Source organism: Maylandia zebra, linkage group LG3 (genome assembly GCF_041146795.1).
Source record: "Maylandia zebra isolate NMK-2024a linkage group LG3, Mzebra_GT3a, whole genome shotgun sequence".
Classification (NCBI taxonomy): domain Eukaryota; kingdom Metazoa; phylum Chordata; class Actinopteri; order Cichliformes; family Cichlidae; genus Maylandia; species Maylandia zebra.
Genome location: NC_135169.1, coordinates 14,922,989 through 14,994,774, shown reverse-complemented (window position 1 = coordinate 14,994,774; position 71,786 = coordinate 14,922,989). Strand labels below are relative to the sequence as shown.

The 71,786-nt window shown below is 41.5% G+C and overlaps 3 protein-coding genes across 3 annotated transcripts; all 3 read left to right on the top strand.

The window, feature by feature from the left end:
• Nucleotides 1-21,451: 21,451 nt before the first annotated feature.
• On the top strand, nt 21,452-23,489 carry LOC106674766 (ladderlectin). The gene is made up of 7 exons (XM_024800608.2): nt 21,452-21,540; nt 21,618-21,695; nt 21,835-21,873; nt 22,245-22,360; nt 22,450-22,584; nt 22,674-22,785; nt 23,149-23,489. The coding sequence occupies exons 2-7, from the start codon at nt 21,635-21,637 to the stop codon at nt 23,229-23,231; spliced, it is 546 nt and encodes a 181-aa protein (XP_024656376.2). The 5' UTR covers nt 21,452-21,540; nt 21,618-21,634; the 3' UTR covers nt 23,232-23,489.
• An 11,994-nt stretch (nt 23,490-35,483) lies between these two features.
• On the top strand, nt 35,484-44,815 carry LOC143412393 (ladderlectin-like). Its single transcript, XM_076880075.1, has 7 exons — nt 35,484-35,569; nt 35,647-35,724; nt 43,226-43,264; nt 43,571-43,686; nt 43,776-43,910; nt 44,000-44,111; nt 44,475-44,815. The coding sequence occupies exons 2-7, from the start codon at nt 35,664-35,666 to the stop codon at nt 44,555-44,557; spliced, it is 546 nt and encodes a 181-aa protein (XP_076736190.1). The 5' UTR covers nt 35,484-35,569; nt 35,647-35,663; the 3' UTR covers nt 44,558-44,815.
• Nucleotides 44,816-58,675: 13,860 nt separating this feature from the next.
• On the top strand, nt 58,676-61,191 carry LOC101471067 (C-type lectin BML-2). Its single transcript, XM_014412685.3, has 8 exons — nt 58,676-58,767; nt 58,845-58,922; nt 59,420-59,595; nt 59,675-59,792; nt 59,944-60,059; nt 60,149-60,283; nt 60,375-60,486; nt 60,850-61,191. The coding sequence occupies exons 2-8, from the start codon at nt 58,862-58,864 to the stop codon at nt 60,930-60,932; spliced, it is 801 nt and encodes a 266-aa protein (XP_014268171.3). The 5' UTR covers nt 58,676-58,767; nt 58,845-58,861; the 3' UTR covers nt 60,933-61,191.
• The last annotated feature ends 10,595 nt before the right edge of the window (nt 61,192-71,786 follow it).

Genomic DNA, 71,786 nt, shown 5'->3' with positions numbered 1-71,786 from the left:
ACATACAAACTCCAAAACACGTAAAAAACTCCAAAACACGTAAAAAACTCCAAAACACGTAAAAACTCCAAAACACGTACAAAAGACAACAGAAGTGCTCCAGGATGCTAGGTGCAGTGTTGAGCTTTTGTTACAAGCCAGCAAGTACCAACGACCGGATTTGGTGTGTGGTAGTAACAGGTAAATGAACACTTTTTTAAAATTATTTGAATATATATGAATGCTTGTGTATAAATACACAAACAATACACATGTGCTTTCATGCTTTCAATTGTGTAATTTAAGTGATCTGGTTAGCTCTGTTTTGGAAGTTCAGTTCATGCTAGAAATGTTTTTTGGAGTTTTTACGTGTTTTGTCTCTAGGGGCCACCACATATATTTATATATAAACATATATAAATAAAACCACTTTTTTTTACATTAGTAATTCCTTTTGTGCATAATTTTATATTATTGTTAATAATAAATTAATGAAAGCAACAAAACAACCCGAAGAGCCGGTTCGGAGCCAAAAGAGCCGGTTCGGAGCCAAAAGAGCTGGTTCGGAGCCAAAAGACCCGGCTCTTTTTAGTGAGCCGAACCAAAAGAGCCGGTTCTCTAAAAAAAGCCGGAAATCCCATCACTACTTCAGAAAGTGAAAAAGATATCACGAGCAGTGGAGATATTTCTGACAGCGAAGAAGGCGAAGAAGGGGAGGAATTTTTGCCAGGCACCGAGAAGCTTTGCAGCTCATCTGAGGAGGAGGAGGAAGAGACAAGACTGGAGGATGACCATCAGTGGAGATTTAAAAATGGAGAAATCATGTGGCAACCCACACATGAAGAGGTCCTGCCATTTTTTCCTCCTCCCATTTTAACCCCAGGACCAACCCATTATGCAATTGTTAGAATCAGCAGCCCTGGGAGCACTTTCAATATTTTTTTTGCGGAGGACATTATGCAGCTAATCCTGCATTTTACCAACCTGCAGGGCAAGCGGTCAGTAAAAGACTGGAAGAACATAGATGAGGAGGAGCTGCAGGCTTACATGGGGCTTCTGATCCTGGATGGCCTGTACAGGTCTCAACATGAAGCAACAACGAGCCTGTGGGATGGGGTGACAGGACGTGTTCTTTTTCATGCCACAATGTCAAAAAAAAGATTCGCGCAAATTAATCTGGCAGTAAGATTTGATGATTGTCTTTCCCGTCCAGGTCGCTACAGGGGGGACAAGCTGACTCCTATAAAAGATTTATGGAGCAAATGGAGCGACCGCCTGCCCAAACCTTTCAATCCAGGGAGAGATATATGTGTGGATGAACAGCTGATCCCTTTTAAGGGCCACTGTTCATTCAAACAATATATGCCCTCCAAACCTGCTAAATATGGGCTGAAGATCTGGGCCCTATGTGATGTGCAGACCTCCTATGCCTGGAGGCTTTAAGTGTATACAGGAAAGTTCTCATCAGCAAACAGCGAGGTTAACCAAGGCATGCAGGTAGTGCTTGAGTTGACAGAGGGGCTGCAGGGCCACACAGTCACAACCGACAATTTTTTGTACATCATTTCCTCTTGCAGAGGAATTGAGGAAGAGGAGGATGGCCCTGGTGGGCACTCTGCAGTTGACTGAGTTGCCCCCACAGCTGCTGAACGTTCAACACAGAGAAGTTCTGTCCTCTGTCTTTGCCTTGCCGCAACAGGGCTGTGGTATCCTACATCCCAAAGAAAAGAAAAAATGTTGTCATGTTGAGCACCAGGCACCATGAGCCACAAGTCCAGGACTCTGGCAAGAAAAAGCTCCAGATCATCCTGGATTATAACAAGTGCAAAGGGGCTGTGGATTATCTGGACCAGGTAAACACAATTATACATCAATTATTTGCCAAATTGCTTACGGTTTCTCATTATTATAACTGATAAAGTCAGATCATGTGATTATGATAGTTTTGATAGTTACAGAAAGGGGTGGGGGGGTCTAGTTTGATGCCCATAGGCAGAAAGAATCAATTTTCTATGGCTGTATAAATCTATTTATGTCATCTGATCATTTCTTTTTGTTTTGCAGGTTCGTGGCACCTACTCCTGCCGTCGGCAGACGCGCAGGTGGCCCATGTGTCTGCTCGATCACATGATTGATGTAAGCTGCTACAATGCTTTTGTCCTCTTCACTGCTGTGGACCCAGAGTGGAACAGACGAAAACACTACAAGCGGCGTCTGTTCATAGAGCAGGTTGGCAGAGCCCTTATCACCTCGACCATGATGAAGAGAACCCACCTGCCTAGAACACCGTTTGCAGCCAGCCTGGTCTTACAGGCCCAGGGCAAAGAGCAGCAGCAGGAGCAGGAGCAGGAGGAGGAGCGTTCCACAATGCGAAACCAGTGCACATCGTGTAAACAGCGCAGAAGAATTCCAAACTAGCTGCTGCAAATATGGTGCACCGGTCTGCAAAGTCCATTGCAAAATGCCTTGTGGTTCATGTTATAAGATGTAAATTACATCTTTGTTCAGTTTGTTGTTTTGTTTTGTTTGTTCAGCTCAGTTCAGTTTGTTTTTGCAATAAATTTTCATTGTTCCAAAAATAATAATGCATCCAAATCAATGTTGTTATCAATTATTGACCTATTCAAAGCTCTAATAGCCTTTTGCCAAATATTATATTTTGCAATTAATTTTTGGAAAATATTGCAGATTATGGGTTCCCGCCCCCAAAATAAACACGGGTCTTTATAACAATAAAGCCATAGTAACATAAAAATTATTTAAAAAATAATGAAAAACTTTATATCTATGGTTAGGTCTGAAGTTGTTAAAAAGATCTGATGTGAAAAAAAGAAAAAGTTAATTCATATATGATATTGCTCTATCACCTGTTGACTTGGGACCCGTTTGGGTCCCGAGGGTAAAGAGCAGATGTAAATTTTATGGGTGCCACAAGGATAAATACATCAAATATTTTGTGGTTGTACTCTGTGGACCTTCTTTGTGGACTAGTCAATGTGTCATTATGTTAGTTGAGAAAGAATCAGGTGCAGTGAAAGTATGTCCAGCATGAATCACATGTTACACATGTCACTTTTTCAGTGTTAGTTCCTAATTTTGAAGCTTCAAAGAAACAGTATATAAGCATCGACCATAGAGCTGTTCAGCACCTTTTCACTGGAAGGCTGAAGCTACCAGTCGGTGCTGATAAGAAATTCTACAAGAGGTCTACTATAAAATCTATGTTATCCTTTCTCTAATGCAGTGGTTCCCAAACTTTTTTCGCTGGGCCCCCCTTTGTTTTAGAAAAATGTTCGCGCCGCCCCCCGCACACCCTCGCGTGCACACGCACGCACTAACACATCCTCCAACCACACACACCCATATTTTGATCAATTGCAGTTTATTTCACACCTCAAACATTTAGTAAACAATTAAGCAAATACAAGTAATCTGCAATAAATTGCAGGTAGTACGAAAGTAAACTACTAACTCTTTTACGCTACATCCGCACTTACCCGGGTATTTTTGAAAACGCAGCTGTTTCGTCTACACGTAAACGGCATTTCGAATCACCGAAAACTGAGATTTTTTAAAACTCATTTTTTGCTTTTACGTGTGGACGAGGAATACAGAGTTCGTCATGCAACGTTAAAGGTATGTGCCTTTTTTTAACTCAGCTGTGCGCCACGTTATTGTTTACATGAGAGGAATTGCAGAATGGACGATAGTCAGATTAACAGTATTTTGTCTCTATCTGCAGGTTTTACAGGCTTACGGTGTGTTCACACCGAACGCGATAGAGGCGGCCAGAGTATCAGGTTTACATGTTAAGTCAATGGAAAGGCGCGATGACACGCGATTGCGGCTCCCGCGAAAATTCGGAAGCAGATTTGTGTTGCCAAAACGCCTGAAACGCGCGTCAGTGTAGCGCGTTTAGGCGTTTGACTCGCGAAAAAAAACACGCGTGTGAGTTTTTGTGTTGCATTTTGTGCATATGCGCGTTACGCGTCTACCGCTCGAGTTGGAAAAATCTGAACTCCAGCGTCAAATCGCGCCGTGACAACCAATCAGGAGCCTGGTGACGTGGCTGTTACCTAGGTCAAAGGGGCAGATCCAGCCAAAGCTCTTCATACTTTAATGGAAGGAAGGCTAATCAACGCCGTAGCAAACAACTCGGAGCCGTTCAACACCAGCTGCTTTCTGTACCGAGACAGGAATATAAAGGACCGAGCTTGGAGGAAGATATGTGAAGAGATCGGGTAACCTGGTAAGTTCATTCATTTCTCTTAAGTTTTCTCTAAAGTTTTCGCTGACCCGGGGAAGCCGCACAAAAGCTAGCAAGCCACCGCTATTTTCCCACTGACGTACAAATACCGTTCTGCTTTTATGCATGTTGTCATTTAGGAATATATTTTATTGTTTATTAATAAACAGCACACAGTGGTCCCGCTGTTCATCCGTCACTGCTTTGCTTTTTCGCTGATTTTTTATTGCACAGTACAGCATTGCATTCTGCAGCCTGATTGACAAATCTCCTTCGTGCCGTGTCTCCTGCGCTTGCCAAATTTATCATGTTTGGTTTTGATAACCATCACGTCCAATAGAAAAAACAGCACAAAAATACCCATAACTATGAGCCTCATTCGGAAATAGACACCTGCACCGCGAGGGGAAAAAGGTGCACGAAAGTGGCGGGCAGATGAAGACAAACCGCGGCATAATAATACTTTTACGTTTTGCAATCTACAAAGGTTTGCACTTTGAGAATCAAATGTGAGAACTGTGACCAATGTTCATGTGTGTGGGGAAAACAGTGTATAAAGTGCGTGACCAGGGGCTAGTTATTCTGAGAACCCCTGCTGCAATAAATGAGGGACCACTGTCTACTCTACGATTATTATATTCAACCTGTTAACATTTAATACTGTATTGATAGAACCAACTGATTCTGCAGCAGAGCATCCCCAGTCCCTGAGCTCCTGCTGCTGCACCCACAGATATGTACAGCAAGCATTGATAGCTTTTAACTCGGTGGGATTGCCTTGTGATCACCTTTACTAAATATCTACAACCAATCTGATTATATCCTGTTTTTTTTTTTCAATGTTGAAATTAAAATCTAGTAGCAGCCTTCTCATTTCTTTGTGTTTTGTGCTGTTTTACAGGCCCACAGGGGAGGACGGCTCTGAGGCAGATGAGGGACGGGTCCCAGGACGGTCCATTGGCGCTGGAGCTGGCCATCCTGATGTCCCTGAAGAGGCCACACCAGTCTCCAATGGAGCAGCTGGGTCCTTTTTATTCCTGTCTCTCTGTAAATTCTTATATTTTATATATTTATGTTTAATGTTTTTCTGTTTGAGAATTTTAATATTATTTCAAATAAATTTTTATAATGACTAATGTCTCAGTTCTACTACACAGCAAATGTTGGCACACGACTTGACACATGTAGAATTTATTTCATATTATACTAATGACAAAATATACTAATACAGTGGGATGCAAAGGTTTGGGCAACCTTGTTAATAGACATTATTTTCCTGTATAAATTGTTGGTTGTTACAATAAAAAATGTCAGTTAAATATCATACAGGAGACACACACAGTGATACTTGAGAAGTGAAAAGAAGTTTACTGGATTTACAAAAAGTGTGCAATAATTGTTTAAACAAAATCAAGCAGGTGCATAAATTTGGGCACCACAAAAAAGAAATGAAATAAATATTTAGTGTATATCAATGTGTGTGTCTCCTATATGATATATGGGGTGCCTTTGTCTGGACGTGCTTCCCATCCAGAGCTGCACAGCACAGAGGAAAGTTCCAGCGCTCCTGGAATCCCTCTGTGATGGACCGCCAGTCTCCAGGTGAAGGCACAGCCATGAAGTCGTCCACTAGACAGTCCCAGATGGCCGTCGCTACCTGGGGGATGATCTGACACACCGACTCTGAAACTGAACGCTTGGTCCTGAAGGAGTCCCCGGTGACAAGGAACCTGGACAAAATTGTTCAAAATCAGTATTATGTGTACTGCAGTTACAAAATACATTATTCAAATTCCAAAATACTTTTGTGATGTCAGATTTAAATCAGAAAACTTAAATCTTACATAAAACATTTTGTAATTATAAGGATAATTACAAAATGTATATTAGATCATATCTAAAACTGTTGTGTTTTGTTTTAACTTTAACATATCATAATTTGATTGGTAGCAACTTTTGCCACTACAGTGAGCCAATCACTCATAATTCCTAAACATGTCAATCAGGCAGGAATGAAGTAAGACATTAATAGAAATAAAGAGTTGTATGTTGACATGTAGCCCTTTCCTTGCTTAAATCATTAATATTTTTGAAAAATTAATCTGTGATAAGACAGCTTATCAAGATAGAACCATGTAACTAGAGATGAACCAATTTCAATTTCAATTTTATTTCTATAGCACATTTAAAAGTCACAGGTACAACAAAGTGCTTCACAGACGAGCCATATTTGCAGATTTACAACAAAAGAGAACAGTCAACAACAAAAAAATACAGTTATAGAATGGTAATATTACAACAAGCACAAACCGGAAGGAAATTATACTAAGTGGTTTGAAAGGCGAGCTTAAACAAATGGGTTTTTAACCGTGATTTGAAAGATTGAGTAGTTTCCGACGCACGGACATCAACCGGCAAGCTGTTCCAAAGTTTTGGTGCAGCAAAAGCAAAGGCACGATCCCCTTTGGTTGCATTAGGAGCCCCTGATTAGAGGATCTGAGTGCCCTTGTGGGGATATATAAATTAAGAAGGTCAATCAGATAGCTAGGTGCCAGGTTATTTAAAATTTTAAAAGTGTATAGAAGGATTTTAAAAACAATACGGTATTTGACAGGAAGCCAATGAAGGTTAGCTAGAATAGGAGTGATATGATCCTGTCTTCTAGTGCCGCTTAAAAGGCGTGCAGCGGCATTCTGGACTAATTGTAGGCGTTGGATGAGGGACAGTTGCAGGCCTAGGTAAAGAGAATTACAATAGTCCAGCCTAGAGGTTATAAAAGCATGAATGAGCCTTTCAAGGTCCTTGTGTTGTAGGTAAGGCATTGCCTTCGAAATTTGGCGTAGTTGGAAGAAGCTGGTTTTTACTACTGCAGCCACTTGCTTATCTAATTTGAGGGAACTGTCCAGCACTACTCCAAGATTTCTTACAGTAGACGATAGGTGACTGGCATAAGAACCTAAGGTCCCCGATAGCTGTTTCAACGGCATGTGGCTACCAAAGACGATCATTTCTGTTTTATTTTCGTTGAGGGTGAGCGAATTATGCAGTAGCCAGTCTTTGACGTCACACAGGCAGTTAAGCAACGGCAATAGCGGGGATTGGAGATCCAGGTCTAGAGGGAAGTAGATTTGGATATCATCTGCATAGCAGTGGAAAGAGATATTGTGGTTCCTGAAAATTTTTCCCAGGGGTAGCAGATAGAGAGAGAACAGCGTGGGACTTAACACAGACCCCTGGGGCACACCACAACGGAGAGGTGCAGAACTGTTCACAGTTTTATCTAACTCTGTTTTAATAAAGGCTGGTGACCCCTGTTATAGAGTTTGACAGCTGCAGGGATTATATACAAATATTCAACTGTACCAGAATTAAACCAGGTCTAAATAAAAAAGGAGTGAGTATCACTACAAAGGTTAACTTAGTGGTCCTAATGCTACAGTTTGATATCAGCAAACACCAAGCGCCTACATTGATGTGACACCACAGCCATGCTATCATTGCAAACACTGATAACAGCATAAATCGAATTAAATCGGGACTTGATGAGAGCTTCTGAGTATCACTAGAAATATTATATACAGTCGTCTCCGTACCACAGTTTGCTATCAGTAAATAGCGACCATTCACTGTTAGCATAGCACATCCATGTTAGCAGTGTATAAATGGATGGTTTAGCATATATTAGCACAGGACTACCATATTAAATACTTTTACTAACCTCAGGCAGATGGACAGGCGCTCTGCAGGTGGGATTGAGCGCCTGTAATTGGTGTCTAGGCGGGCGATCCTGAGACCGACCCGGGAAAGCAGGTCCTCAAACTGGCCAACGGTGATATCTCTGGAATCCGCCGTCATCCAGGCGCAGCTCCTGGAGCAAATGGTGAAACTCACCAAACTGCTCACGCCTCTGGAGGACATGATGGACCCAGGTACGGCGAGGACGTCTTTTACGCCGCTGCTCTGCTCTCCACAGTAAATAGAGAAGGGAGACTCTTTTCAAGCGCTAGCTCGACAGCTGCCATCTTGCAAAGATACCGGTCTGGCACAACTTCCTCCCACATCCCTCCCACATTTCCGGTTCACACGCGTCAAAATATGATATTTTGAGGCGCGATGGATTTTTCTTGGACACGCGTAGAGGTGCGAATGTGCACGCGTCAAATTAGGGGCGTTTCGGGCGTTTTGTTCGCGTCCATCGTGTTCGGTGTGAACACACCGTTACATATAAACACGCAGTTACTGTCCCTCTATTTGGAAAGGCAGAGGCTCATGGTGTAATTATTTTACATGTAGTTGTTTTTGTCCTGTGTAATAATATTCAACATTGCTATCAATACATTTAAAAAAAAAGCCTCTCTGTGCAAAATAGGTTTAAAAACGTAAACAACTGTGGGATACTGTTTGTCCGTGATTTGAAGAGCCCAGCACTGCTCCCGACAAAGGAAAGACCAACTATGCAGGGGAGACCTACCTCGGCACTTGCGCAGGTGAAACCAAAGGGCAGATATGCTTCACCATATTTTCTAGTCTTTGGCTTAGAATGAAGTTGGTTTGGAAACATATTCAGCGATGCTTCATCTCCTGCTTTGCGTTTGTGTAGGCGCCCGGGCTAGCAGTGTCCAAGCATTGTTTTTTTTCCCTTTTCATGCCGCACCCCCCCCCCGCAATGGCTCTGCGCCCCCCCCCTGGGGGCGGTCCCCACACTTTGGGAAGGTCTGCTCTAATGAATGATGTCTTGATGTCCTCTGATGTCTTCTGTTTTTCACAGATACTACATCACCATGAAACTGGTGGTTGTGTCTGCACTTCTTTGTGCAATGCTGGCTCTGATCACTGCTGCTGATCCACCAGGTCGGCTGACATTTTCAAGATTTTCACCAAAACAAATTACATTTTAAAAAATATGTATTATTAAATCCAATTCTTTGTATTCTTTAACGGCCAAGAAAGACACGGATCAAAGTGGTCTAACTCAAAAATGATCTTTAATTTTACACATTCTGGAATATGGAGACTGAGCAGAGAGACAACATCAGCTTCAGTCTGAAAAAGGAGCCGCCAGTCTGATTATTTATATACTTCCTCTACACGTCACGCACACTTTAAGTTTCGATCAAACACTCTACTTAGTTTCACTTTCTGCCTGCAGCTCCTGTGCTCTCCAAAAGCATGCAGTTTCCTGTCGGTACTCATGGCTCAGACTCTACTCAGAGACGGCCCTTTTAGACTATATTAAAAACAAGTAACAATAAGCACTAACAATATATTTATTTTATGACAGTATAAAATCCAACATGTGTACATAGAATCAAAAACAAAAACGCGCAATTACAGGAAAAATACAAAATGTGTTTACGGATACAAGAAAGTCATTTACTTGTACTAAAATATTCTTAGCTTCTTTGCTTGTCTTCAGGAGAGCAGCATGTTGAAAAGAGAACCTTATGTACTTGTGGCAGGTATAGCAGCTGGACTAGATATGGCAACCGACACTACCGCTATTTTCACACTTCCATAACTTGGGCTCAGGCTCAAGTAAAAACAGTGATATGGATTTATCATTTACTTTTTCTCTGTTTACTCTCATATTTTCTAAAGCCAGGTTTGGTGACATTTTCTCTCTTTTATTCACTTTGAATTTTCTGCTTTGTGTTGATCTCCCCTACAGAGATACTGTGAGTCCATGAATGCAAACTTGGCATCGGTACACAACCTCTGGGAGTACCGGATGATTCAGCGTGTCATTTATCATGCAACTCATACATACAAGACTAGAGGAGGCTGGTTGGAGGCTCTGAGGCTCAACAGGTATAATACTCACCAATATACGATACATAAAGTCTGACAGTTACAAATCTGAATCTACTCATCAAGCACTGTACTCTGCTAGTATATTACCAAGCTCACCACATTTCAAATTTTGGGGTGTAGTTTGTTTTTAATGCATTTTTGTCTATTTTTTTGTGTTATGTAGGAGGGTTATTGGTTTTGGATCGATGGAACTCGTTTCAGATACACGCTCTGGTGTCATGTTTCGGCTGTGTACAGGCAGGAGAAGGACCCAAACGCAAAACTCACGACAACAAAATAACTCAAAAAGCTGCTTTATTGCAGAATGGCATGGAAAACTAAACTAAACTGTAGTGATGGCCCACTTGAAGCTCAAGCTCCGGTGCCTGTGTCAAAAAAATCAACACACTGCTTCAGAGGCACTGTGTCGAAGCTTGATTCGTTTGGCCAGAGTCACGTGATCGGTGACGTCCGAAGCTTCATTTAGAGCCTAACTGCTTCGGTGTCTGATTCAATGGTTTATAAGCAGGTGAACCATTTGCGGGATTTGTGGAGTGTTTTGATGGTTACAGATACCACTGATTATTTCTATTGAGAGATTTGGAGCCAGCGAGGAATAGAGGAGTTTCTGTTGTGTGGGAGTATTTTTAGTTGATTTTGGTCAATCAGGTGGGTTTTCCAGATTTGTGTTCTTGTTGTTTGCTTTCGTCTTGTGCGTGTTTATTTTATCTGACAATGGGAAAAACTTCAAATGTCAAAAATCTGCTTTTCATAATATAAATATCATTAAATAACTTTAGAAAGACTTCTATTTGACTCTTTACATTTAATGTTATAAAAATATATATTTTATGTTTTAAATAATTTTAAACTGTTAGTCTGCCAAATGTGCAGCAATTTAATTCATTTATTCTCTTTAGGTGATTGGGCCCAGTTAGACTTTATAACTGCATCTCTACCAGTTTCTGTGCACTCCAGCCTCCTCTGTGGCATGTGAAGGGATTTTTCTTAAGGCAGGAGAAATTATCTCCACAAAAAGGAACAGGTTCGGCCATCGCACAGTGGAACAAATTTTCTTCTTAAATACAAATGGAAAAGGGTTACCTTAAATGCATCATGTTTTTAATGTACAAGTTTATAAGCATTTTCCTTTTCCATTTCACAATCAATTCTACCCCCAGGTCAAAAATATGTATAGGAAAATTTCCCTAATGTAATATTATTTATAAATACACCCGTCTAGCGATTAACTGCATAAGTACATGGAGGCGTGACCTCACAGCAGAAATATACTCCATAATGTGTTGTACATTATTATATGTATATTATATGTAACGTGGTATTTTTCAATTATTGTATTTACCAACATCAATAAGTCACAAGCAAAGAAAGACCACACCATGGCGCATGTTTAAACAAGGAGAGTTTACTGGTCAAAATTATTTATTAAACAAATAAACCACATTTTTGTCACCCCAAAAAATACACGTTTAAAGCAACACAACAGTGGCCCAATATCAGACAGAATTCCACTCTGTAGAGTGGGCAATCATTACGAAGCAGTTGGTTTTCTTTTGTGGATTCAAGCTGCTCTTCATATTTTTGGCCACCAGATGTCACCAGAGAGGACTGTGTTGAAAAGCTCAGAGTAATGAACCGTGTTTTAATACAAGCTTCAATGCTTCAGAAAGCTTCATTTGGCCATCACTACTAAACTGGGACATGGCTAACTAACACACAGTGCAACACAGCCATGAGGGAGACTACAACACTGACAGAGAGAAACACAGGGCTTAAATACACAGAGGGATAACGAGGGAATGAGACACAGAAGGAGAGCACAGCTGGGAGTAATCAGGCTGGACGAGACAAGGGAAGCAAAACTAGAATCACTCACATGAGACATGGACCTTCAAAGTAAAACAGGAAACACACTGACTGAACTCTAGACATGCAAACTTAACAGCAACTGAGAAGACAGAACATAGGGACCTGAAACATGGGACAGAAAGGCACAGTAGACGCAACGTGGACATAACAACGCCACAGGGAAAGAGTAAAACAAAACACAGAACCTCTTAGAGAATAAAATAGGAAACATAATGAAACGCAGACATGACTACATGAACTTGACAACATAACAGACATCTAACACATGAAGGGCAAGGGAGTCTTAACAGGGGTTGGAAGACACAAGGGGAAACTAATAACAAATGAACTAGAAAACCTAATGAGCTTAATCATATAAACATCCAAATAAACTAAACTCAAAACACTGGGTCATAAGACCCAGGATCGTGACATCTGGTGTCATGGAGAGCCTAACAACTCTTGCAGCAAAGAGCACTGCATGCACATGAACTTTACAGGTAAAATAGAGTATTTTACAGCAAATAATGTTTATGGTTAAAAGACTGTAATGAAACAAAACTAAATATCATCCACTTGATCATGGTTTCACTCATTGTTGATTTATGGTGCTTGCAGCACGCAGCTGTATGAATGACATACCCTGTCACTACCGATACCCATTTGTCTGAGTCAGGAAGTTTTGATTATTCCTGGTCTGGCTTGAAGGCAAATAATCCTTCAGAAGAATCTGTTGCTGATTTACATTTTTACCTTGTTTCTTTTGCTTTAAAGCTTCATTTCCCAGAATGAAATGCTCTTATCATCGCCATCATTAAATAGAATAGAGAACAGACTGTGACAGAATGTTCCAGAGAAAAATACAAAAAAACACGAGACTAGACAAGGACATAAGGGGCTAAGCAGGGAAGCTACGGGAGAGGAGGAGGAGAGGAGAAAAGTGTGACCGCCTTCGTCAAGAGCAGAAAATTATAATTTATAAAATGTATTTTTGTTACTCTAAGATATGTGACTGTGATGAGAGTAAAGACAATACAGTCATTGTTTAAGTTCAAATAATGAAGGCTTGGGCTCTGTTATATCTGTTTGATAAATAAAGTTCTACATTTACTTGCCCAACATCTGTTAAATTAATTTATCCATCAAAAACCATGGAGATCATGGAGTTGGCACTAGGGCCACCACTAGAGGGAACTGTGAAGTGCCAAAGGTAATAGTTTACCAAAGGCAATAAAGGAGACCATTTTTAACTTCTATGACAAAAACAGGCATGAATCACAAATTGTTAGTAGAATATCTATATGTTTTTTCCTTATTATAAAGTTCTATGTGATGTGCCCTGGGGCTATAGATGTAAATGATCAGTTTTGCTATAATCTGGCATGTTTGCTCTTGATATGTTTGGTATACTGATGTTCATTAACATGTGTTACCCCTGTTAAACAGGGAAAAGAAAAGAAAAGAAAAGGCTTCGATGATAAAAATGATTTCTCACGCATTGTCAATTCAAAATAATGTTTTATCAAATACATATTAAATAAACAGAACTAATTTAAAGTTACATTTGGGTCACATTTTCACTGAATGTCCTCCAGTGTATCAAAACAGAATCCTCTGGGGGCATAAGAGTAGAGCAGAATTTTAGAATTTACAGCCTGAGTCTTTGGGACAAAGTGTAGCCACAAGAAAAAGGTTGGCCAAAGTCAGGTACATGACTTTATACAATGCAAATGTGAAAAACCATTCCAGTTTTGAAGGTTGTCTCATTGTTGCCCCTCTAGTCCAATTAACAATCCCCTCTGCTACTTAACTCGCCAGATCAATGGCCCAGAACTCTAAGTGATTTGATGCTGTACTCTTAAAAAGTGTATAATTCCATATGCATAACGGGGTCTAGTATGTTATCGTATGTGAATGGTGACTTGCAGTTTAATTTTCTGGACTCATGATGGGGCTGTCGATGTTAAATTCATATCGAGATGGTATTTCTTTGATTTAGTTGATAATCAGCAGCAAATTCTTTTTTAAATAACAGGATGAAAATGCATGAAGTACTAATGAAGCAGCATGACCATTGATTCTAAAAATTGCTCAAGAATGGCCAACATAAGTTTTTATTACGCAGTTTCAAAGCCCTTTACCTAAAAACAAATAAAAACATGATATCAAACCAGCTTGTCGTACAGCTATCTGACCACATGATGGCATTGCAGTTCAATTCAAATCATCCACTGCACAACACACAACATCCGACGTCCCACCACTGAGATGACGACAACTGTAATTCCACAAAGAAAACAGTTTAATCCTTACATACTGTTTGGGTAAAATTTGAGTCATTTTACTGTTTGGGGTATTTTTGAGGGCAGCAAATGAACCAGAAATATCATCTATTTAGCCTGAAATGTGACTCTAGTTCCATCTACTTCTGTTCAAGTAGTAGATAGTATGTACATAGTATGTAAATTAATGTTACTTCACATTGTTGCAGAAGGAGTCTAAGGATCTTCAGGGATAGTACTTACACTTTTTTTCTCATTAGACTGTATCTTTGTTCATTTATTCTCTACATTAATACTATATACAGAATAAAACTACTAAATTAAAAAATGTTCTTTCCTGGGGTGACCCATATAACACGCAATACACAAAACTGAAAACCTTTTCAAATGTTCTACTATTGTACCGGTGTTACAAATAATAAATTGGAGGAGTTGTTCAAGTTGAAACCTGACCCATGTCCATTAAGATTTTAGATCCACTAGTGTGGGTCAAATCTAGGGAAATTGTGATTTTTGGGAATCTTAAAACTGTGAAACTGTAAATGTTGTTTTTGTGTGTATTTGTTATGGTCAAGTGATGCCAGTGTTCAAGTGAGACCTTGAAACTGTCACGAGAACTCTCTGTGTCCTCATCACATTTGTCCAGGTTCCCACAGAAACAAGGTCCTGGCTGTATTTGAATGATTATGGAGACTCTCCAAGCAGTCAAATAGTAACACAGCATATGACTGATGATGTGCAGTTCACATAAGGAACAGAGGGCACACAGAAGTCAGAGCTGCCTTGACACAGACACAAGATCTGAAATGGGGTTCTTGTGGTCAGTACTGTTACCTAAGAACAAGGATCTTGGTCTGAATCCCTGCTTGGGCCTTCTGTTGAGAGATTGTCTGTTTCCACCAGGCCACCTGAAGACATGCATGTAAAGTAGTGATTTTAAACTGTCCATGGATTTAAGTTACATGTTTGTATATTACCGTTTCATATTCATCTTGGAACCCTGTCACATTAAGTGGGCATCTGATGATAGGTTTAATCGCCACCAATATTTTTACCAACAGGTCAGCTGTATCGTTATTCTACAGATACTGTATGAGTAGGTCTGTCATGGTCCTGGGTCGTTGACCCAGCGTTTTGTGTTTATTCTGATTTGTATTAGTTTAGGGTTGAACCTGTAGTTTGGTGTATTGTCAGCCCTACCTATGTCTGTCCTTGGTGATCTGTTCATGTCCCCGTGTTGTGCTGTAAAACAGTCTGGGTGTTTCCTGTTTTACTTTGTAGGTCTGTGTCGCGTTATGCCCATTAGTTCCAGCTGTGTCCCCTCCTGTGTGCCATTTCCTCATTACCTGGTGTGTGTATTTATAGTTGGTGTCTGCCTGTGCTCCTCGTCGGCTTGTCTGCATTCATCCGTGTTTCTCTGCGTTAATCTGCATTCCTCCGCTTTCCATGGTGTCCTGTCTCTGCGTCTCTCTGCCCCGCACCCCTTTTGTATGGTCTCAGGTTTGCTTTTTAGTGTCTCCCAGTTTAGGTTTCTGTTTGTAATTGCTCATGCTGAGTTGCCTGTTTTTGCCACCACCACCACCTGGTAAATAAAACATCACTCGTATCATCAGTTTGCTGTATCTTGGGTCCTCCTTTTCCTCCACACCACACGGCTCCCTCCGCCAGCCGTGACAAGGTCACTGTCACTCCTACAGTGAGCTTTGAGACATTTAACAAATTTTATGAGATGACAAAACTGTACAACCAGTTTTAGGACAGAAACAATGTCTGTAAATGCCTCATGATCATGAATACATTTTATGTTGTGTTTTATAATTAAAAATCACCAATCTGTTAAACAAATCACCAAACACATTTTAGATCTTGGGTAGCACTGTAATGTGATTAGCCCTATTCAAATTTTCCCACACGCCGCAACCTTTGACTGGATAAGTGAAAGTAAATGGGTCCTTTGTAGTACTCTTGCATTTTCTTGCCTCTGTCAGTGCGCCCCAGGGCGGCTGTGGCTACAATGTAGCTGCCATCACCAGTGTGTGAATGTGTGTGTGAATGAGTGGATGACTGAATGTGTAAAGCGCTTTGGGGTCCTTAGGGATGAAGTAAAGCGCTAAACAAATAGAGGCCATTTACCATTTCTCTGCACTGTAGGATCTTTACCTCACAATATAAAGGGCCTTGGCAGGACTGTTGTTCTAGGATCAACGTGCAATCCATACAGACAGCAAAGAAGAGCATGTCTAAGTCGAGATAGACTCATTACTGTGGTATCATCAATTAGTCAACAGCCTGAGTAACTGTATGAAGGAAAAACTTTGTAAACTGAAGTTCAGAAATTTTACAAGATTTATTGTTTCATCTCGAACACATAATTTTTCATTGTATTAAACGTTAGAAAACAAATGTTCCTAAAAGTTGTCATAATGGTGAAATACATAAAAGTGCCAAATAACTGACGGTAAAACCACAGGTAAGACATTATAAATCAATAAGTCATTCTTATAACAGAAGTGGAAAGAAACACTTATCTTTCCGTGTCTTGAAAAGTCTGCCAACCATGCTCAATAACACTTATTGTTTTAATAATCCTTTAGGCTCCTTTCACCTCTGGTATTTATTCATCACTGATATTTATTTAGACTCTTTTTCTCCAATTGATCTTTCTGAGTTAACTTCAGTAATTACTTCATCCAAACCATCAACGTGTCTTGTAGATCCCATTCCTACAAAAATGTTCTAACAAATTCTGGCATTAACTAATGCTTTAATTTTAAATATGATCAATCTCTATTAATTGGTTACATAATACAGGCCTTCAAGCTAACAGTAGTTCATGTTACTAGTTTAATTTATTACTACTTACAACTAGTTCATGCATTTATAACTTCTAGGCTGGACCGCTGTAATTCATTGTTATCAGTATGTTAAAAAAACAATCCATTTCAAAAGGCACTTTGCTTTTGAAGGCATACAGTCTGCGTTTACAGTTTTGTGTTCCTCATTTCAAAGTTTCATTAAGACTCATCAAGTAGTTGCTAAATGTTAACAGATAAGAAAAGACCTTCCATGTAAACTATGTGGAAGCACCAACATTATTAGCGCCTTTAAAAAGTAATCTTTTCACGGAGCCATGGCAAAAACAACTACTGTGCTTGTAAGAAGAAGGTAAAACTGAGGGTTATCTTCCAATTTAGACACTCTGAGATAGTATAAAAAGTTCAGCAATCATTTCAGCTGTCACCTACATATGTGTCTAAAAACCCCAGAACATCAGCCAAGGCACCATTGAATCACTTAGCATAAAAAGGGCTGTTGTAGAGTTGTAGTGTTCAAGTAACAGACTTCGAACTTGAAAATCAAGAAAAACTCGGACTCAGCAGAACAGATGAAACCAGAACAGTAATTATACATTTACAGGCCATATTTTTATACTGGTAATAAGTTAAAGCAGCCCTGCCTCGCAGCCTGGATTCACACCAATTTGCCTACAGAGCAAACCAATCCATGAAAGACGCCATAGCCACAGCACTCCATGCTCCATGCAGCTTTTAATACCATCCTTCCACAAAAACTGGTGGTCAAGCTACAGGACCTGGGGTTTCCATACAGCACCTGCTTGTGGATCAACAGCTTTCTTTTAGGCCGTAGACAGAGAGTGAGAGCTGGCCATTGCACATCCCCAGCCCTGAGTCTCAGCACTGGCTCACCCCATGGCTGTGTGCTCAGTCCACTGCTCTCCACTCTCTACACACATGGCTGCACTCCTGCCCACCAGAGCAACACCTTTGTGAAGTTTGCAGAGAATACCACCACGGTGGGGCTCATCTCCAGGGGTGACCAGTCTGCTTACTGAGACAAAGCAAAGCAGCTGTCATCATGCTAAGGCCAATAACCTCCTCCTCAACACTTAAAAGACCAAAGAACTCATAACAGACAACAGAAGAAAAAGACAGGGATCCCACCACTAATCATTAATGGGGACTGTGTGGAGTGGGTGTCAAACTTTCGCTTCCTGGGAGTCAACATAGAGGAGAACCTTTCCTGGAGTGTGAACACCTCCGAGCTGCTGAAAAAGGCCCAACAGAGACTGTCACACAGAGACTGCTGGTGTCCTTCTACAGAGCTTCCTTTGAGAGTGTACTAACCTATTGCATATGCATTTAGTACACTTGTAGGACGGTGGCTCAGAGGAAAGCACTCCAAGGGGTCATTAACACCGCCCAAAGGATCACTGGCTGCCCTCTCCCCATGCTGGAAGAGCTAGACTATACCTGCTGTCTTAAAAAAGCTCAAAATATTATAAAAGATACCTCACACCCTGGCCACTCCCTGTTTGGACAGCTGCCCTTGGGCAGACCGTAAAGAGCAATTAGTGCAAGTAGACTCAAACACAGTTTTTACCCAACTGCTATAACATTTCTGAATACTGCTACTAAAAAAAAAAAAATGTCCATCAGGTCACTCTTGAAATGATCTATGCACTGACTGAAGCATGTGTGTGGGAATGTATGTAAATGTTTGCTCATACTATTCTTATTAGCACTTTAAGTATTTTATTTTTTAATTTTATTAAATTTTATTGTTTTTATTTATATTTTCATATTTCTATGGTCGATGCACTGATCGGACACCACTTTTAATTCCGTTGTACCTGCAACAAGGACAATAAAGACATAAAAAAAATAAAATAAGGATTAAACTACTAAATACGTAAATTTAATTTAAAGAAAAATCAGGTAAAAAAAATCAGCTGGGTCTCTGTTCATAAATTCAACAATAGGCTTCTAGACATTTAAGTAATCTTGAGGACAAAATTGCAGGAAGATTTTTCAATCAGAAAACGATGTCTAATGCTAGGTGAGTCAGTTTTGTTTTCTCTAATGTTTTCCTTACCATAAAAAGTTTAGCAATAACTAAAAGGACAGGTCTAAGTCTGTGACTGGCAGATAAAGTCATTATCATGGTGATCATCAGTTAGCCAACAGCCTTGGTTTAATTTCAAAAGAAGCGGCAGCTTTTGACACATTCTTTGAAACCACAGTTTAGACATTGTTTCACAAGACTGTTGAATTTCTCCCTAACTAATCAATTCGACTGTGGGAACAAATGCTTGTGAATGTCTGATGATCATTATTAAAGCACCGAGAACACATTACTCCAGTTTCACCCTCTCTTTCTGAGGGGGTGAAACTGCTGGTTTATTGTGTATTTTTAGAAGTCTTTGATACCTTTCGTTTCATGGGCCTTCAGATCAGAACCCCCAAACCACTTTCATGTATGCCAAAGAAAAGCACCAAATTCTATTTACATTTGCGAACCTCAAACAAACAACAAAAAAGAAGTATTTTGGATTTTGCACTTAAAAATGACAGTTAATTGAACACTAACTGTTATAGAAATATGAAAAAGACCTTTCTTATAGTACTGAGTTCCCTAATGCTCACTGTGGGGACTTCTTGAAATGCATTTCAGATCTTGGACGGCTGGGATAGCACTTCTGTCTCATTCCTTTTTTCTTTTTCTTTTTTTTTTCTGCCTGTCCCGTTTGGTTCTTTTGCCATCAGAATTATCGTAAAGGCGAAGAAAGATACCCAATGGATTTACTTTACCAAATTGACCATCCCAGACTTGCCGTAATGGTCTATTTGATTCACCTTTTATTGTTTATTTTATTTATTTTTTTATTTTCACTTGCTAGATACGGGACAGACTTGAATGAGGAAAAGAAAAAGGAGAAAAGAAGAGGGGGAAAAAACAGTGGAGAAGAGGGATGGGGATAAAGGGCAAAAAAACAAAAAACAACTAAATAAGCAGACAAAAAAATATACATATATCAATCACCTGGATCACCTGTTGAGAAAGAAAAGAAAACAAGCAGAAGAACATGAGAGCAATACAATAAACAACAATGATATATGGGAATATTTTTCTTTCTCTCCCTCTCATTCTTTCTCCCTGTCCTGACCCCCAGTCATGTCTGTCCAGTCTTTAAAAAACAAAAATAAAATAAATACATAATTATAATAAAGGTCAATCAAATGGACCAATATGGCAAGGCCATGATGATCCACTTGGTAAAGTAAATCCACTTGGCATCTTTCTTGGCCTTCAGACAACAATTCTGATGGCTAAAAAACAAAACAAAGAAAGCCTTACATTAGGGAGAAAAACACGTCGGGGGAGAGGGTCCTCGGTTCTCCAGTTAGATTGTACTTCACGGCGTCATGTTTTGCCATGACGGGGTTATTATTGGAGTAAATGGATGGCTGGAGCCTCTGCTCGAAGTGTCTCTTATCGCTGCGAGCGGGTTCACATTGCAGTGAACTGAGAAAAACATGGAAGGATACCTTTTGCGTTAGCATGAGAATTTTAGGGACGTTACAAATCGTCGCTATATTACGAGTAGGGAGTGAAAACGGGTTGAAGACCAAGCAGACATGGAGCACAGAGAGAAGAGTAACTAGACGTGAGACGTGGAACGGGGGAGGGCAAAGTTACAGAAAGCTAACGACTGAAAAGTAAGAACATAACCAGTGTTGGTCAAGTTACTTGAAAAAGTAGTCCTGTTACTTTACTGATTACTTGAAAAAAGTAATCAAATTACAATAACACATTACTTTTAACGCATCACTGCCCATCTCTGAATTTGACATAAGCAGAAAACAATAAAGTGACTCAAAACCATGAAAATCAACAAATCCAAGAACATAACTGATCAAAAACGCAGCACACAGACCCAGTACTGTGACAGATCTGTCTCCATAAAAATCTTCTGGTGAATGCCTGTCAAAGATACAAGACATCTCTTATCAGCTGAGGCACTGGTCTCATTTTATCTTTTTCTTATTGCATGTCTTTTCCAGAAATGCTAAGGAAAGAACTGGCAAGAATTGGTCTACTGAAGAAACATTCTCATCATGATTACTGTGAGAGCAAAACGTCAGAAATTATTTTAGATCTTCATAATAACGCTGATTATTTAATGTCCATAAACTCAGCTTCTCCTTTGTTTTATGGGTTTTTTTTTTCTTTCCTGAAAATACTTTCTTAAATATATAAAATGTTCTCCATTTATACTATGGAGTGTTGACCAGTGTTTGACTAGTTGTTGACTAGTAAAATTAAGTGGGCAGCTGGAAGAAGTAGTCAGCATTTGGCAATAATTTTGGTTTTGGTTGTGAAAGAAAGAAGTGCAGTAAAAGTCTGGCCAGCATGAATCACATAATACACGTGTCATTTTTTTCAATGTTAGTTCCCTGTTTTGAAACTACAAAGAGACAGAATATAAGCCGTGATCTCAGAGCTGTTCAGCACCTTGTTCCAACCTTGGAAGGCTGAAGCTACTGACTGAACAGACAAGATATTCTACAAAAGGTTGGCTGAAAACTCAGATTCCTTCTGTGCTTTGTTTAATGAAGTGCTAATAACTTTGGGTCTTTTGTTGTTCACAGAGATACTAATTATCACCATGAAGCTGCTGACTGTGTCTGCACTTCTTTGTGCAATGATCGCTCTGACCACTGCTGCCAGTGAGTATTGTAGTATAATATAGATAACGTATATATGTGTGGAATCAATAATACAAACAACATTTATAATATCAATATTATAAATGGAAATTTACCACTAAAATTTATCAAAATTATAACTTTTTTTGGGTTCTTCCAGATGAAGTGGGTAAGGATGGGTCTGAATCAAATCCCCCAGGTTGGTAACAATTTTCCTCTCAGATTATTGTCATGCTGAAGAGCACATCTATGTCCTCACTTGTATGCTTGTATGTAATGTATGTGTTCAAATGATATGTTTTACCAGTGAGAAAATAAAATATTTATAATTTATTATATATATATATATATATATATATATATATATATATATATATATATATATATATATATATATATATGTATGTGTGTGTGTGTGTGTGTGTGTGTGTGTGTGTGTGTGTGTGTGTGTGTGTGTTTGCAGGGGTATAAAGGTTTGAGCATATACATGGTTTGAAAGACAATTACTTTTTTGTAAATAGCAACGATAATTGATGTTTGAGTATCTAAGTAGTCTTTGCTTGTCCTCAGGAGAGCATCTTCTTGAGAAGAGATCTCCATGTTTTTGGAGCCCCTGGGGTTGGACTAGATATGGAAACCGATACTATCACTTCTTTCCCAATCAACTGACTTGGGCTCAGGCGCAGGTAAGAACAGTGATTTCGATTTAGCATTTCTCTCTGCTTTAATACTTTTCATATCAAACTTGGTTTCAACTAGACCTTTTGTCCTATAGAGACACTGTCAGTCCCTGAATGCAAATCTGGCGTCTGTGCGCAACCTCGGAGAGTACCAAGCGATTCAGAGGGTCATACTTAATGGTGCTCGTAATCATGTCCCTACATGGATTGGAGGCTCAGATGCTCAAGAGGTACACTACTCAATATTAGACATTAGTTCTGAGACTAGAGGATATGCCTGCCTATTGACACTATTCTCTGTTTTTTTTGTGTTTTCTAGGAGCGTTATTGGTTTTGGATCGATGGAACCCGTTTCACATATGCAAACTGGTGTCACGGAGAGCCTAACAATGTCGGGGGCAGAGAGAACTGCCTGCATATGAATTGGACAGGTAAAATTTAAAAGAAAGTGTATGAATTCATTTTGAGGGGAACAAAAACTGTTACAGTATCCACATTTTCTCAAAAAATGCTTATCATTTGGTGTGATAAATAGCAGTGACTTACAGGAAAATAATATGAATTCTAAATTTTATTTTTAACAGAGACAAACTTTGTGTTTTACCATAATGAATAAAATAGATTGCTGTATTTCACGTCTTTAAATTTAAAGTAAATTTACATAGTGCTGTGAAAGTAGAGTCAAAAATGAATATTGACAGGTGCTCCTGCTATTATGCAAACTAAATATTTGTGTCAGTATAGACGTCCATGTGAGCATGGCTTCACTTAATGTTCATTTTTGGTGCTTACAGGAAACCTCTGTATGAATGACATACCCTGTGACGCCAGATACCCATTTGTCTGCGCCAGGAAAGTCAGACGATCTCTGGAATGAAGGCTTGGTTCACCGGTCTTTAGAGCAAATAATCTCATAAATCCAGCTTAAAATGTTTGTCTTCTTACATCTTTACTTCTTTTAGTTCACCGCAACGCTACATAAGGAATGAGTTGAAAAATGATGCAACCTGTAGATGGATTGTCTCTTTTAATAAGAACAAACTGAGTGTGTAATGGAAAGAATGCTTTAAGCTTTCACTTTACTTCCCTGAATGAACATCATCTTCATTATTAAACCTTTAAGCATTGAATCAAACTGGTCTCTGAGTCTTTGTCACATTTTCATGGGAATACTTCAAAAGATTCATACACATCCAGGCATAAATCCACCATTTTCCAAATACCTGATGCAAATTCAAATTTCTGTGCTCACATGATGTAGAAATTAAATATTTTCTTTATGGAGTCCTGGCCTGACAAGTTAGCTCTTCTGTATTGTGCCATCTGCTTATCTAGAGGTTATTTTGTTTCCCTGATGTATAAAAATCATGGCAATCCTCCTGGCACCTAACAGTGTACACTATATTACTCTGTTTACATTAGGGGACCTGTTTCATTGGATCAATTTTTGGCACAGTGTGTTTTGGGGTTTAAAAGTCATAAGCGACATTGTGTTTAGAGAAAAGGATTCTTAACTGCTCCGATACTCCTGACACATATGGGATCATTAAGGGTTTTTCCTTAGGCAGCGGTGGTCCTTCTCTCCTGGATCGGCTGGAGCTTTCTTTTGGCGCCTTCCTAGCTTTGACAAATGTCCAGCTGGGATAACCACATATACTCGAGACTTTCCTGATGTGATGTTCTTCTGCTTCCCTGGCCGCTGTGTCTGTGGGGATGGTGTTTGCTCTGTGTTGTAGCGTCCTGATGACACCCAGTTTATTCTCCAGTTGATGATGAGAGTCAAACCTTAAATACTGATCTGTATGCGTAGGTTTACGGTACACATCAACTTCTAAATGTCCCCCATTACTGATGGAAATCTCACAGTCTAAGAAGGCTAACCTGCCACTTTTCATAACCTCCCTGGTGAACTTGCTGTGTTGGTCAACCAAGTTAATGTGATCCGTGAATTGTGGTACGTCCTAAGATTTGATTTTCATCCAGGTGTCATCCACATACCTGAACCAATGGCTTGGTGGTATTCCAGGGTAGATAACAAAGCCTTCTTCTCCATTTCTTCCATGTACAAGTCTTAGACTTTTTATGCTGCGCTAGATCAGCCTTCTCATTGAATTCAAACACCTTTTGAAGATATTCTCATCTGGAAGCATTTTAAGTCTCTGTCTGATCTGCTCTTTAGATTTTAGCATGTCAGTGGTAAAATGGCACACCTGCGGCACACCTGTCACTGGGTAAACCTCCAGAGTCCAGAAAATAAATAAAATCAAAGACTCAGCGGCACTAAGTCCTGTTGCTCATAAATCTATTTTCAATTCAATTCAATTCAATTTTATTTATATAGCGCCAAATCACAACAAAAGTCGCCTCAAGGCGCTTCATAGATACAGAGAAAAACCCAACAATCATATGACCCCCTATGAGCAAGCACTTTGGCGACAGTGGGAAGGAAAAACTCCCTTTTAACAGGAAGAAACCTCCGGCAGAACCAGGCTCAGGGAGGGGCGGGGCCATCTGCTGCGACCGGTTGGGGTGAGAGAAGGAAGACAGGATAAAGACATGCTGTGGAAGAGAGACAGAGGTTAATAACAGATATGATTCAATGCAGAGAGGTCTGTTAATACATAGTGAGTGAGAAAGGTGACTGGAAAGGAAAAACTCAATGCATCATGGGAATCCCCCGGCAGCCTACATCTATTGCAGCATAACTAAGGGAGGATTCAGGGTCACCTGGTCCAGCCCTAACTATATGCTTTAGCAAAAAGGAAAGTTTTAAGCCTAATCTTAAAAGTAGAGATAGTGTCTGTCTCCCGAATCCAAACTGGAAGCTGGTTCCACAGAAGAGGGGCCTGAAAACTGAAGGCTCTCCCTCCCATTCTACTTTTAAATACTCTAGGAACAACAAGTAGGCCTGCAGAGCGAGAGCGAAGTGCTCTAATAGGGTGATATGGTACTACAAGGTCATTAAGATAAGATGGGGCCTGATTATTTAAGACCTTGTATGTGAGGAGCAGGATTTTGAATTCAATTCTGGATTTAACAGGAAGCCAATGAAGGGAAGCCAAAACAGGAGAAATCTGCTCTCTCTTTCTAGTCCCTGTCAGGACTCTTGCTGCAGCATTTTGGATTAGCTGAAGGCTTTTCAGCGAGTTTTTTGGACATCCTGATAATAATGAATTACAGTAGTCCAGCCTGGAAGTAATAAATGCATGAACTAGTTTTTCAGCGTCACTCTGAGACAGGATATTTCTAATTTTAGAGATGTTGCGCAAATGGAAGAAAGCAGTCTTACATATTTGTTTAATATGTGCGTTGAAGGACATGTCCTGGTCAAAAATGACTCCAAGGTTCCTCACCGCGTTACTGGAGGCCAAGGTAATGCCATCCAGAGTAAGAAACTGGTTAGATACCATATTTCTAAGATTTTCAGGGCCGAGTACAATAACCTCAGTTTTATCTGAATTAAGAAGCAGAAAGTTAGCGGCCATCCAGGTCTTTATGTCTTTAAGACATTCCTGCAGTTTAACTAATTGGTGTGTGTCATCTGGCTTCATGGACAGATAGAGCTGGGTGTCATCAGCATAGCAGTGAAAATGTATGCTATGTCTTCTAATGATACTGCCTAAGGGAAGCATGTATAATGTAAACAGAATTGGTCCTAGCACTGAACCCTGTGGAACTAATTAACCTCAGTGTGTGAAGAGGACTCTCCATTTACATGCACAAACTGGAGTCTATTAGATAGATATGATACAAACCACTGCAGCGCAGTACCTGTAATACCTACTGCATGTTCTAATCGCTCTAATAGAATATTATGGTCAACAGTATCGAACGCTGCACTGAGGTCTAGCAGGACAAGCACAGAGATGAGTCCACTGTCAGAGGCCATAAGAAGATCATTTGTAACCTTCACTAAAGCTGTTTCTGTGCTGTGCTGAGCTCTGAAACCTGACTGAAACTCTTCAAATAAACCATTCCTCTGCAGATGATCTGTTAGCTGTTTGACAACTACTCTTTCAAGGATTTTTGATATGAAAGGAAGGTTGGAGATTGGCCTATAATTAGCTAAGACTGCTGGGTCTAGAGATGGCTTTTTGAGTAAAGGTTTAACTACAGCCAGCTTGAAGGCCTGTGGTACATAGCCGATCATTAGAGATAGGTTGATCATATTTAAGATCGAAGAATTAATTAATGGCAGGACTTCTTTGAGCAGTTTTGTAGGAATGGGGTCTAAAAGACACTGATGGTTTGGAGGAAGTAATTATTGAAGTTAACTCAGAAAGATCAATTGGAGAAAAAGAGTCTAACTTAACATCAATGGTACTAAGAGTAGCTGTAGATAATATTACATCTGTGGGATGATTATTGGTAATTTTTTCTCTAATGATAAAAATTTTATTTGTGAAGAAGTTCATGAAGTCGTTACTAGTTAACGTTAAAGGGATGGTTGGCTCAACAGAGCTCTGACTTTTTGTCAGCCTGGCTACAGTGCTGAAGAGAAACCTGGGGTTGTTCTTATTTACTTCAATCAGTGACGAATAGTAAGATGTTCTGGCTTTGCGGAGGGCTTTCTTATAAAGCAGCAAACTATTTCTCCAGGCTAAATGATGATCCTCTAGATTTGTGACACGCCATTTCCTCTCCAGATTACGAGTCATCTGCTTTAGGGTACGTGTTTCAGAATTATACCACGGAGTCAGGTACTTCTGATTTGAGGCCTTAGTTTTCACAGGAGCTACAGTATCCAGAGTCGTACGTAGTGAGGAGGTGAAATTATTAACAAGATAATCGACCTCTGTTGGGGTAGCGTTCAGATAGCTGCTCTGCTCTGTGTTGGTACAGGGCATTGAAGATGATAACAGTGGGTGGATTATATTCTTAAACTTAGTTACAGCACTTTCAGAAAGACATCTACTTTGATAAAGTCTACTCTCCACTGCTGTGTAATCAATTATTGTAAATGTAAATGTTATCAGGAAATGATCAGACAGGAGAGGGTTTTCAGGAAACACTGTTAAATGTTCAGTTTCTATGCCATGTTAAAACAAGATCTAGAGTGTGATTAAAGTGGTGGGTGGGTTCTTTTACATTTTGAGAGAAACCAATTGAGTCTAATAACAGATTAAATGCCATGTTGAGGCTGTCATTTTTAGCATCTACATGGATGTTAAAATCACCCACAATAATTATTTTATCTGAGCTCAGAACTAAATGAGATATAAAGTCTGAGAAATCAGACAGAAACTCTGTGTAAGGCCCAGGTGGACGATAGATGATAACAAGTAAGACTGGTTTCTGAGTTTCACAGCTGGGGTGGACGAGGCTAAGCATCAGGCTTTCAAATGAATTAAAAGTCTGTCTTGGTCTTTCATTAATTAATAGGCTGGTGTGAAAAATTGCTGCCACACCGCCCCCTCGGCCTGTGCTTCGAGATTTCTGGTAGTTAGAATGACTCGGGGGTGTTGATTCATTTAAACTAACATAATCATCCTGCTGCAACCAGGTTTCTGTAAGGCAGAGTAAATCAATTTGTTGATCAATTATTAAGTCATGTACTAACAGAGACTTGGAGGAGAGAGACCTAATATTTAATAATCCACATTTCACTGTTTTACTCTTTGGTTCAGATGTGGATACTGTATTGTTCTTTCTTTGTAATTGTTTATGTTTAAGTTGTTTGTTGCTGGTTTTTAGTTTGTTTTTTGTCTTTTTGGAAGCTGACACAGTCTCTATGGAGATGGGTTTTTGGGGGGGTAGCAGGAGGAGAGAAGCTGCAGAGAGGTGTGTAAGACTGCAACTCTGCTTCCTGGTCCCAACTCTGGATAGTCATATTTTGGGGGGTTTAATAAATTTGTCCATATTTCTAGAAATGAGAGCTGCTCCATCCAAAGTGGGATGGATGCCGTCTCTCCTAACAAGACCAGGTTTCCTCCAGAAGGTTTGCCAATTATCTATGAAGCCCACATCATTTCTGGGACACCACTCAGACAGCCAGCAATTTAAGGAGAACATGCGGCTAAACATGTCACTCCTGGTCTGATTGGGGAGGGGACCAGAGAAAACTTCACCTGTTTAGCAGGAGTGGGGCGGGTGGAGGTTTGCCCTGGTGCAGGTGTGCCACAGTGGTCATGTCAGCGGAAGGATCCGGCAGTTTCTCTGTGAATTTCAAATTCCTGTGGCAGCATACTCGGTGCTTCCTTGGAAGTTTAGGAGTTTTTTTCGCTATAAAAAGAAGTTTTCTTCCCACACACCCCACGGGCGCCAATGTTTCTGTCTCTTTTTACTGAATCAAAATTTAAAGTAAGGTCAGTACTTCCACGCTTTAAATGCTGCACAGTCATACTCTGTCCCGCACTCGTTATATTATCCATTGTTGATCTGCACACAGCTGTTAACCACGAACGTTGCACACGCTTACGTCATTGTCATGAGACACTCTCACAAAAAAAAATCACTGGTTAATAACGCAGTAACGAAGCATGCTTACGGGAAAGTAACAGTAATCTAATGACCTTTTTTGCAATAGTAATTCCTTACTTTACTCGTCACTTGAAAAAAGTAATCAGATACACGTTACTGTCTCTAATCATCTCTGATCATGAGGCTGGAAGGATTTCCCATCCTGAAGCCAGCCATAACTGTCCTGCATCAAGTCTCACCGGCTGCCGCTGATCATCCCCATCAGTGGCCCACTACTTAACAGTGTGGCTGAGCTAACTAGTCAGTACAGCCCTGACTCTGAGATGAAACTATCTTTGCTTGATCTTGTCTTTTCAAGAGCCTGGAAGGGAGTGTGTCACAGGAGTGGAGCTATTGTATATATCAAGTGTTGGAGTTTTCACCATTCACACTACAGACCATGAGCACTGTGTGGGAGTCAGGAGCTCCACAATGGAAGCCATATTTTTGGAAACTGTCACGTTATTGTTCACCATCTCCACTGTGAATAAACAGTCTCTTTTGTGAAGTCCTGCATTTGGGTCACGTACTTACCCTGAACCTGACATTGTTGGTTTTTGTATATTGGGTTACTTTAAGAAGACTAAAAAAAATCCTCATATACTGGTGTTTTCTCACCAGTATGTGAGAATTAACATATAAATATAAACAGCAAAGAAAAGCATATCTAAAGTCTGTGACTGACAGATAAACTCATTATCATGCTATCATCAATTAGCCAACAGCCTTGCTAACATTCTAAAGAAAAAACATCTTTCAAAGCTTCTGAAATTATTTTCACTTCAGACATTATTTCACAAGACTTGGGGCTTTATAGCTATCTCATTATTTTAACTGTCGAAAATAAAAGTTCCCAAAAGTAAAAGTGATATACTGTCATGATCAAGTGTCGAATAACTGAGGTTGAGGCCAACATGAATTGGCAACTTTTGACATATTTCATCATATTTTATAGAGGAAGTAGAAATAAATGCAGACCCATTCTGTGTTTCTCGTTTGGGCACACAAAGCCAAGGCCCACTTTGCTTGTCTGTACATGCCAGGTACCTAAAATATTCCACAAGTGAGCCACATTTTCCTTCACCTCTGATGTCCACCAGCTTTTTCAACTCCTTTCCCACCAGGAAGATGATTTTTGATTTGCCTAAAGCCAGTTTTTATAGCCCATGATTGTACTGCCCGGGCCTCCAGATTTGGCCCCGACTTATTTCACAAAGCACTATTTCCTATGGGATAACAGACCTCCCTGGCGGATTTGGGACCCTTTGATCTCAAATGAATCAGTCTTGGAGGCCTGCCCCCAGGTTGGGGCTGTTCAAGGTTCCCTGAAGGTTTTTTTTTTTTGGTTTTTTTTAACAAAGGGATCTGTTGAATCACACTTGGTCTTACCTCTAACTCATGCCCAATTAACTACTGACTTGTTATAATATAATTGCCATGTGTAAAACTAGTTAAAGAAAAAATTGAAAACAGAATAATATACCATGGCAGGGGTAGAATGACAGTCATTTGATAATAATTATTTGAAAGCTGTACAAAGTGCCCAAGATCCTTACTGATATTATTTCCTGTTATTTCCCTTTCTTGCTTCCAAAACCTAAATCCTTAAAGAAGACATGGTGAAACTGTGACTTATTTTAAGTTTTTATATTTTATCGTTTTTTGCCTTGAAACCCTTCAATGGATGCCATTTTGCCTAGTCTCCTTCTTATTGACAAATCATGAACACTGCCTTTAACTAAGGAAAGTGAAACATTCCAAAAAATTATTCCAATATTTTCACGATTTAATGAGAGGGGCAATTACATTTCAATATATGACCAGGTAGGTTTAGATAGTTTCTTTTAGATAAATGGATTTCTAGTTGTGGTGTTTCTCAACATGAAAACTTCCCTCAATCCTATACGTAGCTTGAATATTCAAATGCATTATAAAGTGCTAAAGAACAGAGGCTAAAACCCCATACCCGACCTAGAAAATGATCAAGTCATTGTTATAGAGGAAGTGGAATTGAAGGCTCATCCATTCCGTGTCTTGCTCCATGACCTTGCTTAGCAACAGCCTGTTTACCTTTCAGCTTCCTACCAGTGAGTCCTGCAAGCCAGTCAGTATCAATAGGACATCTTTATTCTTAGTTTTTCCCCCCGCTGGTTTCTACCGTTTGGTTCAGTTCCTTCCTTTGTCTGGTGGGTAAAAAACTGTGCAAATAGACCCAAGATGCTTGTTCAGGCTCCTTTGGCTAAGACCGAGCCATCAGATAATCTCAAGCAGGTTCCTAAGCCTTGGCAGTGTTCCCGAAACCATTTTGTTGTAATTAAAGGAGTGTTTTGAATAAGGCTTTAAAGTCTGTTTCAGGCTCAAAAGCTACTCATTTAAATCTGCAAAACTTTAAGACACAAAGTATCTTATATGTGACTCGGAAACAAGACATACAGGGGCTTGCAAAAGTATTCGGCCCCCTTGAACTTTTTCACATTTTGTCACATTACAGCCACAAACATGAATCAATTTTATTGGAATTCCACATGAAAGACCAACACAAAGTGGTGTACATGTGAGAAGTGGAACGAAAATCATACATGATTCCAAAATGTTTTACAAATAAATAACTGCAAAGTGGGGTGTGCGTAATTATTCAGCCCCCTTTGGTCTGAGTGCAGTCAGTTGTCCATAGACATTGCCTGATGAGTGCTAATGACTAAATAGAGTGCACCTGTGTGTAATCTAATGTCAATACAAATACAGCTGCTCTGTGACGGCCTCAGAGGTTGTTTAAGAGAATATTGGGAGCAACAACACCATGAAGTCCAAAGAACACACCAGACAGGTCAGGGATAAAGTTATTGGAAAATTAGGCTTAGGCTACAAAAAGATTTCCCAAGCCTTGAACATCCCACGGAGCACTGTTCAAGCGATCATTCAGAAATGGAAGGAGTATGGCACAACTGTAAACCTACCAAGACAAGGCCGTCCACCTAAACTCACAGGCCGAACAAGGAGAGCGCTGATCAGAAATGCAGCCAAGAGGCCCATGGTGACTCTGGACGAGTTGCAGAGATCTACAGCTCAGGTGGGGGAATCTGTCCATAGGACAACTATTAGTCGTGCACTACACAAAGTTGGCCTTTATGGAAGAGTGGCAAGAAGAAAGCCATTGTTAACAGAAAACCAAGAAGACCCGTTTGCAGTTTGCCACAAGCCATGTGGGGGACCCAGCAAACATGTGGAAGAAGGTGCTCTGGTCAGATGAGACCAAAATGGAACTTTTTGGCCAAAATGCAAAACGCTTTGTGTGGCGGAAAACTAACACTGCACATCACTCTGAACACACCATCCCCACTGTCAAGTATGGTGGTGGCAGCATCATGCTCTGGGGGTGCTTCTCTTCAGCAGGGACAGGGAAGCTGGTCAGAGTTGATGGGAAGATGGATGGAGCCAAATACAGGGCAATCTTGGAAGAAAACCTCTTGGAGTCTGCAAAAGACTTGAGACTCGGGCGGAGGTTCACCTTCCAGCAGGACACGACCCTAAACATAAAGCCAGGGCAACAATGGAATGGTTTAAAACAAAACATATCCATGTGTTAGAATGGCCCAGTCAAAGTCCAGATCTAAATCCAATCGAGAATCTGTGGCAAGATCTGAAAACTGCTGTTCACAAACGCTGTCCATCTAATCTGACTGAGCTGGAGCTGTTTTGCAAAGAAGAATGATCAAGAATTTCAGTCTAGATGTGCAAAGCTGGTAGAGACGAACCCTAAAAGACTGGCAGCTGGAATTGCAGCAAAAGGTGGTTTTACAAAGCATTGACTCAGGGGGCTGAATAATTACGCACACCCCACTTTGCAGTTATTTATTTGTAAAAAATGTTTGGAATCATGTATGATTTTCGTTCCACTTCTCACGTGTACACCACTTTGTGTTGGTCTTTCACATGGAATTCCAATAAAATTGATTCATGTTTGTGGCTGTAATGTGACAAAATGTGGAAAAGTTCAAGGGGGCCGAATACTTTTGCAAGCCACTGTATGTTAAACATGGAGGCATGTTATTCCTCAGTAGAACAAACTCCTCTTTTCATCCAATAAAAAAAGAAAAAGCATTTTGGGTTACATATGTCTTCTTCTTTGCATAGTAAACCTTCAATTAATGATAGAGATTTGTCATTAGCATGGCAAATTAACATTACACAGAATCCTTTCTGGAAGTATTCTTGAGCCATGCAATTATTCCCATGAGAGAGTCATCCAAGTTTTTAATGCAGTGCCACCTGAGGTCTTTAAGATCATGGAATCTAGTTTTAATTTTCTCCCTTGTCCACAGAGATTTATCAAGATTCTCTGAATCTATTGACAATATTGAGTACTCTAGTTGATGACACATTCATCATCTTCAGAATTTTATATAAATATATATTATTCTGAAATGTTTCCACAGTTCCTAGATGCAGTTTTTTTTAGATAATGGTGAAACTCTCCGCTTCTGAGAAACTTTATAGCTAAGATGCCTTTTCATACCTATTGTTGCAAAATGTTCCTTGAGCTTTTTCCATTCAGTAATGATTACTTGTCCACTCCTTTGTCGTCCCATGTTTCCACTTCTTGAGATAAGTTCATGTAATCAAATTCAAAATTAGCTATTACTTTACATCATTTTTATTTACACTTTGCACAGCATTTTCTCTACTGGAATCACAGACCCAGCCCATTAATTATGCTGAGTGTGGTGCTAACCTCACATCTTTCTCTACAAAGAAATTCGGATATGACACAGATAGGAATGCCTGTCAAAAATGCAAGACATTTCTTCTCAACTGAGACATTGGTCTCATTTTATCTTTCATTTCTTATTTAATGTCTTTTCCTGAAATGCTAAGGAAAGAACTGGCAATCGAAAACTAAACTGGACCTGGACCACCTACTAATAAAAGAGTGACGAAACGTTTCTCCCCCAAAACGCTACGCCCAGATGAACAGAATCAGCTTTTGGAGCTTTTACCAAATTGACCATCCCAGACTTGCCGTAATGGTCTATTTGATTCACCTTTTGTTGTTTATTTATTTTATTTATTTTTTTATTTTCACTTGCTAGATACGGGACAGACTTGAATGAGGAAAAGAAAAAGGAGAAAGGAAGAGGGGGAAAAAACAGTGGAGAAGAGGGATGGGGATAAAGGGCAAAAAAACAAAAAACAACTAAATAAGCAGACAAAAAAAATATACATATATCAATCACCTGGATCACCTGTTGAGAAAGAAAAGAAAACAAGCAGAAGAACATGAGAGCAATACAATAAACAACAATGATATATGGGAATATTTTTCTTTCTCTCCCTCTCATTCTTTCTCCCTGTCCTGACCCCCAGTCATGTCTGTCCAGTCTTTCAAAAACAAAAATAAAATAAATACATAATTATAATAAAGGTCAATCAAATGGACCAATATGGCAAGGCCATGATGATCCACTTGGTAAAGTAAATCCACTTGGCATCTTTCTTGGCCTTCAGACAACAATTCTGATGGCTAAAAAACAAAACAAAACAAAGAAAGCCTTACATTAGGGAGAAAAACACGTCGGGGGAGAGGGTCCTCGGTTCTCCAGTTAGATTGTACTTCACGGCGTCATGTTTTGCCATGACGGGGTTATTATTGGAGTAAATGGATGGCTGGAGCCTCTGCTCGAAGTGTCTCTTATCGCTGCGAGCGGGTTCACATTGGAGTGAACTGAGAAAAACATGGAAGGGTACCTTTTGCGTTAACATGAGAATTTTAGGGATGTTACAAATCGTCGCTATATTACGAGTAGGGAGTGAAAACGGGTTGAAGACCAAGCAGACATGGAGCACAGAGAGAAGAGTAACTAGACGTGAGACGTGGAACGGGGGAGGGCAAAGTTACAGAAAGTAAGAACATAACCAGTGTTGGTCAAGTTACTTGAAAAAGTAGTCCTGTTACTTTACTGATTACTTGAAAAAAGTAATCAAATTACAATAACGCATTACTTTTAACGCATCACTGCCCATCTCTGAATTTGACATAAGCAGAAAACAATATAGTGACTCAAAACCATGAAAATCAACAAATCCAAGAACATAACTGATCAAAAACGCAGCACACAGACCCAGTACTGTGACAGATCTGTCTCCATAAAAATTTTCTGGTGAATGCCTGTCAAAGATACAAGACATCTCTTATCAGCTGAGGCACTGGTCTCATTTTATCTTTTTCTTATTGCATGTCTTTTCCAGAAATGCTAAGGAAAGAACTGGCAAGAATTGGTCTACTGAAGAAACATTCTCATCATGATTACTGTGAGAGCAAAACGTCAGAAATTATTTTAGATCTTCATAATAACGCTGATTATTTAATGTCCATAAACTCAGCTTCTCCTTTGTTTTATGGTTTTTTTTTTCTTTCCTGAAAATACTTTCCTAAATATATAAAATGTTCTCCATTTATACTATGGAGTGTTGACCAGTGTTTGACTAGTTGTTGACTAGTAAAATTAAGTGGGCAGCTGGAAGAAGTAGTCAGCATTTGGCAATAATTTTGGTTTTGGTTGTGAAAGAAAGAAGTGCAGTAAAAGTCTGGCCAGCATGAATCACATAATACACGTGTCATTTTTTTCAATGTTAGTTCCCTGTTTTGAAACTACAAAGAGACAGAATATAAGCCGTGATCTCAGAGCTGTTCAGCACCTTGTTCCGACCTTGGAAGGCTGAAGCTACTGACTGAACAGACAAGATATTCTACAAAAGGTTGGCTGAAAACTCAGATTCCTTCTGTGCTTTGTTTAATGAAGTGCTAATAACTTTGGGTCTTTTGTTGTTCACAGAGATACTAATTATCACCATGAAGCTGCTGACTGTGTCTGCACTTCTTTGTGCAATGATCGCTCTGACCACTGCTGCCAGTGAGTATTGTAGTATAATATAGATAACGTATATATGTGTGGTGTCACAGGCTGGGTCTCCGACCCAGCACTCTGAGTTTTCTTTGTATTTTTTGATATGTTATTAGTTTGTTATTTCCTATTTTGCCTTTAGTTTAGGCAGTTATTGGTTATTGTTCCTGGGTTTTCTATGTTTTGGGGTTTGGTATTTATTCATCACGTGTTGGGTCTGTGTTGTCATGTTTAGTTGTTAGTATTTCCTGTTTTATTTTGACAATGTCATGTGTTCTTTGTTCATTGTATTTAGCTTTCTCTCCTGGTCCTGTCATTAGGTTTATGTCTGTCAGCTGTTCCCCCATGTGTCCCCACTTCCCCTGATCACCTCATGTCTGTATTTAAGCTTTTTGTTTTCTTCATGCCATTGTCGGTTCGTCTGTTTATCTCACCAGGGTCACAGTTTTAGTTTTCATCTGTTCTGTATTATTAGTCTTAGTCATGGTCTTTGTTTATTATTTTTCCACCACAGTCATAGTTTAGGTTTTGGTCTCAGTACCATTTAGTGTTTTGTTTCTTAGTGTTTTGCCTGTTTGTTTTTGGTCTCTTGGTTCATTTCCCTGCCGTCATCGCATTAAAGGTTCACCTTTCTGTTAATCATTACAATTCCTCGTCATCATCTGCTTTTGGGTCCTGTTTCCACACACATCGGCGCACCCCGCCGTGACAGAACGAACCGACCAGTATGGACCCAGCGGATGCTGCTCTCACCGAGTGTCTGGAGGAGACTGCTCGGATCCAAGTGATCCTCGACCGCATCTTTACAGCGCCCGATTTAAAGAGCAAGCAGGTAATGGTTAATGTTGCTGAAGCTATTATGGAGAGGGATCCCCGCCTTCTCCAGCTCCCGGACTCACCTGCCATAGTTGCTGCCTTTACCAGGATAAAGGAGATGCTGCAGGCCCAGGCACTGTCGAGTCAGGAAATGGCTTCCAGCACCCACCAGTCACAACAACCCCACAATCAGTCATCTCCATTGCTGCCTCCGGAACCTGAGTGTGTTCGTGTCGGTTCGCTGAGATTCGCCACAGCGTCACCACCTCTCAGCTCACCAGTTTCCACGCCCTCATCACAGTCTCGCCATACTCCTGCCACGGTCCAGCGCGAGGAAGCGCTGGACACCGTTGATTTAGATCACGACGAGCGTCAGTCGATATACTGCGCTCTATTGGAGGAGGAGCTCCGGTGGAAGCCGTGGCTCATTCCGGAGCACGAGCACTCTTTCCGGGGAACTCGACTGGCTCTCGGGGGACCTCGGAGTTACCAGGGACTTCCACCTATTTCACCGCCGTCTTCCACTCCTAAGAAAAAGCGGCGTGCGCGCCGCCGACGCTCCATTACACAAACACAAGTGAGTGACTATATCTTGGCACCTCATGTTTTTTCTCCGGAGGTTATGGAAACTGACACTACTTTTCCGGTTAATGAGCCCGGCTATACAGAGACTGTTTGCCCTGGAAAAGCTAGCCATCAGGCTCAGCTAAGCTGCTGTGGGACTGCTATCCAGGCCGGTTTGGAGACGGAGGTACAGCTGGTGCAGCCAATTTCAGTGTCAGTCGGAGGGCCCGGGGAGCCCGTCCGGCCTCATGTTTCGTTTGCTGGAGGTTCAGGAGAACCCAGCCAGCTTCATGTTTCGTCTGCTGGAGGTTCAGGAGAACCCAGCCAGCTTCATGTTTCGTCTGCTGGAGGTTCAGGAGAACCCAGCCAGCTTCATGTTTCGTCTGCTGGAGGTTCAGGAGAACCCAGCCAGCCTCATGTTTCGTCTGCTGGAGGTTCAGGAGAACCCAGCCAGCCTCATGTTTCGTCTGCTGGAGGTTCAGGAGAACCCAGCCAGCCTCACGCCACGTCAGCTGGCGGGCCCGAGGAGCCCGTCCAGCCTCACGCCACGTCAGCTGGCGGGCCCGAGGAGCCCGTCCAGCCTCACGCCACGTCAGCTGGCGGGCCCGAGGAGCCCGTCCAGCCTCACGCCTCGTCAGCTGGAGGGCCCGAGGAGCCCGTCTGGCCACCTTCTGCTTCACCACCTGTGGCTGCAGCGCCACCTCCTGCGGCTCCCGTGCCGCCGCCTGCAGGATCACCACCTGCTGCGCTACTGCTTGCTGCTTCTACGCCTCAGCCTGAGGACGACGCCTCACCTGGTTCTGCCACACCTCAGTCTGAGAACTCATACGAACTCATTTCACCCACTATAGACTGTGTGTTGCTGCAACTTGAAAAGCAACCTGCCTCGTCAGCTGGAGGGCCCGAGGAGCCCGTCCAGCCGCCACCTGCGGCCGCCTCGTCGTCACCTGGTCCAGCTTCGTCAGAGTCGTCATCCTCGTCTGGTCCAGCTTCGTCAGAGTCGTCATCCTCGTCTGGTCCAGCTTCGTCAGAGTCTTCATCCTCGTCTGGTCCGGCCTCAGCCTCTGCAGCTCCGCCTGGTCCGGCCTCAGCCTCTGCAGCTCCGCCTGGTCCGGCCTCAGCCTCTGCAGCTCCGCCTGGTCCGGCCTCCGAGTGTTCAGCTTCGTCTGCTTCTGCACTTCCCGTCCGGCCTGCTCGTCCCGTCCGGCCAGCTCGTCCTGCACGTCCTGCACGTCCCGTCCGGCCAGCTCGTCCTGCACGTCCCGTCCGGCCAGCTCGTCCTGCACGTCCCGTCCGGCCTGCACGTCCTGCTCGTCCTGCACGTCCCGTCCGGCCTGCACGTCCTGTCCGGCCTGCTCGTCCTGCACGTCCGGTCCGATCTGCACATCCTGTCCGGCCTGCTCGTCCTGCACGTTCTGTCCGGCCGATGACTGGACGTCGTTGCCGTCATGGACAGCCCTCTGAACTACGCCGCCGTCATGGACGGCCCCCTGAACTGCTACGCCACCTGTGCCTCCCGCCCGGCCGGCCTCCTGACCTGCTCGGTCGCCGTCGCTGCCTCCCGCCCGGTCGGCCTCCTGATCTGCTCCGTCGCCACCGGTGCCTTCTACCTGGCCGGCCTCCTGAACTGTTTTCTGGGCTCTTGGACCGTTGGCCTCCGGGTCGGCCCCCTGAGCTCATGGATTTTGGACTGCTGGACCGTTGGCCTCCTGGTCGGCCTCCTGAACTTTTGAACTGTCTTTTGTTTTGTTGTCGGCCTCCGGGGCGGCCACCTGAACCGCTTCGCCATTCGCTCCTGTTCTGCCGGGTTCATGGTCGCCCTCCTGAAGTCGGGTCTCGGACTTTTTGTGCCATTGTTGTGTTTGCTCTGTGTGTTTTCGTTTCTTTGTTTTTTGTGGCCTTGTTTCTGGCCCTCCGTCCTGGGCCCCCGCCGCCCGCCCTTGGTGGGTTGTTGTGGTTTTGTTTTCTGGGTGTTTTCGGGCGTCTGGAATCCGCCCTTGAGGGGGGGGCTCTGTCACAGGCTGGGTCTCCGACCCAGCACTCTGAGTTTTCTTTGTATTTTTTGATATGTTATTAGTTTGTTATTTCCTATTTTGCCTTTAGTTTAGGCAGTTATTGGTTATTGTTCCTGGGTTTTCTATGTTTTGGGGTTTGGTATTTATTCATCACGTGTTGGGTCTGTGTTGTCATGTTTAGTTGTTAGTATTTCCTGTTTTATTTTGACAATGTCATGTGTTCTTTGTTCATTGTATTTAGCTTTCTCTCCTGGTCCTGTCATTAGGTTTATGTCTGTCAGCTGTTCCCCCATGTGTCCCCACTTCCCCTGATCACCTCATGTCTGTATTTAAGCTTTTTGTTTTCTTCATGCCATTGTCGGTTCGTCTGTTTATCTCACCAGGGTCACAGTTTTAGTTTTCATCTGTTCTGTATTATTAGTCTTAGTCATGGTCTTTGTTTATTATTTTTCCACCACAGTCATAGTTTAGGTTTTGGTCTCAGTACCATTTAGTGTTTTGTTTCTTAGTGTTTTGCCTGTTTGTTTTTGGTCTCTTGGTTCATTTCCCTGCCGTCATCGCATTAAAGGTTCACCTTTCTGTTAATCATTACAATTCCTCGTCATCATCTGCTTTTGGGTCCTGTTTCCACACACATCGGCGCACCCCGCCGTGACAGAACGAACCGACCAGTATGGACCCAGCGGATGCTGCTCTCACCGAGTGTCTGGAGGAGACTGCTCGGATCCAAGTGATCCTCGACCGCATCTTTACAGCGCCCGATTTAAAGAGCAAGCAGGTAATGGTTAATGTTGCTGAAGCTATTATGGAGAGGGATCCCCGCCTTCTCCAGCTCCCGGACTCACCTGCCATAGTTGCTGCCTTTACCAGGATAAAGGAGATGCTGCAGGCCCAGGCACTGTCGAGTCAGGAAATGGCTTCCAGCACCCACCAGTCACAACAACCCCACAATCAGTCATCTCCATTGCTGCCTCCGGAACCTGAGTGTGTTCGTGTCGGTTCGCTGAGATTCGCCACAGCGTCACCACCTCTCAGCTCACCAGTTTCCACGCCCTCATCACAGTCTCGCCATACTCCTGCCACGGTCCAGCGCGAGGAAGCGCTGGACACCGTTGATTTAGATCACGACGAGCGTCAGTCGATATACTGCGCTCTATTGGAGGAGGAGCTCCGGTGGAAGCCGTGGCTCATTCCGGAGCACGAGCACTCTTTCCGGGGAACTCGACTGGCTCTCGGGGGACCTCGGAGTTACCAGGGACTTCCACCTATTTCACCGCCGTCTTCCACTCCTAAGAAAAAGCGGCGTGCGCGCCGCCGACGCTCCATTACACAAACACAAGTGAGTGACTATATCTTGGCACCTCATGTTTTTTCTCCGGAGGTTATGGAAACTGACACTACTTTTCCGGTTAATGAGCCCGGCTATACAGAGACTGTTTGCCCTGGAAAAGCTAGCCATCAGGCTCAGCTAAGCTGCTGTGGGACTGCTATCCAGGCCGGTTTGGAGACGGAGGTACAGCTGGTGCAGCCAATTTCAGTGTCAGTCGGAGGGCCCGGGGAGCCCGTCCGGCCTCATGTTTCGTTTGCTGGAGGTTCAGGAGAACCCAGCCAGCTTCATGTTTCGTCTGCTGGAGGTTCAGGAGAACCCAGCCAGCTTCATGTTTCGTCTGCTGGAGGTTCAGGAGAACCCAGCCAGCTTCATGTTTCGTCTGCTGGAGGTTCAGGAGAACCCAGCCAGCCTCATGTTTCGTCTGCTGGAGGTTCAGGAGAACCCAGCCAGCCTCATGTTTCGTCTGCTGGAGGTTCAGGAGAACCCAGCCAGCCTCACGCCACGTCAGCTGGCGGGCCCGAGGAGCCCGTCCAGCCTCACGCCACGTCAGCTGGCGGGCCCGAGGAGCCCGTCCAGCCTCACGCCACGTCAGCTGGCGGGCCCGAGGAGCCCGTCCAGCCTCACGCCTCGTCAGCTGGAGGGCCCGAGGAGCCCGTCTGGCCACCTTCTGCTTCACCACCTGTGGCTGCAGCGCCACCTCCTGCGGCTCCCGTGCCGCCGCCTGCAGGATCACCACCTGCTGCGCTACTGCTTGCTGCTTCTACGCCTCAGCCTGAGGACGACGCCTCACCTGGTTCTGCCACACCTCAGTCTGAGAACTCATACGAACTCATTTCACCCACTATAGACTGTGTGTTGCTGCAACTTGAAAAGCAACCTGCCTCGTCAGCTGGAGGGCCCGAGGAGCCCGTCCAGCCGCCACCTGCGGCCGCCTCGTCGTCACCTGGTCCAGCTTCGTCAGAGTCGTCATCCTCGTCTGGTCCAGCTTCGTCAGAGTCGTCATCCTCGTCTGGTCCAGCTTCGTCAGAGTCTTCATCCTCGTCTGGTCCAGCTTCGTCAGAGTCTTCATCCTCGTCTGGTCCGGCCTCAGCCTCTGCAGCTCCGCCTGGTCCGGCCTCAGCCTCTGCAGCTCCGCCTGGTCCGGCCTCAGCCTCTGCAGCTCCGCCTGGTCCGGCCTCCGAGTGTTCAGCTTCGTCTGCTTCTGCACTTCCCGTCCGGCCTGCTCGTCCCGTCCGGCCAGCTCGTCCTGCACGTCCTGCACGTCCCGTCCGGCCAGCTCGTCCTGCACGTCCCGTCCGGCCAGCTCGTCCTGCACGTCCCGTCCGGCCTGCACGTCCCGTCCGGCCTGCACGTCCTGTCCGGCCTGCTCGTCCTGCACGTCCGGTCCGATCTGCACATCCTGTCCGGCCTGCTCGTCCTGCACGTTCTGTCCGGCCGATGACTGGACGTCGTTGCCGTCATGGACAGCCCTCTGAACTACGCCGCCGTCATGGACGGCCCCCTGAACTGCTACGCCACCTGTGCCTCCCGCCCGGCCGGCCTCCTGACCTGCTCGGTCGCCGTCGCTGCCTCCCGCCCGGTCGGCCTCCTGATCTGCTCCGTCGCCACCGGTGCCTTCTACCTGGCCGGCCTCCTGAACTGTTTTCTGGGCTCTTGGACCGTTGGCCTCCGGGTCGGCCCCCTGAGCTCATGGATTTTGGACTGCTGGACCGTTGGCCTCCTGGTCGGCCTCCTGAACTTTTGAACTGTCTTTTGTTTTGTTGTCGGCCTCCGGGGCGGCCACCTGAACCGCTTCGCCATTCGCTCCTGTTCTGCCGGGTTCATGGTCGCCCTCCTGAAGTCGGGTCTCGGACTTTTTGTGCCATTGTTGTGTTTGCTCTGTGTGTTTTCGTTTCTTTGTTTTTTGTGGCCTTGTTTCTGGCCCTCCGTCCTGGGCCCCCGCCGCCCGCCCTTGGTGGGTTGTTGTGGTTTTGTTTTCTGGGTGTTTTCGGGCGTCTGGAATCCGCCCTTGAGGGGGGGGCTCTGTCACAGGCTGGGTCTCCGACCCAGCACTCTGAGTTTTCTTTGTATTTTTTGATATGTTATTAGTTTGTTATTTCCTATTTTGCCTTTAGTTTAGGCAGTTATTGGTTATTGTTCCTGGGTTTTCTATGTTTTGGGGTTTGGTATTTATTCATCACGTGTTGGGTCTGTGTTGTCATGTTTAGTTGTTAGTATTTCCTGTTTTATTTTGACAATGTCATGTGTTCTTTGTTCATTGTATTTAGCTTTCTCTCCTGGTCCTGTCATTAGGTTTATGTCTGTCAGCTGTTCCCCCATGTGTCCCCACTTCCCCTGATCACCTCATGTCTGTATTTAAGCTTTTTGTTTTCTTCATGCCATTGTCGGTTCGTCTGTTTATCTCACCAGGGTCACAGTTTTAGTTTTCATCTGTTCTGTATTATTAGTCTTAGTCATGGTCTTTGTTTATTATTTTTCCACCACAGTCATAGTTTAGGTTTTGGTCTCAGTACCATTTAGTGTTTTGTTTCTTAGTGTTTTGCCTGTTTGTTTTTGGTCTCTTGGTTCATTTCCCTGCCGTGATCGCATTAAAGGTTCACCTTTCTGTTAATCATTACAATTCCTCGTCATCATCTGCTTTTGGGTCCTGTTTCCACACACATCGGCGCACCCCGCCGTGACATGTGGAATCAATAATACAAACAACACTTATAATATCAATATTATAAATGGAAATTTACCACTAAAATTTATCAAAATTATAACTTTTTTTGGGTTCTTCCAGATGAAGTGGGTAAGGATGGGTCTGAATCAAATCCCCCAGGTTGGTAACAATTTTCCTCTCAGATTATTGTCATGCTGAAGAGCACATCTATGTCCTCACTTGTATGTAATGTATGTGTTCAAATGATATGTTTTACCAGTGAGAAAATAAAATATTTATAATTTATATATATATATATATATATATATATATATATATATATATATATGTGTGTGTGTGTGTGTGTGTGTGTTTGCGGGGGTATAAAGGTTTGAGCATATACATGGTTTGAAAGACAATTACTTTTTTGTAAATAGCAACGATAATTGATGTTTGAGTATCTAAGTAGTCTTTGCTTGTCCTCAGGAGAGCATCTTCTTGAGAAGAGATCTCCATGTTTTTGGAGCCCCTGGGGTTGGACTAGATATGGAAACCGATACTATCACTTCTTTCCCAATCAACTGACTTGGGCTCAGGCGCAGGTAAGAACAGTGATTTCGATTTAGCATTTCTCTCTGCTTTAATACTTTTCATATCAAACTTGGTTTAAACTAGACCTTTTGTCCTATAGAGACACTGTCAGTCCCTGAATGCAAATCTGGCGTCTGTGCGCAACCTCGGAGAGTACCAAGCGATTCAGAGGGTCATACTTAATGGTGCTCGTAATCATGTCCCTACATGGATTGGAGGCTCAGATGCTCAAGAGGTACACTACTCAATATTAGACATTAGTTCTGAGACTAGAGGATATGCCTGCCTATTGACACTATTCTCTGTTTTTTTTGTGTTTTCTAGGAGCGTTATTGGTTTTGGATCGATGGAACCCGTTTCACATATGCAAACTGGTGTCACGGAGAGCCTAACAATTTCAGGGGCAGAGAGAACTGCCTGCATATGAATTGGACAGGTAAAATTTAAAAGAAAGTGTATGAATTCATTTTGAGGGGAACAAAAACTGTTACAGTATCCACATTTTCTCAAAAAATGCTTATCATTTGGTGTGATAAATAGCAGTGACTTACAGGAAAATAATATGAATTCTAAATTTTATTTTTAACAGAGACAAACTTTGTGTTTTACCATAATGAATAAAATAGATTGCTGTATTTCACGTCTTTAAATTTAAAGTAAATTTACATAGTGCTGTGAAAGTAGAGTCAAAAATGAATATTGACAGGTGCTCCTGCTATTATGCAAACTAAATATTTGTGTCAGTATAGACGTCCATGTGAGCATGGCTTCACTTAATGTTCATTTTTGGTGCTTACAGGAAACCTCTGTATGAATGACATACCCTGTGACGCCAGATACCCATTTGTCTGCGCCAGGAAAGTCAGACGATCTCTGGAATGAAGGCTTGGTTCACCGGTCTTTAGAGCAAATAATCTCATAAATCCAGCTTAAAATGTTTGTCTTCTTACATCTTTACTTCTTTTAGTTCACCGCAACGCTACATAAGGAATGAGTTGAAAAATGATGCAACCTGTAGATGGATTGTCTCTTTTAATAAGAACAAACTGAGTGTGTAATGGAAAGAATGCTTTAAGCTTTCACTTTACTTCCCTGAATGAACATCATCTTCATTATTAAACCTTTAAGCATTGAATCAAACTGGTCTCTGAGTCTTTGTCACATTTTCATGGGAATACTTCAAAAGATTCATACACATCCAGGCATAAATCCACCATTTTCCAAATACCTGATGCAAATTCAAATTTCTGTGCTCACATGATGTAGAAATTAAATATTTTCTTTATGGAGTCCTGGCCTGACAAGTTAGCTCTTCTGTATTGTGCCATCTGCTTATCTAGAGGTTATTTTGTTTCCCTGATGTATAAAAATCATGGCAATCCTCCTGGCACCTAACAGTGTACACTATATTACTCTGTTTACATTAGGGGACCTGTTTCATTGGATCAATTTTTGGCACAGTGTGTTTTGGGGTTTAAAAGTCATAAGCGACATTGTGTTTAGAGAAAAGGATTCTTAACTGCTCCGATACTCCTGACACATATGGGATCATTAAGGGTTTTTCCTTAGGCAGCGGTGGTCCTTCTCTCCTGGATCGGCTGGAGCTTTCTTTTGGCGCCTTCCTAGCTTTGACAAATGTCCAGCTGGGATAACCACATATACTTGAGACTTTCCTGATGTGATGTTCTTCTGCTTCCCTGGCCGCTGTGTCTGTGGGGATGGTGTTCGCTCTGTGTTGTAGCGTCCTGATACACCCAGTTTATTCTCCAGTTGATGATGAGAGTCAAACCTTAAATACTGATCTGTATGCGTAGGTTTACGGTACACATCAACTTCTAAATGTCCCCCATTACTGATGGAAATCTCACAGTCTAAGAAGGCTAACCTGCCACTTTTCATAACCTCCCTGGTGAACTTGCTGTGTTGGTCAACCAAGTTAATGTGATCCGTGAATTGTGGTACGTCCTAAGATTTGATTTTCATCCAGGTGTCATCCACATACCTGAACCAATGGCTTGGTGGTATTCCAGGGTAGATAACAAAGCCTTCTTCTCCATTTCTTCCATGTACAAGTCTTAGACTTTTTATGCTGCGCTAGATCAGCCTTCTCATTGAATTCAAACACCTTTTGAAGATATTCTCATCTGGAAGCATTTTAAGTCTCTGTCTGATCTGCTCTTTAGATTTTAGCATGTCAGTGGTAAAATGGCACACCTGCGGCACACCTGTCACTGGGTAAACCTCCAGAGTCCAGAAAATAAATAAAATCAAAGACTCAGCGGCACTAAGTCCTGTTGCTCATAAATCTATTTTCAATTCAATTCAATTCAATTCAATTCAATTTTATTTATATAGCGCCAAATCACAACAAAAGTCGCCTCAAGGCGCTTCATAGATACAGAGAAAAACCCAACAATCATATGACCCCCTATGAGCAAGCACTTTGGCGACAGTGGGAAGGAAAAACTCCCTTTTAACAGGAAGAAACCTCCGGCAGAACCAGGCTCAGGGAGGGGCGGGGCCATCTGCTGCGACCGGTTGGGGTGAGAGAAGGAAGACAGGATAAAGACATGCTGTGGAAGAGAGACAGAGGTTAATAACAGATATGATTCAATGCAGAGAGGTCTGTTAATACATAGTGAGTGAGAAAGGTGACTGGAAAGGAAAAACTCAATGCATCATGGGAATCCCCCGGCAGCCTACATCTATTGCAGCATAACTAAGGGAGGATTCAGGGTCACCTGATCCAGCCCTAACTATATGCTTTAGCAAAAAGGAAAGTTTTAAGCCTAATCTTAAAAGTAGAGATAGTGTCTGTCTCCCGAATCCAAACTGGAAGCTGGTTCCACAGAAGAGGGGCCTGAAAACTGAAGGCTCTCCCTCCCATTCTACTTTTAAATACTCTAGGAACAACAAGTAGGCCTGCAGAGCGAGAGCGAAGTGCTCTAATAGGGTGATATGGTACTACAAGGTCATTAAGATAAGATGGGGCCTGATTATTTAAGACCTTGTATGTGAGGAGCAGGATTTTGAATTCAATTCTGGATTTAACAGGAAGCCAATGAAGGGAAGCCAAAACAGGAGAAATCTGCTCTCTCTTTCTAGTCCCTGTCAGGACTCTTGCTGCAGCATTTTGGATTAGTTGAAGGCTTTTCAGCGAGTTTTTTGGACATCCTGATAATAATGAATTACAGTAGTCCAGCCTGGAAGTAATAAATGCATGAACTAGTTTTTCAGCGTCACTCTGAGACAGGATATTTCTAATTTTAGAGATGTTGCGCAAATGGAAGAAAGCAGTCTTACATATTTGTTTATGTGCGTTGAAGGACATGTCCTGGTCAAAAATGACTCCAAGGTTCCTCACCGCGTTACTGGAGGCCAAGGTAATGCCATCCAGAGTAAGAATCTGGTTAGATACCATATTTATAAGATTTTCAGGGCCGAGTACAATAACCTCAGTTTTATCTGAATTAAGAAGCAGAAAGTTAGCGGCCATCCAGGTCTTTATGTCTTTAAGACATTCCTGCAGTTTAACTAATTGGTGTGTGTCATCTGGCTTCATGGACAGATAGAGCTGGGTGTCATCAGCATAGCAGTGAAAATGTATCAGAATCAGAATCAGAATCAGAATACTTTATTGATCCCTGGGGGAAATTATTTTTTGTTACAGTGCTCCATTTTAAACCAACATTAAGACAAGACAGACAATACGCTAACTAAGAATAGTACAATATATACATATATATACATACATACATACATACATAAGTCACTTATAAATAAATATTTGGAAAAGAAACATGTGTAGTTGTAGCAGCAAACAGTGTGTTAAGTGGATGCGTTGTACAGGGAGATGGCCACAGGCAGGAATGATTTCCTGTGTCGTTCAGTGGTGCTTTTCGGTAATCTCAGTCTCTCACTGAACGAGCTCCTGTGACTGACCAACATGTCATGGAGTGGGTGGGAGGTGTTATCCAACATTGTCTTTATCTTGGACAGCATCCGCCTCTCCGACACCACCTTGAGGGAGTCCAGCTCCATCCCCACAACATTGCTGGCCTTACGGATCAGTTTATTAAGTCTGTTGGCATCTGCGACCCTCAGCCTGCTCCCCCAGCATGCAACAGCATAGAGGATCGCACTGGCCACCACAGACTCATAGAAAATCCTCAGCATTTTCTGGCAGATGTTGAAGGACCTCAGTCGCCTCAAAAAATAGAGACGACTCTGGCCCTTCCTGTAAAGTGCTGTGGTGTTTTTAGCCCAGTCCAGTTTATTGTCAATGTGTACTCCAAGGTATTTATAGTCCTCCACAATGTCAACACTGACCCCCTGGATTGAAACAGGGGTCAAGTGTTTCCTGGTCTTCCTAAAGTCCACGATCAGTTCCTTGGTCTTTGCCACGTTGAGCTGCAGATGATTCTGCTCACACCACGTGACAAAGGAGTCGACCACAGCCCGGTACTCTGTCTCATCATCCCTGCTGATGCATCCAACCACCGCAGAGTCATCAGAAAACTTCTGAAGATGGCAGGTCTCTGTGCAGTGGCTGAAGTCTGTGGTGTAGAGGGTGAAGAGGAAGGGGGAGAGGACAGTCCCCTGTGGTGCCCCTGTGTTGCTAATCACCTTGTCAGACACACACTGTGGGAGACGTACATATTGTGGTCTTCCTGTCAGGTAATCAACAATCCAGGACACCAGAGAAGCATCCACCTGCATCGCTGCTAACTTATCACCCAGGAGGGTCGGCCTGATGGTGTTGAAAGCACTGGAAAAGTCAAAAAACATGACCCTCACAGTGCTCGCCGGCTGGTCCAGATGGGTGTAGACACGATTGAGCAGGTAGATGATGGCGTCCTCTGTTCCGAGACGAGGCTGATAAGCGAACTGAAGGGGATCCAGATGTGGTCTTACTATGGGTCGCAGCTGGTCCAGGATGAGCCTTTCCAGGGTCTTCATGATGTGGGAGGTCAGTGCCACGGGCCTGTAATCCTGGGGGCCACTGGGACGAGGCGTCTTTGGTACAGGGACGAGGCATGATGTCTTCCACATCACCGGGACCCTCTGCAGACTCAGACTCAGCATAAACAGTTTATGAAAGACTCCACACAGCTGGGGGGCACAGGCCTTGAGGACAAGGGGACTCACTCCGTCTGGTCCAGCAGACTTGCCTGAGTGAAGTCTCCTCATTTGCATCTCAACCTGGTATTGAGTGAAGGTGATGGGTGGGGGAGGGGTGTCAGGAATCTCACAGGAGGCAACATGTGAAGAGAGAGGCTGGCACAGTTGTGTGGCTCTGGATTCCAGGCTGACTGCAGGTGAGGTTGTGGGGGTGGGAGCAGACACTGTGGTGTCGAATCTATTGAAAAACAGATTCAACTCGTCGGCTCTATTCTCACCTCCCTCAGCTCCCCTGCTGTTGGTTGGCCTGAATCCAGTGATGGTCTTCATGCCCCTCCACACCTCTATGTATGCTATGTCTTCTAATGATACTGCCTAAGGGAAGAATGTATAATGTAAACAGAATTGGTCCTAGCACTGAACCCTGTGGAACTCCATAATTAACCTCAGTGTGTGAAGAGGACTCTCCATTTACATGCACAAACTGGAGTCTATTAGATAGATATGATACAAACCACTGCAGCGCAGTACCTGTAATACCTACTGCATGTTCTAATCGCTCTAATAGGATATTATGGTCGACAGTATCGAATGCTGCACTAAGGTCTAGCAGGACAAGCACAGAGATGAGTCCACTGTCAGAGGCCATAAGAAGATCATTTGTAACCTTCACTAAAGCTGTTTCTGTGCTGTGCTGAGCTCTGAAACCTGACTGAAACTCTTCAAATAAACCATTCCTCTGCAGATGATCTGTTAGCTGTTTGACAACTACTCTTTCAAGGATTTTTGATATGAAAGGAAGGTTGGAGATTGGCCTATAATTAGCTAAGACTGCTGGGTCTAGAGATGGCTTTTTGAGTAAAGGTTTAACTACAGCCAGCTTGAAGGCCTGTGGTACATAGCCGATCATTAGAGATAGGTTGATCATATTTAAGATCGAAGAATTAATTAATGGCAGGACTTCTTTGAGCAGTTTTGTAGGAATGGGGTCTAAAAGACAGGTTGATGGTTTGGAGGGAGTAATTATTGAAGTTAACTCAGAAAGATCAATGGGAGAAAAAGAGTCTAACTTAACATCAATGGTAGCTGTAGATAATATTACATCTGTGGGATGATTATTGGTAATTTTTTCTCTAATGATAAAAATTTTATTTGTGAAGAAGTTCATGAAGTTGTTACTAGTTAACGTTAAAGGGATGGTTGGCTCAACAGAGCTCTGACTTTTTGTCAGCCTGGCTATAGTGCTGAAGAGAAACCTGGGGTTGTTCTTATTTACTTCAATCAGTGACGAATAGTAAGATGTTCTGGCTTTGCGGAGGGCTTTCTTATAAAGCAGCAAACTATTTCTCCAGGCTAAATGATGATCCTCTAGATTTGTGACACGCCATTTCCTCTCCAGATTACGAGTCATCTGCTTTAGGGTACGTGTTTGAGAATTATACCACGGAGTCAGGTACTTCTGATTTGAGGCCTTAGTTTTCACAGGAGCTACAGTATCCAGAGTCGTACGTAGTGAGGAGGTGAAATTATTAACAAGATAATCGACCTCTGTTGGGGTAGCGTTCAGATAGCTGCTCTGCTCTGTGTTGGTACAGGGCATTGAAGATGATAACAGTGGGTGGATTATATTCTTAAACTTAGTTACAGCACTTTCAGAAAGACATCTACTTTGATAAAGTCTACTCTCCACTGCTGTGTAATCAATTATTGTAAATGTAAATGTTATCAGGAAATGATCAGACAGGAGAGGGTTTTCAGGAAACACTGTTAAATGTTCAGTTTCTATGCCATATGTTAAAACAAGATCTAGAGTGTGATTAAAGTGGTGGGTGGGTTCTTTTACATTTTGAGAGAAACCAATTGAGTCTAATAACAGACTAAATGCCATGTTGAGGCTGTCATTTTTAGCATCTACATGGATGTTAAAATCACCCACAATAATTATTTTATCTGAGCTCAGAACTAAATGAGATATAAAGTCTGAGAAATCAGACAGAAACTCTGTGTAAGGCCCAGGTGGACGATAGATGATAACAAGTAAGACTGGTTTCTGAGTTTCACAGCTGGGGTGGACGAGGCTAAGCATCAGGCTTTCAAATGAATTAAAAGTCTGTCTTGGTCTTTCATTAATTAATAGGCTGGTGTGAAAAATTGCTGCCACACCGCCCCCTCGGCCTGTGCTTCGAGATTTCTGGTAGTTAGAATGACTCGGGGGTGTTGATTCATTTAAACTAACATAATCATCCTGCTGCAACCAGGTTTCTGTAAGGCAGAGTAAATCAATTTGTTGATCAATTATTAAGTCATGTACTAACAGAGACTTGGAGGAGAGAGACCTAATATTTAATAATCCACATTTCACTGTTTTACTCTTTGGTTCAGATGTGGATACTGTATTGTTCTTTCTTTGTAATTGTTTATGTTTAAGTTGTTTGTTGCTGGTTTTTAGTTTGTTTTTTGTCTTTTTGGAAGCTGACACAGTCTCTATGGAGATGGGTTTTTGGGGGGGTAGCAGGAGGAGAGAAGCTGCAGAGAGGTGTGTAAGACTGCAACTCTGCTTCCTGGTCCCAACTCTGGATAGTCATATTTTGGGGGGTTTAATAAATTTGTCCATATTTCTAGAAATGAGAGCTGCTCCATCCAAAGTGGGATGGATGCCGTCTCTCCTAACAAGACCAGGTTTCCTCCAGAAGGTTTGCCAATTATCTATGAAGCCCACATCATTTCTGGGACACCACTCAGACAGCCAGCAATTTAAGGAGAACATGCGGCTAAACATGTCACTCCTGGTCTGATTGGGGAGGGGACCAGAGAAAACTTCACCTGTTTAGCAGGAGTGGGGCGGGTGGAGGTTTGCCCTGGTGCAGGTGTGCCACAGTGGTCATGTCAGCGGAAGGATCCGGCAGTTTCTCTGTGAATTTCAAATTCCTGTGGCAGCATACTCGGTGCTTCCTTGGAAGTTTAGGAGTTTTTTTCGCTATAAAAAGAAGTTTTCTTCCCACACACCCCACGGGCGCCAATGTTTCTGTCTCTTTTTACTGAATCAAAATTTAAAGTAAGGTCAGTACTTCCACGCTTTAAATGCTGCACAGTCATACTCTGTCCCGCACTCGTTATATTATCCATTGTTGATCTGCACACAGCTGTTAACCACGAACGTTGCACACGCTTACGTCATTGTCATGAGACACTCTCACAAAAAAAATCACTGGTTAATAACGCAGTAACGAAGCATGCTTACGGGAAAGTAACAGTAATCTAATGACCTTTTTTGCAATAGTAATTCCTTACTTTACTCGTCACTTGAAAAAAGTAATCAGATACACGTTACTGTCTCTAATCATCTCTGATCATGAGGCTGGAAGGATTTCCCATCCTGAAGCCAGCCATAACTGTCCTGCATCAAGTCTCACCGGCTGCCGCTGATCATCCCCATCAGTGGCCCACTACTTAACAGTGTGGCTGAGCTAACTAGTCAGTACAGCCCTGACTCTGAGATGAAACTATCTTTGCTTGATCTTGTCTTTTCAAGAGCCTGGAAGGGAGTGTGTCACAGGAGTGGAGCTATTGTATATATCAAGTGTTGGAGTTTTCACCATTCACACTACAGACCATGAGCACTGTGTGGGAGTCAGGAGCTCCACAATGGAAGCCATATTTTTGGAAACTGTCACGTTATTGTTCACCATCTCCACTGTGAATAAACAGTCTCTTTTGTGAAGTCCTGCATTTGGGTCACGTACTTACCCTGAACCTGACATTGTTGGTTTTTGTATATTGGGTTACTTTAAGAAGACTAAAAAAAATCCTCATATACTGGTGTTTTCTCACCAGTATGTGAGAATTAACATATAAATATAAACAGCAAAGAAAAGCATATCTAAAGTCTGTGACTGACAGATAAACTCATTATCATGCTATCATCAATTAGCCAACAGCCTTGCTAACATTCTAAAGAAAAAACATCTTTCAAAGCTTCTGAAATTATTTTCACTTCAGACATTATTTCACAAGACTTGGGGCTTTATAGCTATCTCATTATTTTAACTGTCGAAAATAAAAGTTCCCAAAAGTAAAAGTGATATACTGTCATGATCAAGTGTCGAATAACTGAGGTTGAGGCCAACATGAATTGGCAACTTTTGACATATTTCATCATATTTTATAGAGGAAGTAGAAATAAATGCAGACCCATTCTGTGTTTCTCGTTTGGGCACACAAAGCCAAGGCCCACTTTGCTTGTCTGTACATGCCAGGTACCTAAAATATTCCACAAGTGAGCCACATTTTCCTTCACCTCTGATGTCCACCAGCTTTTTCAACTCCTTTCCCACCAGGAAGATGATTTTTGATTTGCCTAAAGCCAGTTTTTATAGCCCATGATTGTACTGCCCGGGCCTCCAGATTTGGCCCCGACTTATTTCACAAAGCACTATTTCCTATGGGATAACAGACCTCCCTGGCGGATTTGGGACCCTTTGATCTCAAATGAATCAGTCTTGGAGGCCTGCCCCCAGGTTGGGGCTGTTCAAGGTTCCCTGAAGGTTTTTTTTTTTTGGTTTTTTTTAACAAAGGGATCTGTTGAATCACACTTGGTCTTACCTCTAACTCATGCCCAATTAACTACTGACTTGTTATAATATAATTGCCATGTGTAAAACTAGTTAAAGAAAAAATTGAAAACAGAATAATATACCATGGCAGGGGTAGAATGACAGTCATTTGATAATAATTATTTGAAAGCTGTACAAAGTGCCCAAGATCCTTACTGATATTATTTCCTGTTATTTCCCTTTCTTGCTTCCAAAACCTAAATCCTTAAAGAAGACATGGTGAAACTGTGACTTATTTTAAGTTTTTATATTTTATCGTTTTTTGCCTTGAAACCCTTCAATGGATGCCATTTTGCCTAGTCTCCTTCTTATTGACAAATCATGAACACTGCCTTTAACTAAGGAAAGTGAAACATTCCAAAAAATTATTCCAATATTTTCACGATTTAATGAGAGGGGCAATTACATTTCAATATATGACCAGGTAGGTTTAGATAGTTTCTTTTAGATAAATGGATTTCTAGTTGTGGTGTTTCTCAACATGAAAACTTCCCTCAATCCTATACGTAGCTTGAATATTCAAATGCATTATAAAGTGCTAAAGAACAGAGGCTAAAACCCCATACCCGACCTAGAAAATGATCAAGTCATTGTTATAGAGGAAGTGGAATTGAAGGCTCATCCATTCCGTGTCTTGCTCCATGACCTTGCTTAGCAACAGCCTGTTTACCTTTCAGCTTCCTACCAGTGAGTCCTGCAAGCCAGTCAGTATCAATAGGACATCTTTATTCTTAGTTTTTCCCCCCGCTGGTTTCTACCGTTTGGTTCAGTTCCTTCCTTTGTCTGGTGGGTAAAAAACTGTGCAAATAGACCCAAGATGCTTGTTCAGGCTCCTTTGGCTAAGACCGAGCCATCAGATAATCTCAAGCAGGTTCCTAAGCCTTGGCAGTGTTCCCGAAACCATTTTGTTGTAATTAAAGGAGTGTTTTGAATAAGGCTTTAAAGTCTGTTTCAGGCTCAAAAGCTACTCATTTAAATCTGCAAAACTTTAAGACACAAAGTATCTTATATGTGACTCGGAAACAAGACATACAGGGGCTTGCAAAAGTATTCGGCCCCCTTGAACTTTTTCACATTTTGTCACATTACAGCCACAAACATGAATCAATTTTATTGGAATTCCACATGAAAGACCAACACAAAGTGGTGTACATGTGAGAAGTGGAACGAAAATCATACATGATTCCAAAATGTTTTACAAATAAATAACTGCAAAGTGGGGTGTGCGTAATTATTCAGCCCCCTTTGGTCTGAGTGCAGTCAGTTGTCCATAGACATTGCCTGATGAGTGCTAATGACTAAATAGAGTGCACCTGTGTGTAATCTAATGTCAATACAAATACAGCTGCTCTGTGACGGCCTCAGAGGTTGTTTAAGAGAATATTGGGAGCAACAACACCATGAAGTCCAAAGAACACACCAGACAGGTCAGGGATAAAGTTATTGGAAAATTAGGCTTAGGCTACAAAAAGATTTCCCAAGCCTTGAACATCCCACGGAGCACTGTTCAAGCGATCATTCAGAAATGGAAGGAGTATGGCACAACTGTAAACCTACCAAGACAAGGCCGTCCACCTAAACTCACAGGCCGAACAAGGAGAGCGCTGATCAGAAATGCAGCCAAGAGGCCCATGGTGACTCTGGACGAGTTGCAGAGATCTACAGCTCAGGTGGGGGAATCTGTCCATAGGACAACTATTAGTCGTGCACTACACAAAGTTGGCCTTTATGGAAGAGTGGCAAGAAGAAAGCCATTGTTAACAGAAAACCAAGAAGACCCGTTTGCAGTTTGCCACAAGCCATGTGGGGGACCCAGCAAACATGTGGAAGAAGGTGCTCTGGTCAGATGAGACCAAAATGGAACTTTTTGGCCAAAATGCAAAATGCTTTGTGTGGCGGAAAACTAACACTGCACATCACTCTGAACACACCATCCCCACTGTCAAGTATGGTGGTGGCAGCATCATGCTCTGGGGGTGCTTCTCTTCAGCAGGGACAGGGAAGCTGGTCAGAGTTGATGGGAAGATGGATGGAGCCAAATACAGGGCAATCTTGGAAGAAAACCTCTTGGAGTCTGCAAAAGACTTGAGACTCGGGCGGAGGTTCACCTTCCAGCAGGACACGACCCTAAACATAAAGCCAGGGCAACAATGGAATGGTTTAAAACAAAACATATCCATGTGTTAGAATGGCCCAGTCAAAGTCCAGATCTAAATCCAATCGAGAATCTGTGGCAAGATCTGAAAACTGCTGTTCACAAACGCTGTCCATCTAATCTGACTGAGCTGGAGCTGTTTTGCAAAGAAGAATGATCAAGAATTTCAGTCTAGATGTGCAAAGCTGGTAGAGACGAACCCTAAAAGACTGGCAGCTGGAATTGCAGCAAAAGGTGGTTTTACAAAGCATTGACTCAGGGGGCTGAATAATTACGCACACCCCACTTTGCAGTTATTTATTTGTAAAAAATGTTTGGAATCATGTATGATTTTCGTTCCACTTCTCACGTGTACACCACTTTGTGTTGGTCTTTCACATGGAATTCCAATAAAATTGATTCATGTTTGTGGCTGTAATGTGACAAAATGTGGAAAAGTTCAAGGGGGCCGAATACTTTTGCAAGCCACTGTATGTTAAACATGGAGGCATGTTATTCCTCAGTAGAACAAACTCCTCTTTTCATCCAATAAAAAAAGAAAAAGCATTTTGGGTTACATATGTCTTCTTCTTTGCATAGTAAACCTTCAATTAATGATAGAGATTTGTCATTAGCATGGCAAATTAACATTACACAGAATCCTTTCTGGAAGTATTCTTGAGCCATGCAATTATTCCCATGAGAGAGTCATCCAAGTTTTTAATGCAGTGCCACCTGAGGTCTTTAAGATCATGGAATCTAGTTTTAATTTTCTCCCTTGTCCACAGAGATTTATCAAGATTCTCTGAATCTATTGACAATATTGAGTACTCTAGTTGATGACACATTCATCATCTTCAGAATTTTATATAAATATATATTATTCTGAAATGTTTCCACAGTTCCTAGATGCAGTTTTTTTTAGATAATGGTGAAACTCTCCGCTTCTGAGAAACTTTATAGCTAAGATGCCTTTTCATACCTATTGTTGCAAAATGTTCCTTGAGCTTTTTCCATTCAGTAATGATTACTTGTCCACTCCTTTGTCGTCCCATGTTTCCACTTCTTGAGATAAGTTCATGTAATCAAATTCAAAATTAGCTATTACTTTACATCATTTTTATTTACACTTTGCACAGCATTTTCTCTACTGGAATCACAGACCCAGCCCATTAATTATGCTGAGTGTGGTGCTAACCTCACATCTTTCTCTACAAAGAAATTCGGATATGACACAGATAGGAATGCCTGTCAAAAATGCAAGACATTTCTTCTCAACTGAGACATTGGTCTCATTTTATCTTTCATTTCTTATTTAATGTCTTTTCCTGAAATGCTAAGGAAAGAACTGGCAATCGAAAACTAAACTGGACCTGGACCACCTACTAATAAAAGAGTGACGAAACGTTTCTCCCCCAAAACGCTACGCCCAGATGAACAGAATCAGCTTTTGGAGCTTTTACCAAATTGACCATCCCAGACTTGCCGTAATGGTCTATTTGATTCACCTTTTGTTGTTTATTTATTTTATTTATTTTTTTATTTTCACTTGCTAGATACGGGACAGACTTGAATGAGGAAAAGAAAAAGGAGAAAGGAAGAGGGGGAAAAAACAGTGGAGAAGAGGGATGGGGATAAAGGGCAAAAAAACAAAAAACAACTAAATAAGCAGACAAAAAAAATATACATATATCAATCACCTGGATCACCTGTTGAGAAAGAAAAGAAAACAAGCAGAAGAACATGAGAGCAATACAATAAACAACAATGATATATGGGAATATTTTTCTTTCTCTCCCTCTCATTCTTTCTCCCTGTCCTGACCCCCAGTCATGTCTGTCCAGTCTTTCAAAAACAAAAATAAAATAAATACATAATTATAATAAAGGTCAATCAAATGGACCAATATGGCAAGGCCATGATGATCCACTTGGTAAAGTAAATCCACTTGGCATCTTTCTTGGCCTTCAGACAACAATTCTGATGGCTAAAAAACAAAACAAAACAAAGAAAGCCTTACATTAGGGAGAAAAACACGTCGGGGGAGAGGGTCCTCGGTTCTCCAGTTAGATTGTACTTCACGGCGTCATGTTTTGCCATGACGGGGTTATTATTGGAGTAAATGGATGGCTGGAGCCTCTGCTCGAAGTGTCTCTTATCGCTGCGAGCGGGTTCACATTGGAGTGAACTGAGAAAAACATGGAAGGGTACCTTTTGCGTTAACATGAGAATTTTAGGGATGTTACAAATCGTCGCTATATTACGAGTAGGGAGTGAAAACGGGTTGAAGACCAAGCAGACATGGAGCACAGAGAGAAGAGTAACTAGACGTGAGACGTGGAACGGGGGAGGGCAAAGTTACAGAAAGTAAGAACATAACCAGTGTTGGTCAAGTTACTTGAAAAAGTAGTCCTGTTACTTTACTGATTACTTGAAAAAAGTAATCAAATTACAATAACGCATTACTTTTAACGCATCACTGCCCATCTCTGAATTTGACATAAGCAGAAAACAATATAGTGACTCAAAACCATGAAAATCAACAAATCCAAGAACATAACTGATCAAAAACGCAGCACACAGACCCAGTACTGTGACAGATCTGTCTCCATAAAAATTTTCTGGTGAATGCCTGTCAAAGATACAAGACATCTCTTATCAGCTGAGGCACTGGTCTCATTTTATCTTTTTCTTATTGCATGTCTTTTCCAGAAATGCTAAGGAAAGAACTGGCAAGAATTGGTCTACTGAAGAAACATTCTCATCATGATTACTGTGAGAGCAAAACGTCAGAAATTATTTTAGATCTTCATAATAACGCTGATTATTTAATGTCCATAAACTCAGCTTCTCCTTTGTTTTATGGGGTTTTTTTTTTCTTTCCTGAAAATACTTTCTTAAATATATAAAATGTTCTCCATTTATACTATGGAGTGTTGACCAGTGTTTGACTAGTTGTTGACTAGTAAAATTAAGTGGGCAGCTGGAAGAAGTAGTCAGCATTTGGCAATAATTTTGGTTTTGGTTGAGAAAGAAAGAAGTGCAGTAAAAGTCTGGCCAGCATGAATCACATAATACACGTGTCATTTTTTTCAATGTTAGTTCCCTGTTTTGAAACTACAAAGAGACAGAATATAAGCCGTGATCTCAGAGCTGTTCAGCACCTTGTTCCAACCTTGGAAGGCTGAAGCTACTGACTGAACAGACAAGATATTCTACAAAAGGTTGGCTGAAAACTCAGATTCCTTCTGTGCTTTGTTTAATGAAGTGCTAATAACTTTGGGTCTTTTGTTGTTCACAGAGATACTAATTATCACCATGAAGCTGCTGACTGTGTCTGCACTTCTTTGTGCAATGATCGCTCTGACCACTGCTGCCAGTGAGTATTGTAGTATAATATAGATAACGTATATATGTGTGGAATCAATAATACAAACAACACTTATAATATCAATATTATAAATGGAAATTTACCACTAAAATTTATCAAAATTATAACTTTTTGTCATGCTGAAGAGCACATCTATGTCCTCACTTGTATGCTTGTATGTAATGTATGTATTCAAATGTTATGTTTTACCAGTGAGAAAATAAAATATTTATAATTTATGTATACATACATACATACATATATATATATATATATATATATATATATATATATATATATATATATATATATATATATATATATATATATGCGTGTGTGTGTGTGTGTGTGTGTGTGTGTGCTTGTGTGTGTGTGTGTGTAAACACATTTACACATGGTTTGAAAGACAATTTGTCACGGGAGTGGAACGGACTCAGGCGCAGACTGAGGTAGCACAGTTCAACGACACTTTATTAATCACACTGGTGCACTATATACACGTGAAGGGGGGGGAAACACCAGGGTCCCGGGGATCACTTGGCTGGGGAGACACACTTCTTCGCACTCGCTCTGCTCCTCGTCCAAACAGTCTCCACACAAGCAGCTCAGCTCACTCTCCTACTCACGGGGTCCAGGGGTCACAAAAGGGCTGATCCAGGCAAACCTGTTTACACAGACGAGGGTAAGTCGAAGGCAAACACGGGAACAGTAGAATCGCAAGGAAGCCAGGCAATACTAACGAGAGTTACTCAATATTCCAGCGACGAACAGCTCAGAGCCCCAGCCTTAAGAGCCAGAGAACTGCAATCCGCTCGAGATCAGCTGCAGGTGCGTGGGCCAAGGGCAGGAGCCCAATCAGAGCTCCGCCCAGGCAGACAGGTAGGAGAGACAGAGTGAGAGAAAAACAACAAACACTTGTGGCCACACTGGGCTGGCCGGGGAGGCACAGGGACCATGACACAATTACTTTTTTGTAAATAGCAAAGATAATTGATGTTTGAGTATCTAAGTAGTCTTTGCTTGTCCTCAGGAGAGCATCTTGTTGAGAAGAGATCTCCATGTTTTAGGAGCCTCTGGGGTTGGACTAGATATGGAAACCAATACTTTCACTTCTTTCCCAATCAACTGACTTGGGCTCAGGCGCAGGTAAGAACAGTGATTTCGATTTAGCATTTCTCTCTGCTTTAATACTTTTCATATCAAACTTGGTTTCAACTAGACCTTTTGTCCTATAGAGACACTGTCAGTCCCTGAATGCAAATCTGGCGTCTGTGCGCAACCTCGGAGAGTACCAAGCGATTCAGAGGGTCATACTTAATGGTGCTCGTAATCATGTCCCTACATGGATTGGAGGCTCAGATGCTCAAGAGGTACACTACTCAATATTAGACATTAGTTCTGACACTAGAGGATATGCCTGCCTATCGACATTATTCTCTGTTATTTTTTTGTGTTTTCTAGGAGTGTTATTGGTTTTGGATCGATGGAACCCGTTTCACATATGCAAACTGGTGTCATGGAGAGCCTAACAATGTCGGGGGCAGAGAGAACTGCCTGCATATGAATTGGACAGGTAAAATTTAAAAGAAAGTGTATGAATTCATTTTGAGGGGAACAAAAACTGTTACAGTATCCACATTTTCTCAAAAAATGCTTATCATTTGGTGTGATAAATAGCAGTGACTTACAGGAAAATAATATGAATTCTAAATTTTATTTTTAACAGAGACAAACTTTGTGTTTTACCATAATGAATAAAATAGATTGCTGTATTTCACGTCTTTAAATTTAAAGTAAATTTACATAGTGCTGTGAAAGTAGAGTCAAAAATGAATATTGACAGGTGCTCCTGCTATTATGCAAACTAAATATTTGTGTCAGTATAGACGTCCATGTGAGCATGGCTTCACTTAATGTTCATTTTTGGTGCTTACAGGAAACCTCTGTATGAATGACATACCCTGTGACGCCAGATACCCATTTGTCTGCGCCAGGAAAGTCAGACGATCTCTGGAATGAAGGCTTGGTTCACCGGTCTTTAGAGCAAATAATCTCATAAATCCAGCTTAAAATGTTTGTCTTCTTACATCTTTACTTCTTTTTAGTTCACCGCAATGCTACATAAGGAATGAGTTGAAAAATGATGCAACCTGTAGATGGATTGTCTCTTTTAATAAGAACAAACTGAGTGTGTAATGGAAAGAATGCTTTAAGCTTTCACTTTACTTCCCTGAATGAACATCATCTTCATTATTAAACCTTTAAGCATTGAATCAAACTGGTCTCTGAGTCTTTGTCACATTTTCATAGGAATGCTCCCAAAATTTCATCTTTTGTTTTTATGATGAGGTGATGGTAAAGGAAGAATTTGAAAAGAATAGATGTGTCATGGTGTACTGTGTGGCAGGCAGGATGGAGAACCCAAATGCAGGACTCTGAAACAGAAGGTTAAACTTAAAGCGGCAGCGTTTATTAGTGGGAGAATTTTCATAAAATTAAACCTCACAAAAAAACAAAACCACAAACTGGAAAAATAGAAACCAAACACTCAGAAACTAACACAAGCACGACAGAAACACAAAGCATGAAGAGGATACAACACAACAGTGACTGAGAGAAACACAGGGCTTAAATACACTGAGGGAAAACGAGGTTTGAGACTCAGGAGGGAAGCACAGCTGGAAGAATCTAGACTTAATGAGACAAGGGTTATTAAAACTAGACTCAATGCACGTAGGACTGGGACTATCAAAATAAAACAGGAAACAAGAGACAAGTCACAAAGATGCAGACTTGACACAGAGAAACAGACTGAAAGAATGTGACACATGGAACACAAGGAAGACAGTGTCTGAAACTAGACGCCAGAAGAACAACAACTAATAATAATAAAGAGCACAAAACTGTGAATAACCAATAATCAAGAAAAAGAACTCAAACACAAAACACTGGTTAACACCCAGTTCCATGACAAGATGTAATATTTTATGAAGGGGTGCATTTTATTTAGGCCTTCATCAAGAGGCCTTTATTATTCATGGTGTTCAGTAACATTATTTAGTTATGTTTCCTTAGTTGTTGTTTTTTTGCCCATATAGAAAGTATTACACGTATTTTTGGTCAAGTAACTAACAATTTCGAAATAATATGATGCCATATGATTCTTTTCTAGCAAATAGCTAAAAAAGAAAGTGCCACCACAACAATATAAAATGAGGTGGCCATGGTCTGATGTAATGCACTGCTTTTTATGCTAGGTGTGAGCCTGTTGTCTAAGAAGTGTGAAAAGCGTCTGGACTTCTTTAACTTGCTTGAAGACGTTTCACCTCTCATCCGAGAAGCTTCTTCAGTTCTAGGGTCAAATGGTGGCGAGTTCCAGATTTAAGCCCTGTGGGAGTTTCCCCAGAGAGAGACAATGGACCCCCTCATGATCCTCTACCTAATCACATGAGCTCATTGTGAAATTTAGCCCCACCCTATCATGTGATTTCCTGAGGTCAGATGGCCCAGGATGTGAGTGGGCGTTAAGGCGTCTGGGAAGGGATCTCAAAACTGGATTATAGATGGCAGACAGTTGGGTGTCGTAAACCACCGCCTCTTTTCAAAGATGGTCGCTCACAGTGAACATAGATGGCTTATTTCACTCCTCTTTTAAACCATCTGTCTTCTCTGTCCAAAATTGGGAACATTGGGATCCTCAAAAGAGTGACCTTTGTCCTTTAGATGCAGATGGACCACTGAGTCTTGTCCCATTGAGCTGACTCTTCTATGTTGTACCATGTGCTTGTGAAGTGGCTTTTTGGTCTCTCCAATGTAGAGGAGTTCTGTCTTTGGGATGAACCATTTTTTTGTCTGAGTGTGTTGCTGGGTCCTTCACTGCTCACATTGACGCTGTGGATAAAAGCATCAAGTTCACCAGGGAAGACACAAAGGATAACAGCACGATGACCTGGATGACTAAGAGCCTTCACAGACACCTCATGTACATTGATGTCTTTTGTTTAGAAAACCTTAAGTTGTAAAACAGTTAGCTGCAGTCCATCTTACCAAAAAAGAGTAACCTCCCTGGCAGTTCACAGAGTTTTATATGACCATCTATAAAACTTGTTGAAACTGGTGGGGAGAAGCTGCTTGTTTTGCAGGCCCTGAGCTAAGAGGTGGCCATGATGGATATCAGGCACCAGTTATCATATCTACTGCTGCTGCTGCACATTCCTTTATACTGATATATCTGAAGGTTTCTAAGTAATTATTCAATCAGTAAACTTAAGATTCTATTAATCCCAAATAAAAATAAAAGCCAACAAGCCCATCCAGACTGTAACCACCAGTCATTATCCCATATGTGAATCTTGGGTCAGCTGGAAGGAGATATTTACTTAATTTCCAGATGTGTAACAATGATATGTTAAGACCCTGTGGGTAAATCTTTAACTCTGTTCAACAGTTCAATTTAATTTTATTCATCAAGTGCCAAATCACAATTGTGCTGGGTTAAACTTTTAGATGTTTTTCTTGTGTGTTCACAGACTTTCCAAAAATATTTGCACTGAAGTATTTGGCCATATGATGGGGCTGTTGATGTCAAAATTATATACTCATCTGCACCACAACACAAAACATCCAATGCATGACACAATGATTACCACAATACTAGACATAAAAGTTTTAGTAACATTTGTCTACAAAGGTTTTCAGCTTTCAATGCTGCTTGTCACAGAATGAGAAGATAAATGGATTTGTAAATGTAGGTTTCTTTTTTTAAGTACAAAGACAAAAGGGTCGGAAAATTAGCAGTGATGGCGAAATGCATGAAGTGCCAAATAACTGAGGCTGAAACCACATGTCAGATGTAAAATTCACCAGTCATTGGGGAGACCGTGGCTCAGGGGGTTGCCGGTTTGATCCCTGGGTGCTCTGTCCTGGTCGTTGTGTCCTTGGGAAAGACACTTTACCCTACCGCCTACTGAGGGGCCGATGGCACGATGTGGCAGCCTTGCTTCTGTCAGTCGGCCCCAGGGCAGCTGTGGCTGCAACCGTAGCTTGCCTCCACCAGTGTGTGAGTGAATGAATAGTGGCATTGTAAAGCCCTTTGGGTGCCTTGAAAAGCGCTATATAAATCCAATCCATTATTATTATTTTTAGAGAGAATGTAGAAGTGAACGTTTACCACTTATCAAAGTGTTTGTACTGTGACTTGCTTGGCCTACTGGTACTCATCAACTGCCTGTCAAGTCCTACAAGCCAGTCAAGCTGTCTTCTTTTTCAGCTTGATGTCTCCCTTTGTATCTTTTTCCCACTGTTTGAGTTGACTCCATCCCCAATTGTGAGGTGTCATTTCATATCCCTAAAGCAAGTTTAACCATCAAGGGTTTGGAATGAATTAAAAAAAACTGCACACAGTACAGTATGTGTCCATATGTGTTATTAGTGGGTGATCATGTGTCAGTGAGTGAAAGGGCTGTATCTGGGGCCTTACTGAGCTTTGGCCCCTGTGCTACATGGTCAAGAGGGTGGGGTACACTTCCTATTACTCTGCATGGACCCTGTTATCACTCCCTTGGATGTGGGTACTTGTTGGTTTGGGGAGTGTGGCTGGATGTTCTGGTGTGATCGTTGACCCCCTCTCTTGGGGGCCTCTTCTAAAATGTGTGCAGCTGTTATTGTTCTGAGAATTTATGGTAAATGTGATGTTATACACCCATGAAGAATGGATGGCATTGCAAAACTGGATTTGCTCTTATTCTGAATTCCCTCTTTATTCTGGTACAAAGATAACAGCACACAATTGTCATCAACTGCCTCGCCTCTGTCAGTGCGCCCCAGGGCGGCTGTGGCTGTAGCTTGCCATCACCAGTGTGTGAATGTGTGTGTGAATGGGTGGATGACAGGTTGTGTAAAGCGCTTTGGGGTCCTTAGGGACTAGAAAAGCGCTATACAAATACAGGCCATTTACCATTTACCATCAACAGTGTGTCATGCAACTGCTACATTCAGGTCTGTTAACTAGGATTAGAACACTTACAATCTAATGCAAAACATTAGAACTAGGGGCAACCAGAAAGCTAACCAAAAATGCTACTTGTGAGTAAAGTTACTGATCAACACATTCTCACTCCCAAATTTTAATATTTTATGCTAGGTGACAAATCGCCAACATATTACGCTTCCAACACCCTGAATGACGAGATTGGAAAAATTAGGAAACATGAGAACCCTTTGGGATCAATCTTCACATGTTCGTTCATTTTACTTAAATCGCTTTGAAAAACACTATTTAATGTCATCAAAGTGCTGGTTAAGGTTAAGGATAAGGTTATGGTCAGGGTTGGAAAACATGCCTGGAACGCGCATTACCCTGGGACCGTAATTCCACTGGATTTCACCCATAACCCAGCGCGTAGCATAAGAACATGGAAGGTCACCTTTCACGTTCCTCAGGAACGCTGCGGGACGTGACAAATCGTCAAGATGGTACGCCTCGGGAGTGAGAACGGGCTGTACTGATAATGCACCAATATGCCTGTAACTTTCAGGGTACATGCCAGTACTGCTTGTAATAAAAAATACATATTAACAATTATAGCTCTCTTAAGATCTCACTGTTGGGTTACTCCTAAATTTTTATCTTGTTCAAAGAGAAGATATAAAACAAAGTTCTAAGCTAATCGACCTGTGTGTTCTCCTTTTTTAAAAACAAGAATTAATAGGAGAATCGATAAAGAATCGAATGGTTAAATAGAATTGAAAATGGAATCGGAATCGTGAAAATTTTATTAATTCCCATCCCTAGTCACAATGAGGCAGTTATTTTGGTGCTGGTTGAGAAATAAAAATGTGCAATGAATGTCTGGCTGACATAGGGCAGTCAATTTTTTTTCAATGTCATTTCCTTAGTTTGAAATTTCAAAAACAGTATATAATCACTGATCTAGGAGCTGTTCAGCACCTTCTCACTGGAAGGCTAAAGCTAGTTTGTGCTGAAAATAAATAAAACAAGATATTCTGCAAAAGGTGGGCTTCAAGCTCAGATTATCTTCTGCCCTTTCTTTAATGAACTACATGTCACTTTGGGTCTTTTGTTTTTCACAGATACTAGACATCACCGTGAAGTTGCTAACTGTGTTTGCACTACTTTGTGCAATGCTGGGTCTGACCACTGCTGCTGGTGAGTATTGCAGTATGTATACTTTTAGTAATTGCAAATGACTAAATATTGCAATATACAGCATGTGTGGAAACATAATAAATAGAAAATTAAGTATCTGCCAACATCTGATGTTTTAATTTGTCTGCCTCATCCAGAAAGGGGCAGCAACTATGGCGTTATTTTTGTGCCACTATTCTGAGCGCATGTAAAAAAAATTGAGCGCATGTAAAAAAAACTTGCAGGTGCAAGTGTTGCATTTTGAGGAGAAATTTATTTTGCGCAAAGAAAAGCTAAATTTGAGTGAACAAAATGCATTGCTGCGTGTAAAAAATGTATTTCAGTGTTTGCTATTATCCACACACACGCACAATAGCAGCCCCTTTCGCTGAGTTTTTGAATTTGTGCTTGCTCGCAATGTGTTGCTCGCGCTCTCAACATTTCTGCCTGTGCGCGCTCAACTCTTTCTCTACACCGTCATATTTGTGCCACAAAACCAGCCAATCACAGACTTAGATGCAAAAAAAAATCTGATTGGCTGTTTTGGTTTCCAATCAGCTCGAAATGATGAAATGCAATATCCCAGAATCCATTTCGTCCAAAACTCAAACGAGGCAGTGGCGGAAGAACACAGAGTGGCGGAGTTTGAAATATTACTCTTTCTGGGTCACAAAATAAACTTTTAAGATATTTTCATGCGAGAATGGTGCTGTGTAAACTTCTAATATCTAATAAACTTCATCAAGACATCACATATTTGCATAAGTGCTCTAACGTTTTCGGAGATGCCTGTTACCCACCAGCTGACCGGGTGGTCACTCGGGTTAAACATAATATATAAATTATATAATTATATCATTATATAATTATATAATGTTATACGTAAAATTGTATTGTATTTATTTAAATTTTTACTTTTTAATTATTTTAATTATTTTTAATTATTTTATTTGCATTTTTCTAATCACTAGGGTTTGAGAGTAACGCAATTTCTATTCTGTGTATGTCCTGTACATGTGGCAGAATTGACAAATAAAGTTGACTTGACTTGACTTGACTTGATAATGCTGAACTGACAAAAAAATCGTCCGACTACACCACCAGGTATTATAGGAAAAATCATAAAGCCTTTGAACTACAACAAACGCTGTTGTGACAGTGATGTACACTGTCTTGTTGGTATATATACAGGGAGTGCAGAATTATTAGGCAACATCCTTTCCTTTGGCAAAATGGGTCAAAAGAAGGACTTGACAGGCTGAGAAAAGTCAAAAATAGTGAGATATCTTGCAGAGGGATGCAGCAGTCTCAAAATTGCAAAGCTTCTGAAGCGTGATCATCGAACAATCAAGCGTTTCATTCAAAATAGTCAACAGGGTCGCAAGAAGCGTGTGGAAAAACCAAGGCGCAAAATAACTGCCCATGAACTGAGAAAAGTCTAAGGTGCATTTAAAACCTAGGAGGGCATGGAGCTACCTGCCAGAGAGCAGCAGGTAAGCGCATAGTCCCTCCTGCTAGCCCTCAATGTCTACGTGTATTTAAAATTGAGAGGTGGGCAACGACGCCAGGGGTGAGGTGTACACCCTGATGGTAACTTGGATTCCGTGTATCGTGCCCACCCCCAAGATCCTATATGTATGTGTAATGAGAGTGTGAGTAATGTGAATGTCCAAGTTGTGTGATAAAATTGAGGCAGAGGCAGCCAGAAGGGGACAGGGGGGGGTAGCCTCCCCTGCACCCTGGTGACATACCCCTACTCCAAGGCCCTGCATGTGTGGGTGGTTGTGGTGGAGCGGGAAGAGGGAGGCAGCTGGAGATGGGGGGGAAGGAAGGGAGGGGCAAGTGACCCCTCCCTGGGGCCAGCTCCCCTGCTGACCCCAGTAGGCACCCCCATACTCCGCAACCCGCCAGGGAAAGGGGGCCCAGGCCCCTCCAGACCTCCAGATTTTTGCAAAGCTTTATGTGGAAGGAAACCGTGACCGAGGACAAGCTGATGGAATAAGATGTAAGTACAACTCCTCTGGTTTCATATGCAAAAAAAAAAAATATTGCGCTAGCTTACACGGTTCAGGTTCTACAGGGATTTAAAAATAGTTACGCAAAACAGAGCGTGCTGCTCTGCCCGGCTTTAAAGGCTTAACAATAACAATGTGTTGAATAATGACTTTAAAAAATAATATAAAATAGTGTGCAAATACTGATAACAGTGCAAATGTTTGCAATATAAGAAATAAATGAAAAATGTAAACATCTATGTTTAGTGAACTTTGCAGTGTTGCTCTGTGGTGCAGCTACTACACCGTAGCAAAGTTTACACACTGTGTCTACTTGAGCCACGTCTGACTCCGCGAACCCATAATGGTTCCACACCACTGAAGTTTTTTTTTTTGTTTGTTTTGTTTTTTTTTACCTCTTTTCAACCAACGGCAGTCACTCTCCTCTCTAAATAACATCTGCTTAGCTTTCCGAGCTTCCCTCGGGTCCTCTTAATTGTTGTGACGCGTGTTCGAAATGCAGAGAGGTGCGCTCGATTTGCTACACGGAGCAGCGTGAGAGTAAAGCATGAGGAAGGGGCTAATAATCGGCTCAGTCATTTTTAATGATCGTTGAAAGCCCAGATCTTAATCGTGATTAAAATTCGATTAATTGAGCAGCCCTACTTAAGGTTACATCAATTTGACGTCACTTTCATTGCATTGTTCGCTCTGGCTCTTTGTGTTTCAGCGCCCCAGGCAGTTCTGTCTGTACCTACTAGTTTTCAGGTTACTCCACTGGCCAAAGTGTTACTTTTATTTAGGACTCATGGAAAACTGTTATTTTGGCTTGGGTGGTTTGAGTACAAGGTGACTACTGGGAAAGCAAGGATCTGTGAGACACTGTGATTTTTAAAGGTTTTGTGCCCAAATTGTATTGATGCTTCAAAACAAACTGAAACCCATGTCCACTGTGCCACCTTCTGGCTAATTTGGCTATTGCCACATCTTGATAGCTATTTCATAAAAAATGACAGATGTTTTGGGGAAATCCCAGAAAAGAAAAAAATCAATCAATCAACAAAAGAAAAATATTGAGACTGTTAAAGACCACAAAGCTTTGGCTGTCATGAAACGTGCTTCAGCGAAATGCACCCCTCTGTTAACATTCATGAGGTCCTTTGAGGCAACTCTTTAGTTGCTTCGTAACCCAGTGCAAAACACAATAAACCAGTTTTGCAAAATACAATCTATTGAAAACAGACTGCTATCTTTATTGTGATAACCACACAAGTTCTCAGCTGTTTTTGGGCACAACCAGCTTTTTGCTTGCAGCTTTTGCCTGTCCTGGGGGAAAAGAGCCCTCAAAGTTCAAATGTGTTTTGTACATGGGAAGCTTCCTGGGAGTTCGTGTCATCATGTTTATTCTACAAGCAAAACAAGAAGCTGGAGTAACAAGGTTTATTTTCATATAATTCAACAATAAATACATAAAATTAAAAAAGACTGAATCTGTGTCCCTTCTTTAAAAAAAACATTTTCACACATCAGCACCTTTTAATTTATTACTAAGTTTTTTATTGATAAAAAATAATAATAAAAATATCATGGATTTTATTTATTTATTTTTACAGTATGAAAACTGCTTCTGGCTGTGGCTTATGTAGCATTGGTCTTGGGGGTCCAGGCTTCCCTTGTAAAGTCAGCATGCCTTGTCAGCTGAATTATACTGATACACTTCAATTACAAGTTGCACAAATTCATATACTTTGGTAATAAAAGAAACTTAAACAAGCATGTCACTGATAAGTTATTGGAGAATGAGCTCAGGTTCCCAGTAGTTTAACTTTCTTCTGCAGCAATTATGGTAACCGGAATGACTGATGAGCACAGTGACCTGATGGACCAGTGCAGGGCCATTGTTTCTTCAAAGGTCTGTGTGTGTCTTTGAAACTAAAAAAAGTTCATTTTAGTCCATCTTTGCAGTAAATTTTTAGCATGATGCTAATAGAAATTGCAAAACAAATGGAAAAAAGTGTTGAGGATTTGTACTTCAAGTCAGTCACCCTGGGAGTGGTGAGTTAAGTGATTAATTTCTGCATTGAGAGTAAATGTGTGTCCTGCTTTGACTCTGCTAATCTAATAACATAAAAATGGCTTCAACATTTTTATTTTAAGTAGGTTAATCATGATGCAATATTGATTCAGACATAAAGTCACAAAGTGTTGTATAACCCAAATAATAAAAATGAAGAATAATCAAATTGAAATGAAATAGAAAATTGAAAATAGAGTTAAAAACAATATAAGAATCAGTTCAAATACAGCATTAAAATATGAATAAAGAAAAACAAAATTTAAAACAGTTCATAAAAAGAATCTTAACGGAAAGCCTTATTAAACAAGAAAAGGTTTCAACTAAATGCTCAACCAATCAGAAATACCAAACTATGGTGTGGCTTCATTATGGAAAAACTAATTATATGGATTAAGTTTTTAGTTAACAGTAATGACTCTCAGCTGCCTATCTTAACATTAAGCTAGTGATATCAGTTAAGCTTACACCATTTAACACTGCCACCTTTAGCTGTGGTGGTTTCAAAGATGAAAGAAGTGTCACCAGGTTATTGTGTTAATGGTAGTTTCTATGAGTAATCTAATCAAATGACCAACAAAAGAACGCGCTCGCTGTTTAACATAATGAACCAACTACCCGTGCAGGTTTATTCACCCTGACTGGCCACTGCAGCAATTGTTCAGTTGTAAGGCTAATCTCAAAAGTGGAGAGGGTTTCTGTGAACTGGTGGCTGCTTTTACATTAAATCAAGGAATATGATGTCTGGGCACAAAATTGGAAATACCAACTAATTCAAACAGGACAGCAAATAATAATAATAATAATAATAATAATAATAATAATAGGCTGTGTGTGAGAATATTGAAGTAACGTGGGAGGCTATCGGAAGCAACTTCAAATTATTGCTGCTAAAGGGGATTTTACAAGCTATTGAATCATGGCCTGAACTTTTTTTTTTTTTTTCACAAACTTCATTTTGGCTTAGCCTTTGTTAACAAAATAATAATATGGTGTTATGTGTCATGCATTGTTGTTCATCTGAGGTTATATTTACCTCAGTTTAAGACTCAGTCCTGATACATAAAACCTTAGATATTAAAAAAAGGTGTACTTCTTTGCTTTTACCTGCGTCTTTAGGCCTTGTATGCCCAGTTTTCTTTCTCACACTCTTGTAATCATGATGAGTTTTAGGTTACATCACCTTCATTGCATTGTTTGCTGACACTCTTTGTGTTTCAGCTTCACAGCCACAGCCAGTTCTGTCTGGACCTTCTAAATTTCAGGTTACCCATAACTTCAACTTCAACTTCAAAAGCAATGTTTTTTAAAAAAAACAAAAAACAAAACTTTGTTAAAGCTCTTATTGTACAAATCTGGGTTGAAGATTCGTTGCATGGGTGGACAGGTGTGAACTATATCATGTTATCCTGCACAGTGTGGAATATTTTGTGCTTTTATCAAAATATCACACATAAAACTGAATCTCTCATCTGTTTTCCATACAACATTTTTGCATTGTTGTTGTTGTATTAATTACATCAGTATTGTTGCTAGTAGGTAGCTCCATGCCCTCCTGGGTTTTAAACGCACCTTAGAACACACATGCATCAACACTACATATGAGCGGGCGGAGGGAGGTTTAGAGTCTTCACACACCCCCGTTCTCTGCAGCCTGC

What these genes read in the sequence shown, in the direction of transcription:
- LOC143412393 (XM_076880075.1), top strand. Translation starts at nt 35,664, where the DNA reads ATGAAGCTGCTGACTGTGTCTGCACTTCTTTGTGCAATGATCGCTCTG. An exon ending in TGACTTGGGCTCAGGCGCAG is followed by an intron (nt 43,687 to 43,775) that starts GTAAGAACAGTG and finishes TTTGTCCTATAG; the next exon opens with AGACACTGTCAGTCCCTGAA. An exon ending in GAGGCTCAGATGCTCAAGAG is followed by an intron (nt 43,911 to 43,999) that starts GTACACTACTCA and finishes TGTGTTTTCTAG; the next exon opens with GAGCGTTATTGGTTTTGGAT.
- LOC106674766 (XM_024800608.2), top strand. Translation starts at nt 21,635, where the DNA reads ATGAAGCTGCTGACTGTGTCTGCACTTCTTTGTGCAATGATCGCTCTG. An exon ending in CGCTCTGACCACTGCTGCCA is followed by an intron (nt 21,696 to 21,834) that starts GTGAGTATTGTA and finishes GGGTTCTTCCAG; the next exon opens with ATGAAGTGGGTAAGGATGGG. An exon ending in TGACTTGGGCTCAGGCGCAG is followed by an intron (nt 22,361 to 22,449) that starts GTAAGAACAGTG and finishes TTTGTCCTATAG; the next exon opens with AGACACTGTCAGTCCCTGAA.
- LOC101471067 (XM_014412685.3), top strand. Translation starts at nt 58,862, where the DNA reads ATGAAGCTGCTGACTGTGTCTGCACTTCTTTGTGCAATGATCGCTCTG. An exon ending in AGCTCCGCCCAGGCAGACAG is followed by an intron (nt 59,793 to 59,943) that starts GTAGGAGAGACA and finishes GCTTGTCCTCAG; the next exon opens with GAGAGCATCTTGTTGAGAAG. An exon ending in TGACTTGGGCTCAGGCGCAG is followed by an intron (nt 60,060 to 60,148) that starts GTAAGAACAGTG and finishes TTTGTCCTATAG; the next exon opens with AGACACTGTCAGTCCCTGAA.